The 70,753-nt window shown below is 51.5% G+C and overlaps 1 protein-coding gene across 1 annotated transcript; it reads left to right on the forward strand.

Annotated features, from left to right (window-relative positions):
* The first annotated feature begins 30,824 nt into the window (after window positions 1–30,824).
* Spry4 (sprouty RTK signaling antagonist 4) lies at window positions 30,825–41,672 on the forward strand. The gene is made up of 3 exons (XM_048331504.1): window positions 30,825–30,971; window positions 31,007–31,068; window positions 40,586–41,672. The coding sequence occupies exon 3, from the start codon at window positions 40,633–40,635 to the stop codon at window positions 41,536–41,538; it is 906 nt and encodes a 301-aa protein (XP_048187461.1). The 5' UTR covers window positions 30,825–30,971; window positions 31,007–31,068; window positions 40,586–40,632; the 3' UTR covers window positions 41,539–41,672.
* Window positions 41,673–70,753: the final 29,081 nt, after the last annotated feature.

The raw sequence follows: 70,753 nt of genomic DNA on the forward strand, positions 1-70,753 counted from the left end.
AGCAAAAAGAAGCCAGGGACAGTGCTCAGGCTCTGAGTTTAAGGCCCAGGACTGGCCAAAAAAAAAAAAAAAGAAAGAAAGAAAAAAGAGCCCCCTCTCCAGCCACAGACACCCCATCTTTCTCATTTTATCCTTTGTGAGAAGTCAGGCTCCTAGAGCCAGGAGTTATCAGAGCCAGATTCAAGGTCAGATGTTTGTCTTCGCCGAACAACACGGTCTTCACTTAATTCTGGAAATTACCGGGCCCAACACCACTTTTTTTCTGCTTTTTTGGTAGTACTGGGGTTTGAACTTGGGGCCTTTTCCTTCCTTGACCCTCTACCACTTGATCCATGCTTCCATCCCTGCTTTGTGCTGCCTGTTTTGGAGATGGAGTCTTACGAACTTTTCTGCCTGGGCTGGCCGTGAACCTCCATGTCTATAAGCATGAGCCACAGGCACCCAGCGTACACCGTAACACTGGTGACATTTTATTCACCTCCGTCCTCCTACTCCTCAATGGAAAGGATACTTCGAATGCAGTATAAAACCAACAGCCCTTGTCTCTAGGAAAGGTGCTAGGGATAGTCTGCTGTGAGGGGAATCTGCTCTCCTCTCCCTTGCCCAGTGCAAACAGGCACTTGGAAAAGTGCCTTAGGAAGGCTGCAGGTTTGGCAGGTGCCTCTCAAGCTCCCGAGTTCAGCTTGCGGTCCAGGCTCTGGGTGTGCAAAGGCCCTGCTGGACAGGCTGCTAACCGCCCAAGGCAAAGGCAACTATCTCCCCCTGTGCTCTTGTTCACGTGGTGTTTCTGACTCACATGTCCCCCGGCTGTGGGGTAGTGTTGAGTAAGTAGCAGGCTGGCGGGGCACTTGCTAGTGATGGGGGCTGGGCGGTGGACCTAATTAAACAGAGTAGGTGACACTGTCAGAAGGGAAACACAAGCAAGTAGCTACTTGGCTACCTGCCTGAAAATGAAGAGATGGCTGTTTTCTCCTCTGGCTCTGGTTTGCCCTGTAAATCTCAGCTCACTAATCCAAGTGTTTTAATTATTGCTGATAATACAGTAGCACTGTGTTGGGCCTATGGTGGGGGAATTAAAAGGGAAGGGGGTGGAGGGATCCAAGCTTCCCCTTGTCTCCTATCTTTACACTAACTGGTGTTCCCCACACACACACTTCTGCTATAAGTGCAATCTGAGCTTCCCTGGCATCAAACATGTAACCTCTCCCACTCACCCAAAGGAACTCTGAGCCCTGAGTTCATCAACCAGGCTACTCTAGAACCGGGAGTTCCACTGACGCTGTGGCCACTTAATCCTAAAGAAATCAAAGGAACCAGGCCATGAATTAAACACTAGCTCTAGCTCTGAAAGGAGAGAACCCAGTGGGAAATAGCTTGATGATTAGGACTGGCATGAGAATTTCATCTCCCTCAGTCTTCTAGCTCCGTGGCTTTGGGCAGGTCACTTAGGCTCTCTGAGCCTATTAACTTTGCCATCCATCCCAATTCCTTTGGTAAGTTTTCCAAAAGCTGTGTGCCTAGAGCCTTCCATTCTACCTGCTCAACGACCCTTCCTGATTGAAACATCCTAAGTGAAACAGCGCCCCTCAAACACACACCGCATCTGCCCTGATGCTCACCCAAGCACAATCTGACATTTTATATGTATGTACACAGACAGTAAATACTCAGTTGAGCTGGAGGATTGTGTACAGTCACATATCAGGAGACCAGCGTGGGTCTGGAAGTCGATACCTAGTGTCTGATGGATGTTTAGTAAATGTTTACTGAAGCTCTCTGTCCTGTATGTGTGAGAAGTTTATCAGAGACCCCGTGTGCATCTTCACAGGCCAGGAAGTTGAGACCCAGAGACATCGCATGAGCTTTCCTCGGGTCCCTGAAGCAGGAGTAAAGGATGGAGACCCGACTTCTGCTGGCTTGTATCCGGCCGGCCAGTTATTCAATGCTCCCCAGAGCAGAGAAGGAGCAGGCTGTTCCAGCTGAGGAACAGACCCAGCAGACAGCTCTTCCTTCCAAGGACTCAGGGACACCCCCCCACACACACACACAAGGCACTGGCCTTCTATAAAAGCAAGAAGCGCAGGAGGAGATGCTAAAATGGCTCTCGAAACCCAGTGACAAATGTGCTCCAAGCCAAGGCACTGCAGACAGCTGCAGCAGGAAGGGCCAGAGCCACGCCTTTGTCTCTGCACATCACCGGCACCCGCCTCCACCGTGGCCAGGGCCCTGATGGAAAGCAAGCAACTGCAGCTTCATCTCAGTGGTGCCTGGGTGACCTTCTCTTCTACACCCAGATCACGCAGGTGTGAACCCAGTGCAGCTCCATTTCCAGACACACAACCTCCCTAGGTTTCAACTTCACATCTCTTAAGATTAAAAGACCAAACAAGCCAAACAACAACAAAAAGAAAACTATAGGAAGCTGGCCCCAGGTGGCTCACGCCTGTTATCTTAGCTACTTGGGAGGCTGAGATCCGATAATCACAGCTCCAAGCCAGCCGGGTTGTTTTAAACTCTTATCTCCAATTTATCACCCAAAAGCCAGAAGTAAGCTGTGGCTCAAGGGGCAGAGTCCTAGCCTTGAGGGGGCGGGGGGGGGGGGCGGGGGGTGGAGGTCAGGGACAGACCTGAGTTCAAGTACCAGCACTGGCAAAAAGAAACTGTAAGAATGGCATTTGACATTGACTGTTACAATCAGTATCTACATAATAGTCACACACATACACCATCCACCTCACCAGTTCTTACCACCGGCTCCTAGATAGAGCACAGAATTTGAAGAGGTCTTGAGGCGCTGGCCTAGAGCTCCAGTACCAAGGAAGGCTTTTGCTTATCTCTCCCCTTCCTTACTTCTTTTCTTTCTGGTGGTCTCGGTACTGAGTTTGAATTTAGGAACTCTTTATGCGTGCTAGACAGGCGGTCTACCAATGAAGCCACACCTCGTAGTCTCATTTGGAAGAGTCTTACACTCAGGAGCAGGCCAGCCAGTCTAGACAGGTGGGCGCCACCTCCACCAGCCCCAGGAAAAGTAACATGAGGGAACCCATTTTGCTATTCAAGTAGACTGGCGGGACACTTGCATCGGGTACATGAGGCCCTGGGTTCAATTCCTGGCAGCACCATAGTTGAAAACAACAACAACAAACAGCCAAGTGGAAGAACCTCAGGTTGCACACACCAGGTCCTAGGCCGCTCAACACCTCCTAGTACCTGGGCCAGGGTGCCTCCACGGCCCAAGTTTCTATTCCCAGAGCATGGGGCCTGGCCCAGAGGTCCCCCGAGTGTGAGAAGACGGAAAACCCAACAGAAATACCTTCTGCTCCCATCACCGCCCGTTCCCTAAGCCCCACAAACGAACTCTAAAGTAATAAGGCAGAATACCACCGGCAGTCAAATGCGGGGACTAACTAAATGCGGCCCGTGTTCCAGCGTGTGCCGGATGGATGGCCTGGTCCCCGCTTCCTCAGACCCCCTGCGCCTTCATCGCCGGCTCTCGGGGCCAATGCAGGAGTTGAACCCACGACTGTGCACGCACGGTGCACGGAGGCGCAGACCTGGGGGCATTAACCTCTGTGTATGTGTGGGGAGCGCAGAGGAGGCCATGCCGGTGGACACTGCTGGAGGGGGCGGGGTGCGCTCTGGGCACACTGTCAAGGGCCACGCGCCCCAGGCCCACCCCATCCCGGGGCCCCAGCTTGGAGAGTGGGCATAGACACCTCCAGGCTCCCAGAAAGGGAGGGGGAGGGGAGGGGATAACTTGGACTTTAGCTCGGGAACTTTGGACGCCAGGCGGAAGCGGCCCCCTCGGGTGTCCAGGTGTCCGCCGGTTAGGGCTCGCCGAGGAGGCGCACGGGGGTCCAGGGCGATCTGACCTCCGAGGGGGGGAGGGAGGGGGGAGGGAGGGGGGAGTATTCCAAGAGACACCCTCCCCCCCCCCGTGGAATTGCCTCCGCCTGCTTCTGTGATCCCCCCCTCCCCCGGGCCTCCGTGTCCCCCAATCCCCGGCTGTGAAGCGGAGGGGTCGCGGTGCCCCGGGCCCCAGCGAGCGCGGGCCTGGGAGTGGGGGGGGATGGAGGCCGTGAGGATCCCCGAACGCGCGCGGGCCGGGGAGGGCCCGGGGGGGGGGGTTGGGGGGCCGTGGGGAGGCCCGGGGGGGGCGTGGGAGGCCGTGGGGAGGGCCCGGGGGCTGGGGGCCGTGGGGAGGCGGGGGGGCGTGGGGAGGCGGGGGGGGGGGCCGTGGGGAGGGCCTGGGGTTGGAGGTCCGGGGCGGCCGTGGGGAGGGCCCGGGGGCCGTGGGGAGGCGGGGGGCCGTGGGGAGGCCCGGGGGAGCCGTGGGGAGGCCGGGGGAGGGGCCGTGGGGAGGCCGGGGGAGGGGCCGTGGGGAGGCGGGGGGGCGTGGGGAGGGCCCGGGGACCGCGGGGAGGCGTGGGGGGCGGCCGCGGGGAGGCGGGGGGCGGCCGCGGGGAGGCGGGGGGCGGCGTGGGGAGGGCCCGACGGCCGCAGGGAGGCGGGGGGGGGCGTGGGGAGGGCCCGGGGGCGGCGGGGGGGCGTGGGGAGGGCCCGGGGGCCGTGGGGGGGCGTGGGGGGCGGCCGCGGGGAGGCCGGGGGGGGGGGGCGTGGGGAGGGCCCGGAGGCCGTGGGGTGGGGCCGTGGGGAGGGCCCGGGGGCCGTGGAGAGGCGGGGGGGGGGGGCGGCCGCGGGGAGGCGTGGGGGGGGCGTGGGGAGGGCCCGGCGGCCGCGGGGAGGCGTGGGGGGGGGGCCGTGGGTTGGGCCCGGCGGCCGCGGGGAGGCGTGGGGGGGGGCCGTGGGTTGGGCCCGGCGGCCGCGGAGAGGCGGGGGGTGGGGGGGCGTGGGGAGGGCCCGGCGGCGGCGGGGGGGGGGGGCGTGGGGAGGGCCCGGGGCCCGTGGGTTGGGCCCGGCGGCCGCGGGGAGGCCGGGGGGGGGGGCGTGGGGAGGGCCCGGGGGCGGCGGTGGGGGGCCCGTGGGTTGGGCCCGGCGGCCGCGGGCCGCGCCGGAGCCCCGCTGCGCCGGGCCGGGCGGGGGGCGGCGGAGGCGGAAGCGGGGGCGGCGGGAGCGCGGTGGGGATGTTTAAAGGAAATTTACAATCATTTCCTCTCTGTGGTTTGGTGACAAATCAACAACATCCTGTTCTTTTGTGAGGCTCCGGGCGCCTGCGAGGCGGGGGCCGCGCCGGGCTCTTAAAGAGACACGCACGCGCCCCGCCCCCGGGCTCCGGGCCGGGGCCCCGCCGCGCCCCGCGCACACGCGCGCCCCCGGGGGCCGGGCGGGCCGCCCCCTCCCTCCCTCCCTCCCTCCCGCGGAAGTCGCCGCCCGAGGCCGGGGCCCGGGGCCGCGCCGCCCGGCCCTGGACCTCCGGGTAGTTTGCATCCCCCCCCCCCCCCCCCCGCTCCCGGCCTCCGGGCCTCGAATTTTCCAGCCCCCCCCGCCCCCCCGAACTCGGTGGATTTATGGTTAAAATGTCGACGTGCGCACGGTCGAGGCGTCCCCACCGCCCGGGCGGAGCGCGCGCGCGCGAGCGGCCCGGGTAATGGGAATCAGATGGGGGGCACCCGCCGGGCGAGCCCGCGCCGGGATCCCCCCGGGGCGGCCGGTGACCGGGTCGTCACCTGCGCCTCGGGGAGCGGAGGCGCCGCGCCGCGCCCCGGCCATCGCCCTGGAGAGCCCGGCCGCCCGCGGGGGACGGAGGAGGAACCCCACGGAAGGCCCGGCCCGGAGGGAGGGCCGCTCAGTCCCCGGGACCCCCGGGGGGGGGGGCTGGACAAGCCTGGGAGGCAGGGTCCTCCCCAGGACGCATTTGGGGAGGTGCAGATCGGCGTGCACATAAATGGCAGGTCCCCAGGAGCCGTCGGGGAAACGCTCAGAGGCCGCCGGTCCAACCTGGGCTTCATCACGGGCCCATTGACGGGTGGGTCGGGCTCCAGGCCTAAGTCTGGTGTGGAGCCCGGATTCAGAGCCCCAACCTGCCCTTCACAGATACCGCAGGCATGAAGAGGCCGTCCCTCCGCCATTCCACACTCCATAAGCGGGGTTAATTTACACAGGACACGTTCACCGCGTAAGATAGGTTATTCTGGCTCCCCCCCCCCCCCATTCTGCAGAGGAGTTCCACACAGTGCAGGAAGCGGAACCCTGGGGATCCGAGTTCAAAACCAGCCCAGGAAGACAAAAACCCAAGACTCTGAGGGGTGGCGTGCGTGGCTCCAGGGGCAGACCACTGGCCTGGAGCGGAAATGCGACTAAGCAAGAGTGACAGGCGCTGGGGCGTTGGAGCCCTGGTCCTGCCGTGTGCCAGTGCACTCGCCCCCGGACGCGTCCTGAGGGTGGTAAGCTGGGGTGGCCTCGCGGTGACAAGGAGCAAAATTCCGGTCTCAGGGTCGTTAAACACACAAACTACCATAGGAAAAGCGTGGTACGCCCTGAGCCCAGGCAGCTGGGAGGCCGAACCCTGGCCTGGGTGCCTAAGGTAGGGGGGGGCCTGATGCGGGAGGGTAACCCTAAGAAAACAACCTTTCATGTTTCTCCCTGCTCATCCCCTTGGTTACTTCAGAGATGAGTCCCATAATTCCTGAGGTTTAGCCTAAGCCAAACAGAGGAACCATTTGGCAGCCAAGGAGGACAAGAATTTCCTGTGTACCCCAGGACTGGCCGGGATTGGACACACTCCCCCCCCACCCCACCCCCAGTCTTCCACACTCTCCCATATGGGACCTACCCCAGCTCTTTTCACCTTTTGACCCCACCTATCCATTTGGGCACTTCCTGAGGCAGGACTCGGAGAAGGCAAGGTTTTAGCGTGGGAACCCAGGGGTGAAGCAGAGATCAGAAGAAAAGGAAGACGGTCTGCCTGCCAGGGGAGTACTGTGCTGCTGTTAAAAAGGGAAAGAACGTTTGTATGGACCAGAAGGATGCTCACGAAGACTGTGGCCGGAGGATGAAGAGTTTCAGGCTATGGTGGACTACGTAGTGAGAGCTTATTTAAGAGGGAGGGAGATGGAGAGGGACACACCCCTAATTATAGAAGTAATTGGCTTACTGAGCAGGCTTCTGTGCCTTTGCTCCAGTGAGCGTGACACACAATCATCCAATCCAAACGGAAAGATAGGCCTCAAACTGTTCAGATGAGTGCGGCCTCTCCAGGGGCTCATGATTGTCATCCTAGCTACACAGGCTGAGATTTGAGGATCTAAGTTCAAAGCCAGCCCAGGGAGGAAAGTACATGAGACTCTTATCTGGAATGAACCACCCAAAAGCCAGAAGGGACACTGTGGCTCAGGTGCTAGAGCACTAGCCTGGAGCAAAAAGCTCAGGGACACCGCCTAGGCTCTGAGTTCAAGCACCAGGACCAGCACCAAAATTAAAAAAAAGCAAGATGCCTGGTCTGTTAGATCAGAGGTCTAGTGTACTTTGGAGTGTACTTTCATATCCGCTGTGGATCTTCACATGACTGGACAACATTTGTCAATAATCGTACCCCAGTCATGTAAAGCAACGACTTGTATGTACAAATGATGGAGTAAATAGAGAACTGAAAGCCAGGAAACGCAGCCTGATGGGAATTCTACGCCCTGGACGGCAACCCCTGCTGACATCCCCAGTCCCGCCCTCTCCCGCCTTGCTTCTCTAGCCTGCCACACCTGCCTTCTTACTGGGTTAGTGGACTCTTCCAGCCTCCGAAGGTCTCAAGAGATGTCTGGGTGACGGGAGGCAAATCTGAGAGCAGCTGGCTCCGAAGACACAGGCGGTGACGTAGGTGTTGAGAGAGGGCTCTGTATCAGATGCTATTTGGTAGAAGAGGTGGATAGTGGAAGTGGCATTGCCGGTCCTAGGGTCTGACTTCTCTCTGTGTCTTCCATGCCGTTCTGGAAGCTGGAAAATGGAGTGTGACCATCCAAACCAGCTCTGAAGAGACACGACAGGACTCTGTGGTCCGAACGGAAGTCCAGAAACCCGAAGGCTAGGACAGGGGTCTGCTTCTGACATCACGCGTGGTACCCTCCAGTAAAGAGCCAGTAACTCAGCAAATACACACTTGAGTCGCCCGCAAAAGGAGAAACGCTATGCTCTAGAGAGGATGGCTTGGCCGTTCTATGCTTCTTCTTGTGTATGTTTTCTTAGCTCTCTGTTGTTGAGGAACAGCAATGCCACGGTTCCGAGCCTGAGCTAAGAAGACAGAAAGCAGGTAGGACTCCATCTCCACTGCTTTCTCTAACAGGAGAAGAGCAATAATGAGGATTAAATGAGCTAATACAGCATGTCTTCAGCCCTGTACTTGGCATACATCATAAGTAGTAATTGCTAGTTTTATAGCTACAAGACTTAAGGCAGTTATTAATCATACTTAACAAATGAGAATGAAAAAGGAAATAACTGAGCTAAGTGGCCAGACTCCATTTCCAGCAGGCAGAGAGGCTGGTGGCACGCACCTGCCACCTGGAGAGCCAGAGGACTGAGGTTCAAAGCCAGCACGGGCAAAATCTACAAGGCTTTATTCTCCAATTAACTAGCAAAAAGCCAGGCGGGGGGTATGGCTCAAGTAGTCAAGTACCAGCTGTGACCAGCTCACAGCCTTTCAAAATAAATCACCTTCATCTAAGTATAGTTATCCGCATACAAGTCCTAACTTATATAAAGGACTCTGTATAAGCAGATATAGGTGAAATCCCTTCCTTCCTTCCTTCCTTCCTCCCTCCCTCCCTCCCTCCCTTCCTTCTTTCCAGGGGGCACTGAATCTTCCCCAAAACATTTTCCTTTAAAAAAGAAAAACTTTTAAACTACTCCCTTCTTCTTGTTAGGAAAAAGAAAGTTTCTGAGGATGAGAGGTTTAACCCGATGGGCTATTAACAGCTAACAAAGCAAAAGGAATTTTCCAGGTCACCAGCCAACAACGTTTAGAACAGTACTATTTAAAACTTGCTGCTTCCAGGGGCAGGAGGCCGGTGGGGAAGGGAGGCGGGAAGGACTCCTTGCTGATGGGGAACTGGAGAACGCCCTTTTTTATTGCCAGCAAAACCAGTAAACATCACAAGGAGCAGCTCGGTTCCTGTGTGAATATTTTCTCATTCTGCTGAACTGTAGATGTGGGAGAGAAAATGTCTGTCTGCCAAAACCATAAAGAAAAGGTCCCGTTTGGAACCGTGTAGGAAAACCACCTGGATTCCTACTCTGGCTACAGCCATGATCCACTAAAATATAACAAGCTTATAAATTTTTCTCAGCCTGCACACACACACGCACACGCACGCACACTTCCATATTCCAGCAGTGGCAATGTCTGACCAGACCCAGTGGCCACGCCAGGTGAACACCCTCCCCTGATCACATTTGAAAATCTGACTTGCTAGCGGCCCCTGGCAAAGAGGCTTACGCCCTTGATGGTAAGCAAAGCTGTTCTGGTAAAATTGATGCTCCAAAGGTCACCTTTGCTACTGAAAAGCAAATGACCCACCAGGCAGAGCACGGCTGAAATTCTGTAGCAGGGCACAATGCCTTTCCACTCGACTTCCTAGAGTATTGGCCTTAGCCAGCCCAGGGCCACCTGCTTTAAAATTCCTATTACAACCTTGGGTCCCCAGGGCCTTGTCAGAATGCCTCAGGCTGCTAAAGTACTGCAGGTGGCCTGGGGTAGGATGGGGGACTTACTGTTTCCCAAGGATACGAAGGTACATTAATAATACGCAATACTAGCAGAAATCATAGACCTGACCCTCTAGAGGCCCAGACCAGCTCAGGCGCCATTACACCATGCCATGTGTCTGTCCGTGTTCTTGTCCTGGCTCCTGGCGCGTCTCCAGTCACTGTGGCGTTCCACTTCAGCTCGCCATTGGAGAGGTGGATTGGTTTGTTGGTATGGTTTTTGTTCTTTCTTTCCTCTCTGGCCTGTTTCCTAGCTATGTTAAGTGTATTTGCAGGTTGCAGGCCTTTGTAACAATTGGCTGCCTACAGACCGCTAGCACTCTAATAAAGACTCCAAGACTCAACCTCTCACAAGAGGAGGGGGAGGGGGAGAAGGAGGAGAAAGAAATAGAAATCATCGCTTGAATTTTGTCTTTGCTTTGACTAGGAATATATGCAGTAAGATCCTCTCCCTTGATGCTGGAAACCAGACTTGCAGCCAGGGAATCCATCCCAGACGGTAAGTGGGATTGCCAAACTATGGTGTTTGGTAAGGAGGTATATGTGTGTGTATGTATGTATTTAGTGACAGTACTGGGGTCTGAATTTAGGGTCTTGCTCTCTTTCTTGTTTTCCCCCCCACTGTACGCTGGCACTCTGCCACTTGAGCCTTAGCTCCACTTCTGACTTATTGGAGGTTAAGAGTGTCATGCACTTTCTGTCCTGGATGGCTTCAAATGGACATCCTCAGATCTCAACCTCCTGAGGAGCTGGGATTACAGACATAAGCCCCTGGCCTCCAAGCTGGCCAGGTATATGAAATGCATCTCTGCTTGTAGTGGGTTTTTCGGAATATAACCACGTCGTGAATCAAGAACCATCTGCAGTTTTATGTTATTCAGGGCTTTTTTTTTTTTTTAGTACAGTACAGTGACCTTCAATGTTTTCTTTTTGTTTTAGAGTATCATTGTATTAGCACGTTAAGTAATTTTGACATTGTAGCTGGGCTATCACTCTGTGGTAGAACACTTGCCCTTGAATATACAAGGCCATGAACTGCTCCAAACAGAGTAAGTTCTATGCCTCGTTCTACCCAACACAGTAAAAACAAAAATCAGACATTATAGTGAAGCCCAAACTCCTCACCGTGCCAATGCAGCCCGTTTTGATCTAGCCCTTGCCTACCTGAGCTAGTATAATTTTGATTGGTTCTTTGCTTTCTTGACATCGTCTTCTACTCAGTTCCTAGAAAGAAATATGGAGGAAGTGAAATTTTCTGACTGTTCATGCCTAAAACAGTCTTCACTTGTATTCCCTAATCACTCTCATTTTCCTGCAAAGGGACCTCACGATGTCCTCCGGGGTAGGGTCACTCTCCCAAGTATGTCGGACTACAGGTGTGCACTGCCACACCTGGAATTCTTCACATTCTTCTTTGACCGATGAGTTTGCTAGGTATAAATTCTAGATTGTAAGTTAAGTTCCTGACGCCTCTTCCTTCTGCTCTCCAACAAGCTCGGCTCTCCAGCATCCAAGTTCCTTCCGCATGCAACATGAAACATACATTCCCACCCTATTCTACTTCCGTGTGGCTGACACTTGTACAAATAATCAGGTCATTAGTACATCGGGGACCCAGCAGCTAGACTCAGCCAGCTGCCTCTCCAGGGCTAGGGATAGGTGTGCTTCCTCCGTACTCTCTCACCACTAAGTACTTACCTCCTCCCAATACACTAGCTACATCATAGGATCATCGAAGGACTTGGACTTGCCTTCCCCCCTCTTGGCCTGGATCCTTTTCCATATCTAAAGATGGAATACGCAGAATGGATTCCTGCCTGATTCCCAAGATCAAGCAAGACAACAGGTGCACGTGAACAGGCTCGACCACCTGCCTGTCCACAGGCATGTGATTCCACCCTGGCCCTGGCCAAGGACATCACCCTTAGTCCCCAGGGGACAATAGCCCCTCCCCCCAGGCGGAGCATTCCACGGTGGAGCTGGCCAAGGGTATCACCTTGGGACCCCAAGAAACCGTCACCCATTTTCCGTTTTCTGTTTCCTTGACTCAATAAATACTTGTAGGGGAAAATAAAGAAGGAAGGAATGAGGGGCAGAGAGGTTGTTCTTCTTTTAATTACGAGATAGGATCTAACACAAAGGTGCAGTGCCTAGAAGCCTCTAGCCATCTGAGATAATACTTATCAAAATGATTCCAGGAAATGGAAATGAAGCTTTTTCTTTGTTGTTGTTGTTGTTTCTTTTTGTCTTGTTGTTCATTTATCTGTCTTTGGTAGAGTAAGGGAGGCATGGAAATGGAAGGGCAAAGAGTGAGCAAATGCAGCAGTGGTCCTCACTGGACACTATGTTGAAAACGAACTGTACAACTTGTGGGTGGAGACAGGAGGGAAAAACTGGAAGAGAGCAAGGAAAGGGGTGACATTGTCCAAAAAGGAATGTATTCTTTGACTCACGCAACTGTAACCTCTCTGTAATCACCTTTATAACAATTTTTTTTTAATTACAAAGGCACCAGTAGCTGACAACTGTAATCCTAGCTAGTCAGAAAGCTGAGACCTGGAAGCCATTCAAGGCAGAAAAGTCTGTCTCGCCTCAAATTAGCCAACCAAAAGCTGGACTGGTGGCATGGCTCGAGTGGTAGAATGCCATCTGTGAGTAAGAAAGTGGAACCCCCTGGAGGCCTGGAGTTCAAGTCTTGGAACTGGAAATGAATGAATGAATGAATTTAAAACGTGTGAGGTAGGATGGTACACCTCCGTGATATTAGCATGCAGAAGCGTAGGCTGGAAATGTCAGAGCTTGAAGATTACATAGTGATATTCTTTCTCAAAAAAAATAAATAAATAAAAGATGCAATCCATGATGAAGTATTATTTGACAAATGCTCTTACCAGTTGGTGCATGCACCCTCCAGGTCTGGGGAGAAAGGGAGAGAAAGGCCACCTTGCCATAAGGAGCCCAAAAAGAACGCGGGTCATTCCTCGTTTGGTGTCTGTCTTCTCTGAGCACAGAGAGCAGCTCTGCTCTGCTCGTGCTGGGTTCCAACCACGAAGGCAGCACAGCGCTGCGACGTTTGCTTGGCATGCACACAAGGCCCTTTGAGCCACAGCACCACCAAACAGAAAGGTTGTTACACTGCTCCAAACAAAGCAAGTCCAGAAGAGGTCCCCACACTGTCCTTACGGGAAGAAGACAGGTTTAGGATAAAAATCCCAAATTCATCGTCATTTCTAGCTGCCAACCAGAACTTTCTCCCAATCCCCTATCCCAGAAGTGGACATTCTCCTTGAGACACACAGACTTGTTTCCTTGGTGGTTAGTGTCTTCCTTCCTTCCTTTCATCCTCCCTTCCTCCCTCCCGCTGCCCACCTTCCTTTTCTCTTTCTTGATAGGTGGACTTGAAGCCCTGGATTTACTGAATCCTGACCCCTGACCCTGATGTACCAATGACCTGGGGCGTCTTTATTACATTGGTCACATGGGCCCTCCTTTTGCATTTCTCTTGCTGCTCTCCCTTTGAGACCTCGGTCACCCCGTACCATGCTCCCTCCCTCCTCCCTCCCTCCTCCCTCCCTCCAAGTCAGCTAGACCTTGTTGTCAGACTCATCTGTTTGAAGCACCACTTTCATATCTTTAATGCACAGGGTAAAACACTGTCTGAGGAATTGTCTTTCTCGTGAAATTAAATCCTCTCCAGTGCTCACACTCTAGAATGACTCTGTGGTGTGTAAGGGATGGTTGGGAGCGCGCAGGTGTGTGCACACTAGTACCGGGACTTGAACTCAGGGCCACACTCTCTCACTTGGCTTTTTCGCTCAAGACCAGTGCTCTACCACTGGAGGCCCAACTCCACTGAGGGTTTTGTGGTAGTTAAGTGGAGATAAGGGTCTCTCCACTTTGTCTGCCTAGGCTGCCTTGGAACCTCTATCTTCGGATCTCAGCTTCCTGAGTAGCTAGAATTACAAGCAATGAGCCACGGGCATCTGGCTCAGAATGCCTCCTAGTGTTGTCTTTTTCCCTTGTGTATACAGTGGCTCACTCCCCATCAGTATCTCAAAAAGAGCACAGCAGATTTCATGGATTCCTTGTGCACCTTCTTTTCTAGAACCTTCTCTTCACATCTCTCTTAATCCAGGTTCGTCCTTCCAGGCCTGCTTTCAATTTTTCCTCCTCAAAGTGACTTTCTTTTAAAAAGACTTCGATAGTCGAGTGGTGGTTCACACCTGTAATCCCTGCCCTCGGGAATTTGAAACAGGAAGGCTGCCAATTCCAGGCCCAACTGGACGACTTAAGATCTTGTCTCAAAAAAAAAGAACAACAAAAACCAAAAAAGCAGAAGCAGAGTTTACTAACCTTCATTTGGGGTTAAAGGCCTGGCTCGGTTGGTAGAGTACCAGCCAGTGAGATTAAGCACCGGGTACCATGTTGAGTACCAATCTCAGTCGTACAGAAAACGCTACTTTCACTGATAACAGCCTTGCCAACTGTCCCCGACGTTGAAATGCAAACAGTCCTCAGCATCTCCACAGTACGGGTAAACCGTGGTGGGTGTGCTCTCTAAGACACTACCCAGGCTAGGTAGGTTAATGTGTCCCCCACCCCACCCCCAAGCCCTCACCCCAAAGGTAAGGAGCCTCGAGACAGGAGTGTTCAGTAATGAGAGCGGCCTTCAGAGGCAGACAGATCTGGGTTAAACCCGGGTCCTGCTAGTTATTGACGGTGTCCATGTGGGTGAGTGGCTTACGGCCTCGGAGCCTCGGTGTTCCCATCTGTCAACTGGGGTGTTTGGGGAGGATGTATATCATGTCACCCTGGGCAAGGAGCTCTGCCAGGATGGATGGACAGGTAAGGGGTTACTAGCTGGTAGCTGTTGCTAGAACAGACACTCCAAGCCCTGTTCTAGGAGTTGAACTTTGGCCTTGGCTTTGGTTTTACTCCTGTCACTGAGTCAGCCTGGCAAATACTGAGTTCCTGCCCCTGCGTCCACTCTGGGCTGGTCGAAGCGTCCTCGGCAAGCGGTGCTCCCCTAGACAAGGCCCCCATCTCACGTCGCACCTGGTGACTCCGCCTGCCCGCCGTACTGCTGGCTACCACGTGGAGTGGTTGGGGTGCTTTGCCTTGCCAACCTACTTATTTCGTTTAGGTGGCTATCACGTGGGCCAGGCCCCTTTCCCTTGGTGCTTTACTTAGGTTTTAGATTAGGCCTGCATTTTTGCCCCAAGACAACTTCAGACCATGGTCCTTCTGTGTGGGCCTCCGTGTGTCCCTGGAGTCACGGACGCGTCCACCAGGCCTGCCTTATTTTCTGGGGCTGACACGGAGCTGCAATCCTTCAGATCTATACCTCCAGGATATCTGGGATTTCAGATGTGAGTCTCCATGCCTGGATGGGTAAACCTTCTTCAGCATTTTCTTTGGCCCACTTTATCATTACCATAAAGGCAACCATGCTCATTTTTTAAAATCAAGTATAGAAGAACATAAAACACAGTGAAAGTTTTACTCCCCACCCAAACCTCCATTCCTCTGGAAGTAACCAGTTAAGAGTTTTTGGAAAGTTGGGTGCTGATAGCTCACACCTGTAATCCTAGCTACTCAGGAGGCTGGGATCTGAGGATCGCAGTTCAAAGCCAGAGGCGCAGGACAGTCCGTGACACTCTTACCTCAAAAATAGGCAAAAAGCCAGAAGTAGAACTGTGGCTAAAGTCTTATGGTGCTAGCCTTGAGGACAAAAGGCATTGGAACAGTGCTCAGTCCCTGAGTTCAAGCCTCAAGACCAACACACACACACACACACACACACACACACACACACACACACACACACACACATACTCCCTGTTCTGCCCTGATTCAGTCACTCAACAATCTGTTATGAAGGCCTTCCTGGGTCCTCTCCTAATAGATCTGCCACACACTACTTAACAGTAGCGTTTATTTTCTTTCCAGAGCTCACCCATCCTTTACTGCCAGGCATTTCGATGACTACTACTAGAACATTGTAACGGCCCTCCCTGGCCTGTTCAAGTCGTCAAGGCGTAGGCTAGTTGGGGCAGTGCTTCCAATGAGCATCTCCTCCCTGGGTCTCCACCTGAACCGCATTCAGTCCCTGGACAGCTCACCTACCCCTGTCCTCAAAACAGAAGGAAGGGGTCCCTGGGCTGCGTCCTCATGAACCCACCCAACAGCAGCTCACAGCAGGCCTTCCTTTTGCTAGAACCATCGGGGAAATCCTGGGCACTGGGGGATAGGACTGTGGCCCGCCGCTGTGTTCTCAGGTATTCCCAAGGAAGGCCATGAAGGAAGGAAGTGTATCTTTGGTTCCCGGGACAGTCCCAGCTGCTTTCAGTGAGGCTGAGCGGGCTCTGAACGGGACCAGAGGGACGGTCACAGGGCCAAGCTTCAGGTGGCGACTGCGAGGAGAGAAACACAGGCTCTTGTCCCCAGCCAAGCGGCTCTATTGTCCCAGTCCACATCCGTCTTCTACACCACCACGTTCTTCCTCAGGCCAAGGACAGGATGGGCTGCAGGAACTGGGACTGCTCAGCCTGAGGCCCCCGTGACCCCACCCCAGGAACTGCACCCTAGAGAAGCCTCAGGAAGAGCAAGAAGAAGGTGGCCACCCACCCTAGCCGCACAAGAGGCCCACCAACCGTGGCTGTCCTGCACGGCCCTTGCGAGCAGGGACAGAAGCAGACGACACTGCTGGCGCAATTACTGGGTACTTGCTGATGCGTTCTTCTGCGCTAGCAGCCCATTCAGCTCAGGCAGCCGTTCATTTATTGGTTTACTTATTTTTGGTGGTACTGAGGATTGAACTTAAGGCCTAGAACTTGCTAATGCACCATAGCTGGGAACCATGATTCCCAACCCTTTTGTTTTTTGTTTTGTTTTGTTTTTAAATTGGGTCTTAAGCATTTGCTGAGCTGGCCTCAGAAGTTGATCCTCCTATTTCTGCCTCCTGAGTAGCTGAGATTAAAAGTGTGTGCCACCACACACCTGGCTTGTATTTATTTTCCTTATTCGTTTTTAGTCCTGGGGTTAAACCCAGGGCCTCATGCAGGTCAAGTACGTCCTTTCTCAATGAGCTACCATTCACAAGTGTGTGTGTGTTAGTCTTGGGGCTTGAACTCAGGGCCTGTACACTATCCCTGAGCTTTTGTGCTCCAGGCTAGCACTCAACCACTTGAGCCACAGCTCTGCCTGTAGCTTTTTCATGGTTAATTGGAGGTAAGGGTCTCATGGAATAGAGGAACAAAGTGAACAAATACATCAGTGGTACTCACTGGACACTATGTGGAAAATGAACTACAGAACTTGTGAGTTGGGATGAGAGGGAAAAACGAGGAGAAAAATGGAGGAACACCACTGTCGAAAAAGAAATGTTCTCATTACCTGACTTAATGTAACTATAACTGCTCTATATATCACCTTTATAGTATCAGTAAAATAACAACAACAGTAATAATAATAATGAAAGAGTCGTAGGAACTTTCCTGCCTAGGCTGGCTTTGAACCAGGATTCTAGATCTCAGCCTCACGAGTAGCTAGGTTACCAGTGCCCAGGCAGAAATTTGTTGGTTTTGTTGTTGTTGTTTTGTTTTTAGTAAGTGAATAAGTAAATATCCTCATTTTTCCCCCCTGGGAAACAGGAAAATTATAAAACAACACCCCATAGCTTCTCCAACCTCACTATCATCTCATTCTCTTCCCTTTGGTTTTTCAGTGCTGAAACCCAGGGCCCTAACACATACGAGGCCAGAGCTCTACCCCTCAGCCACATCCCCAGCTCTTCCTGCTCTCCTCTTCATGGCTGTGGCATCGAAGTGGCAAGATGGTGTGGGTTGGTTTTCACTTTGTTCTGTGGGTCTTTTTGAGATGAGTTATCACAGTATTGCCCAGACTGGCATCAAGCAATCTTCCTGCCTCAGCCTCCTGAGTAGTGAAGAATACTGGCTCTTGATTTTATTCTCAAGTTAGTTCTTTCTTCCTTGAATTTCTTTCTTTTTCCTTCCTTCCTTCTTTCTTTCCTTCCTTCCTTCTTTCTTTCCTTCCTTCCTTCTTGCCTTTCTCGTTTCCTTTCTTCTGTTCTTTCAGAATATCTAGCTCTCTAGCTCAAGCTGGCCTAGAATTCTCAATATTCCTTCCTCAGACAGCCAGGACCACAGCTATCACTCACCTGCTGCCATCTTTCTTCTGCTTGCTCTCTCCTCCCTCATAGACAATCCGGGAGCTTTCGCGTGTCTGTTGGCCTATGTTTGACTTGGGTCCTTTCCTTCTACCTCCTGCAGATTAAATGTCAGTACATTGCTGTGCTGGTCGGAATGGAACGTCCAGGCCTCACGGTGGTGATTTCTGTCACAGAAGTGACTATGGTACCTTTCACTTGGATCCACTTCCCGCCATCACCCTGTGACCAGGTTTTCTGACAATAATTGATGATTGCAATGGTACCTACATCAATAATTAAATGTGGGACAGGGCATAGTGGCGTCCACCTGTAATCCCAGAACTCAGAAAGCTGAAGCAGGAGGACCTTGAATCTGACGCCAGCCTGGATTACATAACAAAATCATCTCTCACAAATACAGTGAATAAGAGGACAATGGGGAAAATGAATCAAGCCTTTCAGTATTAGAGATAAATAGCATGAAATATATAGTTGGGGTGAGGAGTATCCGTGTGTCCAACAATCCTTTTGCGTCAGCGATGTAGCCTCCTCCACAGTTTCATGTTATGGCTGCTCCAACAGAGTGTACACAGGGAAACTAGAATACTTTTAGAATACTGAACTCTGTACATCCTGAGCATTGAAGTTTCTTCTCAGTTGTGGTCTCCTGGGAACCACACAGTCCCAGATGCCAGGATCTGTGACATCCTCTCTGTGAGAGGGAATGAGAAATAAAGCCATGCACAAGAAAGGGTCCAAGGAAAGGAAGGATGCCAAAGGAAACTCATTCCTCTAGCTTTGATACTGGCTGAGGACAGCAAAAGCTTCCCTGAAAATTCCAACCTATAAACCAGCCTTTCCATGAGTTTGTAGTCTCATTAATAATATCTGTGTCTTATGTAGTTTGAAAAAAAATTAAATTCTTGTTATGGAGCCCAGGCTGGCCTTGAACTCAAGATCTTCCAGTCTTGGCCTCCTGAGTGAAAATTTGAGATTTGTTAAAAGGTGGTATGTTTTGATTGGCAGTTGGGCAGTGTTGTAGGAAATATAAGTCAAACATTCAGCATATTCAAGAGAAAGAGAATGAAATTAGATCTAATTTTTGATGAGTAGTATAATATGTGTACCACCATACCCAGTCAGAAGTAGGAATAAACCTTAAGAACTGAATAAAAGCAAATGTAAATCTTTTTGGAAACATTGTAATTACCATGCTTCAAGGAATCCCCACAGAGTTTTATGAAACTTGAACCTAAATTAAAATTCACAAAACACAAAGCAAGGAGCCAGTATGAGAACCAGCTGGAACAGCAGATAGATCATTAGGTCCACAAAAATGTATCGTATAGAAATGATCAGGTACAACATGTATTTTATATGGTTAAAGAAATAAATAGGGGCTGGGGATATAGCCTAGTGGCAAGAGTGCCTGCCTCGGATACACGAGGCCCTAGGTTCGATTCCCCAGCACCACATATGCAGAAAACGGCCAGAAGCGGCGCTGTGGCTCAAGTGGCAGAGTGCTAGCCTTAAGCGGGAAGAAGCCAGGGACAGTGCTCAGGCCCTGAGTCCAAGGCCCAGGACTGGCCAAAAAAAAAAAAAAAAAAAAAAGAAATAAATAGAAGGCTTAAATATATGAGTGAGGAGAGAAAGATTATAAAAAACAAGCTCATCTAGAAAAAATAAAGTTAATAACTAGGATATGTTAAATAGTTGATTAAACACTGTTAAAGGCAGACTTCATTAAGTAGAAGATAGATCTGTAGAGATTTACAATATTATCTAGCTAGACAAGAGATTTTTGTTTTGTTTAATAAAAATTTAGAATAGCATGTATGCTGGGCACCGGTAGCTCCTGCCTGTAATCCTAGCTACTCAGTAGACTGAGATCTGAGGATTGTGGTTCAAAGCCAGCCTGGGCAGGAAAATCTGTAAGACTCTTTTTTTGCCACTAAGCCCTCCGCCCCCCCCAAAAAAAAGACAAAAGTAGAGCTGTGGCTCAAGTGGCAGAATGCTAGCCTTGAGCAAAAGAAGCTCAGGGACAGTGCCCAGGGCGCGTGCACACACACACACACACACACACACACACACACACACACACACTGAATGTGATCATAAACTAAATTGTACTTAATAAGAGAAAATAAAGGAAAGATGTGGTATTTGTAGACAATTAACAGAGAGACTCCAGCAAGGTGAACGAAGCATAACATTTAGACATTAGTTATAAACAATATGTAAGGTCCATGTTTCATTTGGACAACTCAAGAAAAATCTTGGAGAAAGTGGGAAGAGTGGCCGAGTGAAATTGAGTGGGATACATTGTACGAAAACGTAACCGTGAGCCCCCTCCCCCTTATAACTAATGTAAGCTCATTTTAAAAACAAGCATCTCCATAAATCCTGTACTCTCCGTCTCGCTAAATTCACACTAGTGCTGGTTCAACCAACAGTTTGCTAAATTGTCCTAAGACATCAAACTCTAGGTGGTGTGTCCTGAGCCCCAACACTGGCACTATTTTGTTTTGTTCCTTTCCCTTTGGTGCTGGTGGTAGGGCTTAAACTGGAGGCTTTGGCCTAGTGCAGCCTTTCCGCTCAGGACTGGCATTCTAGCTCGTGTGCCACACATCCAGCCCGGCTTTGTTGCTGGTTCCTTTGGAGATAGAGTCTCGTGGATTTTACCGTCCAGAACCAACAACACTCCAGACTTTAGCCTCCTGAGTAATTACGATTACAGACCTGCGGCATGGATGCCTGGCTAATGTTTTGTTTCTTGATGTTTCTTCTTCGTCTTCTTTTTTTCCTTTCTTTTCCTTTTGGCAGTACTGAGGTTTGATCTCATTGAGCTTGCTAGAAAGGCTTCTACCCCTTGAGTCACTTCTCAGGCCTTGATCTGTTTCTTCATGCTAGTGACACAGCTCTGCTTGCGGTGTAAAAATGCAGTATATGGGCACTTATCTGAATGTACTTCAGGTGAATTACATGAAATTGGCATTTGTGTGCGTGAATAATGGTTGAATATTTGAAAATTCATGTGCTTCAACTTGCATGTGACACTTCATTGACAATTAAAGAAAAAAAAAAAAAAAAAAACAAATCCTACCTAGTTGCACTGCTTGGTAGGAAGTTCTGTAAACAACAGTTTGAGAAAACTGTCCCAAAGTTCCCTCGCCACATGATAAACAAGCTTGAGGATGGCTGTAAAGTCCTCTCAGAAGCCAGGTGCCAGTGCCTCATACCTGTAATCCAGCCCTTATTTCCAAATGACCATCAGAAAGCAGGGAGTGGAGGTGTGGACCAAGTGGCAGAGCACCAGTCTTGAGCAAAAAAGCTAAGCAAGAGCTTGAGTCCCTGAGTTCAAGCCCCAGAATCACACACACAAAAAAATCTTCTCTGGGGACTGACACTAGTGAGTTGGGCTGCCTACTCCATGAAGCTCCAACAAAAAGACCAGGTCTACTGAAGGAAGCGAAAGTTGCCCGAAACACAAAGGTTTAGCTGGTCTTTGGCCACAGCAGAGTGCCTGTCCTGGGGTCTCTCGACCTGTGTGTTCACTCCTCTGCCTCCAGACTGTGCTCAGAGAAGTTTCCCCTAGCCTACAGGAGAGCCTCATCTCCTTCTCCCAGCTACATTACATCCTTAGGGACTGGGTGATTATCTGAGGTAATGGCCTAAAGTTACTAGGCTGTTCACATATTTACAACGCACTCTGCTCCTGAGACTACCCTATGTAGGAGACCAGGGGTCCTCTGACTGAGGCACTGGAGTTCCCTTAGAATCAGGCATAGCATCTGGTACCTGGGTGCTTCAAGCTAACTTGGATGGACGAATAAATGGATGGAATTCAGGCAGGCAAGGTAGACCAACACACACTGTCAGTCAGTAGAGCCAGCCTTTGCCCTTCCCTGGAGAGTGAGAGTCCAGTGTGCATCTCCTGAGGGTGGTAGCCAGGCTCCTCCAGAGGGCCCGGTGCTGTCACGTGAAGAGACCGTTAGGTGTGGACTGTATCCCCCTAGGGAGCTGGGCTCATCGTGCCCAGTACACAGGGCACTCGGGTGATCAGCAACTCACCCAAGACCTCTCAGCGCTAAGGCGGTGGTACCCTGGGCAAAGTTAGTCTATGGAGGTTTCAGAGCCCCCATCAGTCGCTGCAGGACTTGGTGTTGACGGTTACTAAGAAGTTTCTGTGATTTCCAAGCAAGGACAAAATGGGATTTATACCAACATTTTGCTATTGTTGCTTTTAAATTCTCTTCTTTTTCTCCCTCTCCTCCAGTGCTGTTATTCTATTTTTCTATTGTGCTGTGCTATCCGATGCTTTCGGATCAGGGCCTTGTTTATATCACCCAACTTAGCCTTAAATTTGTGGTCCTCCTGATTGAGCCTCCTAAGGGGCTGGGATTGCAGGTATTTGACATCACATCCAACTTCAGTCAGGTCTAGCCTTCCATGTGAAACAGTGTGCTTGCATTTTAACTAATGCAAATTTGAACTATGCCACAAGAATATATTCATAAAAATCCCGATTCTAGTATCAATAGAATGTAAATCTTATAGAATCTAACACAGTGTAAATCTTACTACATTCACATCTACAAGAAAATCATTCTTGACTCAGTGAGGTCTTCAAGAATGCTTCTGCCAGGCACTGGTGGCATACACCTGCAATCCTAGCTACTTAGGAGGCTGAAACCTGAGTATTATGGTTCAAAGCCAGCCCTAGCAGGAAAGTCCATGAGACTCTTATCTCCAGTCAGCTACCAGAAAACCAGAAGTGGAGCTGTGGCTCAAAGTGGTAGACCACTAGCATTGAGCAGAAAAGCTCAGGGGCAGCGCCCAGGCCCTACAGACAAAAGAAAAAGAAAAAAAATAAGAAGAATGCTTCTTTTAAAACTAGATATGGTAGTTCATACCTGTAATCCTAAGGCAAGATCGAGGGCAGCCTGGGCAATCTAGAGACCCTGTCTCAAGAAAAGAAAGAAAGGAAATGAATAGAATAGAATAGAAAAGGAAAGAGGCTAGTGCTGTTAGCTCAGGCCTGTAATCCTAGCTACTTACAGTGATGGAATCTGAGTATCACAGTATGGAGCCCATGGGGGATAAAAAGCATGTGAAACTCTTCTCCCCAATCAACCACCAAAAAGCTAGAAGTGGCGCAGTGGCCCAAGTAGTAGAGTGCTAGCCTTGAGCAAAAAAGCTAAGGGACAGTCCCCAGACCCTGAGTTCAAGCTCCAGTACTGGCATTAAAGGGGGAAAAAAAAAGCTCCTTTCACATAATGTTCTACTTTTCTGTTCAGAAGAGCAAAAATGAGTTTTTTTAGAAGGGCCTAGAACAAAAAAACCGGTAACCTGTCCTGCCATAACCAAGTTAAAACTCTTTACCTTTCTTTTTCACTATAACACATAACAGAGGACCAGCGGAATGGGCGTGCAGCTGGCTCTGAGCTTTACTTAAAAATCATCATGCCACTTGGTGCTCAAAACCACGCTGAGCCAAGGCTGCAACATCTTCCTGTCCCCTTCTTAGAGTGGAAGCTTGAGAGTAAGAAGCAGGCTGGGCTGGGAATACATAGCACAGCGGTAAAGCGGTAAATCTACTTGTGCCAAGCAGGTGTAAGCCCTGAGTTCACTCCCTCTAGCACTGAGGAAAAAGAAAAGGAAAGAATTAAGTGGAGTCGCTCCATCTACTAGCACATACAAGATACAAACCCATCTGTCATACAGCATTGTTCTCCGAAGTACTCAGCATTATATCACAGGTGGTGGTTGTTATTATTTTGTTTTGCCAGTCCTGGGCCTTGAACTCAGGGCCTGGGCACGGTCCCTGAGCTTCTTTTGCTCAAGGCTAGCACTCTACCACTTGAGCCACAGCGCCACTTCTGGCTTTTTCTGTCTATGTGGTACTGAGGAATCGAACCCAGGGCTTCTTGCATGCTAGGCAAGCACTCTCCCATTAAGCCACATTCCCTGCCCTGATCAGTTTTTGGTTTGTTTTTGTTTTTGAGACAAGGTCTCTCTATGCTACCCTAAGCTTTCCTTAAACTCCCACCTCCCCATGTAGTCTACACTGGCTTAATTCTCAGTCCTCCTGCTTTAGCATTCTGAGTGCTGGGATTACAAGCATGTACCGCCATGCTTAGCCCTCATCACAGTAGCTTCTACCACCAAAACACTTTGAAGCATCTATTTTAGTCATGTCGAAGTCAGCCCTTTGGTTAACTATGTAAAATCCCCGGCCATACAACTGAAAATCAACTTTATTCTTCTCGGTCGTGGGGCTTGATCTCTGGGTGCTGTCCCTGAGCTCTTCAAGGCTAGTGTTCTACCACTTGAGCCACAGTGCCACTTCTGGTTTTCTGGTGATGAATTGGAGAGCTGGCCTTGAACCTCGATCCTCAGATCTCAGCCTCCTGAATGGCTAGGATTACAGGCACGAGCCACCAATGCCCAGCTTTGAAAATCAACTTTTGCCCTGCCAAAATTGTTCTTACTAAAGTAGCAATGAGAATCACAGTGTTGTTTTTTTTTTTATGTATTTAGTAATAAGGAAAACCTACTTTGATTTTTTTTTGTTTTTTTAAGAATACAATGCTTGGATAGAATCCAGGTCCTCTTGGCAACTTAGACAGATGCTCTAATCCTGAGCTATCCCCTGCCTACCTGTTATGCTTTTCCCCTTTCAATTTAATTTTTATTATAATCATTAAGCCATATGAATTGAGCAAATTAATGCAATTCACTATGATATTTCCCAAATACATACATCTCACGTTCATCATGTGTATCTATCTACCCTTCCTTTTTTTTTTTTGTCGGTTGTAGGGCTTGAACTCCGGGTGCTGTCTCTGAGCTTTTCTAATCAAGGCTAGTGCTCTACCACTTTAAGACATAGCTCTGAGCTAGGAATGTGGCTTAGCGGTAGAGTGCTTGCCTAGCCTGCAAGAAGCCCTGGGTTCGATTCCTCAGTACCACATAGACAGAAAAAGCCAGAAGTGGCGCTGTGGCTCAAGTGGTAGAGTGCTAGCCTTGAGCAAAAGAAGCTCAGGGACAGTGCTCAGGCCTTGAGCTCAAACCCCAGAACTGAGTAGCTAGGTTTACAGATATGAGCCATCAGCGCCTGGATTACCCTTCTATTCTTGAGCTCTTTCTTTTCTCTTCTCCATGGCACCCTTCTAAGTCCTGAAAAGCCCCCTCTTGATTTCTACCCTCACCCCCACAGTACTGGAGATTGGAATCAGGGCCTCGTACTTGCTACTATGTTGGAATTTCAGATAGGGTCTTCTGCTAACTTTGCCCAAGCTGACCTCAGACTGTGATCCTCCTACCCTGTGATCCTCCTCCCTGGCTTAGATCTTACTTCATCTTCTCAGTTTTTAACACATCCAGGTAAAGGCACTCCTCTTCAAATTCAAATTGATTACTTGTATCAACTACGCAGATATGCCCATGCCTAGTAATTTGGGAGGCTGAACTCAGGGTCAGGGCCTTGAGATTCCATGTCAACAGGAAGAAGCCAAGGGTCTATCATCTCCGTTATGACAAGAAGAATGAAGTGCACAGACCAGAGCCTAGGCACGTGCAAAAAGTGAGACCCCATTTTAAAACATATCTATTTATCTATGTATCTGTATCTTCAGTGAAAAATATGACTGGAGGCATGGCTCAGTGTAGAATCCTGTCTAGCAAGAGCAAGGCCTCCACACAGGAAGGAAGGCAGGCAGGCAGGAAGGAAGGCAGGAAGGCAGGCAGGCAGGCAGGCAGGCAGGAAGGAAGGAAGGAAGGAAGGAAGGAAGGAAGGAAGGAAGGAAGGAAGGAAGGAAGGAAGGAAGGAAGGCAGGAAGGCAGGAAGGCAGGAATTTAACCCAAGCAATCTGTAATCAGTGTCTCTAGCCCCCAGAGCTGAAGGAACTGAGCCCCAAAGCTTCAGGAGGACTCGAGCTCTCCTCAGGGCTTCTTCCCGCTGGAGTCCAGCTTGGCAGGCCAGCTCTGCAACTCTAAGCCCCTCATCTGAACTCCAGACATGGTGTGCAGCGCTGACATTAACTATAATTAAATCATTCTTCAATTTTTCACTTAACATCCGCCCCCCCCCCCCTTTCCCCGGCCCTGTCCTTTTTTTGTGTGTGCCAGTATCAGGGCTTGAAATGAGGGCCTCAAGTGGGTTTCGCTTTCTTGCTCATGGCAGGAACACGACCACCTCATCCACATCTCCAGCCTGGCTTTTTGCTGGCAGATTGGGGACAGGGACTCCCAGACTTTTCTGCCTGGGTTGGCACTGAACTTCAGTCCTCTCGATGTCAGTTTCCTGAATAGCTAGGGTTATAGGCGTGAACCCCCAGTGCTTAGCTGTACCCCTTCTTAACTAGAAACAGCAGTTCCACCATTTCTGTATAGGGGAGGCAGGTCAGTCATCTGTTTGGCTGGGAGGGCTTTGCTTCACTTTTCATTTCAGTTTAACACAGAAATAAATGAGGGTGCAGGTGGATATTGGGGAGAGGTGTACCCACCCTTGTTCCCACTCTGAGGTTACTACTGCTGAATGTCTCCCTCACAGCCTTACATCAACTATCTCTCTTATCATTGTTCCTTCAGCACCTGGCACTGAACCCGACTCACAGGATAGGCAGAGTCATTTCTGGGGGCACAATTAATACATAAAGAAAATGGAGCCTTTGACTTTTCTTTTTTTTTTCAGTACTGGGGGGTCAAACACAGGGCCTAGCTCATGCTGGGCAAGAGCTTTCCTAATGAACTACACCCAGGTCCCCAGGACCTGTCATATTACGGTCATATTTCAGGGGCTAAGGGTGCAGCTTGGTGGTAGAGCTCTTGCCTACCATCCACGAAGCTGTGCATTCGGCCCTCAACATTGTAAATGTTTTTATTGTTTTTTATTTTATTGTTGGTTGTGGAGCTTAAATTTAGGGCCCGGGCACTGTCCCTGAGCTCTTTTGCTCAAGGCTAGCACTCTACCACTTTGAGCTACAGCTCCACTTGCGGTTTGTGAATGGTTAATTGGAGATAAGAGTCTTTCCTGCCGGGGGCTGGCTTTCAACCATGATCCTCAGGTCTTAACCTCCTGAATAGCTAGGATTACAAGAGTTTGTTTAAAGCAGGCAACATGACTAATATCTCTTTCTTGTCACCGCACCCAGGAGGCATGGATGCAAGAGGACTGATAACTGAAGGCTACTGTAGGCAACGTAGTGAGTTCCAGGTCAGCCAGGATAGGCAGTAAAACCTGGAAATAAAATAATAAATAAAAGAGGCAAGGTGTATTGGCATATTCCTGTAATCCCAGCCAGAAAAACAAAAACCAAATAAGAAAAACAAAACAGAAAAGCAGCACTACCTATGGAACCATGTGCACAAAGGGTTGGTACATAGTAAGCACTCTATAAATGTGCCGTCAAATTGGAATTCTTGCCCCTCCCCATTCCCACTAACTCCAAGCCCAGAACGGATCCTGCTGTCTTCCTAGGGCCACCCTCTAAGGGGTGACATCTGTATGGGGATTAGGGTGAACCGGCTGTCATCAGTATAGGTGGGAAAGCAAGGTTGTTAGGGTCAATGTTACACTTAGGGAGGTTAGCCAGTTGCTTTGGAATTAACACCCAGATGAAGTGGAAAAAACCAAAAGATCCCCCCAAAGCAGCACAGCCTATTGCTCCAGCTGCCTAACTCATAGCAGTGACAGACAGTGCTGGGTTCCACTGGCTAGGAGCAAATGTTTTCCATCACCCCTATCCTTTCATTCTGTGTCCCCTCTCTCCAAAAACACTAGCCCTAGGGCTGCTAGAGAGGTTTAAAGCGGGGTGTCCCTTTCTGCTTAAAACCCTTTAGAGGATACCTAAGCTCCTCCCCGCCCCTTTATTCATCTGACTGTGGATTCTGAGACCTCTGCACAATCCACCCATCCCCGCCTCCCCATACTAGGCTTTTCACCATGTAAGGCTGGACTTCCACTCCAGCCCTGCTTCTTGAGTGCGCTTGTTTATATGTCTGTGTGTGTCTGTGTCTGTGTTTGTGTGTGTGCCTAAACTAGAGGCTGAGCTTTTGCTTTGACTTTTTTGCTCAAGGCTGGAGTTCTGTTGTGGCTCTAGGTGACTTTCCTGCCCCAATTGGCTTCAAATTGTGATCCTCAGCTCTCAAGTCTCCTGAGTAGCTAGGATGATAGGTATGACCCAGCAGTGCCCAGAGTTGAGCTGTCTCTAATCTTCTTTCAAGTTCGTGTCTCAAGTCACAAGCACAAATTCCTATGAGATGCTCCTAAAGCCCAAATCAAAATCCTTCTCCACTTACTGGCCTGATCCCCATCCACTCTTGCGCAGCCTGGTTACTTTTTATCTCTAGTACCTTATCCTGGCTCAAACAGCACAATCTGTTGCCTAACAAAATCGCTTCACAAAGCCATGGAGGGACATTTGTTCCTCAACCCCAGGCCCCAATCCAAGCAGGCCCCAGCACAAGACAGATATGTGTTTCATCACTGCTTGTGGCTAACAACTGTAATCCTAGCAATTCAGGAGGGCTGAGATCAAAGCCAGCCCCAATTCTTATCTTCAATTAACCACCAAAAATGCTGGAAGTAGAGCTGCAGTTCAAGTGGTAGAGCACTAGCCTTGAGCAGGAAAAAAAAAGATCCTTATCAGTCCCTTGACTGAGTCCAAGCCTCAGCAAGCAGGAACACACACCACACACACACACACTAATGAGTAAGTGAATTTCTCCTAATTACTGCTCCAAACCAGTGTATCACTTAGGTTCCAAGGAGGACAAGAAAATGTCCTGACACACAGATTACACCAGGAGCTCCTCCTCACCATAGACAGAAGTTTCCTCATCTCCTCTTTCTGGTAATTAGAAAAGGTTCCAAAGTGGATCCTTGTGGGCTATCTCTTGGCTAATTCATAATAAAGGAAACAGAACAACACCCTCCCACCAATCCTCCACATTTAAAAAGGGGTTTATGTCTTCTCATTATGGTAACTGAGCAAGGACCACCGGTAAGCATCAGGTGCAAAAACTGCCATTGTTTAAACTGCTTCAATGACAGGCAAGCCATGGGCTTTCACATCTGTCGCTGGGATGGATTTGGAATGAACTAGAGAGAACTGGGTTGCAGGAGACCTAGAAAATCAGCATTCCATTCACCGGATTCAGGCCTTGGCCTTGATGTCTGTGCCTGACAAATGGCGTCAGCACCCTTACACAAAAGTCCTGAACCATTCTAAACCTCCCCAGCCTTTGCACCCCCACTCCCCCACCACCACCAAAAAAAAAAGTTGTTGTTCTTGGCTTTAGAGCGAAATCTCAGCCAGAGGGGAAGGCTGGGGTGCCCCGTTTTCCTGAGTCTGCTGAGAATCCCAGGCAGAGGCGAGCCCCAAGGGTGAGAAGGTAGCCGAAGCTAGGACACGGTGACCTTGGTTTCCGCGCAGGGTGGCCCGTGTCTCTCTCTCTCTCAGCCCCGGGCCAACCCTTCGCCAGGACGGGGAGAGCCTTTCATTGGCTCCTCAGACCACAGCTAAGCCCGGTGCAACCGTGGCGTAGTCATAAAAACAACCCCCAGCCTCACCACCTTCCCGGGAAGCCCCAAACCGGGGGATGGAGACTCCGGCCCGGCTCTTATCCCCCCCCCCCCGCCCCCCATCAAAGCCACCCTCCGCCCCAGGAGGCCGGGCGGCCGGTGGCGGCTCCGTTCCTGGGCGGAGCCGCGCCCGCTGCGAGGGCTCCCAGCCTTCCCCGGAGCCCAGGCCTCATGGCGGGGGCTTTTCCTCTCGCCAGCTCGGGCTCGCTCCCTGCCCCCCTTCCCCCTACCCCTCCCCCCCCCCCCCCCCCGCTCCACCCCGATGAACGCGGAGAGAGGCTCCTGGGCCATTTCCATTTCCTCTACGTAGGGCTCGAGAGCCCGGGGATTGAATCCCGCGGCCACCCGGGCCGGCCAGCCGGCAGCATCCTCGGCGCGCCCGGCTCCACCCACCCACCTGGCCCCTTTCCCCCCCCACCCCCCGCCCCCGCGGCCCAGGCGGCCCCCGTCGGGGAGGGAGGAGGGAGGGGAATCGCTGACAGTAGCCGCCAAGGGCGGAGAGCCCGCGAGGGGGCCGGGGTGGTGGCTCAGGCCGGCGTCCCCGGGACGGCTGGAGGGAGGGGGGGGGGCTCGGGAGGGAGGGGAGGGCGCCCCGTCTGGGCGGGCAGGCGCCCCGGGGCGCAGGGGCCGCGGCTGCGGGGCGCGCGGGGCCGGCGGGGCGCCCGGAGGTACGGGGTCAAGCCCTCCTCCGGCTCCTGGAGGACAGAACCGCCCCGGGGGAGGGGGGGGAGTGGAGGGCGGGATGGGAGGGGGGGTGCGGGAGCCGGAAGAGGCCTCAGCTTGTATCTGTCCACACCCAAGAAGTGGGGGGAGGGGAAGTGGGAGGGGAGGGGAGGGGTGGTCCTCACTCCCCCCCGACCCCCCCCCCCACTTGGAGGATACGATGTCTTCTGCGAGGTCCCAACCCCCACGACGTCCCGGGGCGCCCCGGATCGAGAAGATCCCCAGTGGGGTTCGTCCCCATCCCCGTCCCCCCCTCCCCACTCGGCCCCGGATCAGGAGCCCCCCCACCCCCCCCCAGCGACCCTGACGGTTCCCGCCTCGGCCCGCAGGGGCGTGAAGGTGGCCTTTACCTCCTCCGGCGGGCCGGGAGGGGGTGCAGCCCGCGCAGCTGAGCCAGCTGCCGTAGTCGCCGCCGCCCTCCATTCATTAAAAAGAAAAAAGCACACACACACCAAAAAAAAAAAAAAACAACCCAACAACAGCCTCCACCCCTCTTTGTAAAAGAACGACGGCCCCGGGAGGAGCGAGACCCAGCCCCAGCAATCACGGGTTAAGTTCTTTTCCGGCCCCCCATTCATAAAAAAAAAAAAAAAGCTCCGCGCATGCGCGCACGGGGTCTCTTGTGCCCACCCATTCATAGAATCGCGGACGGCGCGCAGGCGCACTGACGCCCTCTTCCCTCCCATTCATAAAAAAGCCATTTTCCCAGGCAGCGGTTGCAACACCGCCGCGGAGGCTGTGCGCGGAGCTGACAGCGCGGAGCCGGCGCTGCGGAACCCGGGGAACCTCGCCGCTGCCTCCGGCTGGCGTCGGCGAGTACGGCGGCGGCCGGACCCACCTCCCCCCCCCCCCGCCCGCCCCCCGCCTCCGGGCTCGGGTTGGAGGGCTCGCCCGGACGTGTGGAGCGATGCTGGTGATCCTGCAGCTCCGCAAAGTAAGTCCCCGGCCGGTTTGGGGATCCGGAGCCGCCCCGCGCGCGGGCTGGGGCCGCGGTGCGCGGTGTCCGGCCGCGCCTCGGGGCTCCTTCCCCCGGGGCCCGAGCCTCCCCGCCGCGCCTCGCGGGTTCACTCGGGGTGGCACCCCCTCCCCCCCGTCCCGGACCCTCGGGCCGGGCTCTCCCCGCCCCGTGCGCCCCGGGAAGCCCCGTGCGTGCCCGGGGAGGGAGTTTGCCTCCGGCCTGGCCTCTTCTCCTCCGGCCACCGCTCGCCTCGGGCGCTGGAGCTGCCGGCTCCGCAGCCACCGCGGGGCTCGGCGAGGGGGGCGCCCTTGCCTTAGGCAACTCGCCCACCCTCTCCACCCCCCCCCCAGACTCCAGTGCCCACCGTGCCAGCTTGGCCCTGGGTCCCCCCCCTCGACCCGCCGCAGCGGCCTAGGCTCGACGGAGACTTCCCTCTCCCCTCCCAGCCTGGACGGGCTGGGGTTTCTGCTTCCCCTCCGAGGGTCAGCGCGCGGCCGGCCCCGGGGCCGGGCATGTCTGCTGCCCCTTCCCCTTGGCGAGGCGGCTCCTGGCAGTCTGACCTTTGCTCGGCCGCCGCATTTCTAAGCTGTGCAGCTACCTTGCAGTTCCCTTTCCCGGCCTCGGCGGGGTCCGAGGCTTCTGGGCTCCCTCGTCCCTCGCCATCCTTGGGGCATCGAACGGTGTCAGGCGCCGGGGCCCCCGGGCCTGGCCGGGGCTCTGGTGGGGGCTGAAGGTGCGTTTACATAACGCCGGGCGTGCGGGAGCTGGAGGAAGAGGTTGCCTGCGTAGGAGAGATAAGGCTCCACTTCCCCTCCTTCCTCCTCGGTGGTACCAGGCTTGGCAACGCGGAGGGGCGAGGGTAGAGAAGGTAGGCACGTTTTTGACTCTTCAAGGCCACGGGGGGCACTGGGGTTGGGTGAGCGAGGATTCGGCCAGCCAGGGCCGCCGGGAGTTTGGCTCCATCACTGAGGCCAGGGCTGTGTCCAGTTTCTCCTCCACGCAGACGATCAGAAAGCCTTTAGACAGTAGCTGCTCTTGTGCAAGAAGACGGTTTCTCAATTCTTTTGATTGGGGGCTGGGGGTTGTGTGGATAGGGGAGGCAAAAGAGGTGGGGAATGGTGGCGTGGCTTGAAGCGCCGGAAGGATGGAGCTCTCCGTGGGCTGCAGAGTCGGCATGGAGAGCAAAGGGGAGAGCTGCTGACTGCCTTTCGCAGCTGTTGACTGGGTGTCCATGTTGCCAGGCTTGGGTGAAGGCAGGAGGCCTCCTTATGGCGCAGAGAGGCTCCCTGGGAACCCCCACCAGGGCGAGCTTCAAGGAAAGGGAAGATTCAGTGGGGTCCCCAGATCCAGTGGCAGCGCCCCCTTTTCTGCCTCCAAATTAGTGGCGTGATTCTCTCCCTTTGGGGGAAGAGGCCAGGGAGCCTGGGAGGGGTGGAGGGGTGGGAAGCAAGCGTCCTGATGAGCCGATTCAAGGCTCTAAGCCTTCGTGACCAGCCTGCTCTCGGGGATACAAAGATGGAAGGTAAGAGACCCGAGAGCTGTCGGGATGCAGCGGTTTATCAATCTCTTCATAAGCTCCCTCTGGCCTGAGGCCCTGCTCAATATCGCCCTGGCAGATTTCACAATTCTAATCTTCACACAAATGGAGCATGAACATCTAAAATTTTCAGCTCCCTCCATTATGGTGGGGCCATCGCCGTCTAAGAAAAGGAAGAGCAGTAGCCTTCTCTCTCTCTCTCTCTCTCTCTCTCTCTCTCTCTCTCTCCTTTCTCTGAAGGGTGAGAAAGACGCAGACAGCCAACCACTGAGAAATACATTTCCTCTGCCTCCCGTTCTTAGGGAGCATTTTCACATGCTGGCTAGAGCCGGGAGAGTCCTAACCCAATGCACACACGGCTGAGCCCCCAGGGTGGGCACCTGGAGGGAGCATTTTGATAGCACATTTCTGAAACCTGGAGGCACACATACTGGCTAGCTAAGGTGAGGGAAACTTGAATGACACTAGTGACCTGCCATGGTGTATGGTGAACTTGGGAGTCCACTCCCTTTCTTGTGATGGCCCTGCCCTTGCCCTTTCTGCCCTTGCCCTTTCTGCTCTTGTTCACTACCTTTCCCAGATTTCCTCTCACGGGAGCTTTGGGATTTGGTTGGGGCTAAGGGAGGAGACAACACATAAACGTCGATCCGTTCCAGACTAAAGCCCGTCAGCCTGGGCAAAGGTAGGCATTTTTTTTGGCCACTATCCGTCCGGAACGGGTTTCTTGAAATCAACCCTCCACCCAATTCCACCCTTGCCCACAGTTTCATGAACTTGATATACTTGGATATTCTATGGTTAACTGTTTTGAATAACAAATAATAAATGAAGGTAAAAAGTGAGAGTGATTCATAAAAAAACAAGGGGATTAAAAACTTATTGGCACTTTCTAAAGTGGTTCTTGAAATATCTGGGATTAAATACTTCTGGGTCACACACATCAGTCGGTTATGCTGAATATCCCTTAGTGTTAGCGGGGTGTCTCTCAGCCCCAGGTTTTGGACGCCTCATCAGCATCTGTGTGTATTGTGTGTGTGCTCAGATGCACACATGTGTGCATGATGCCCCCCAGTCCTAAGGGTTGCACCTGGCGTGGCCACTGTCCCCTTTTTCACTCCCAAGACAGGTGCTGTCTCACTTGAGCTATACGTCCACGTCTGGCTTTTTGCTGTTAATGGAATATAAGAGTCTCACAGACTTTTCCTGCCCATCAGCGCAGCAGTGCTTTCTAACCATGATCCGCAGATCTCAGCCTCCTGGCTAGGATTAATCTTGAGACACCAGTGTCTGGCAGCACTTTTCTTAAATTGGACCAGAGGAGGCCTGGATGTCAGTATGCAGGCCTTGTGAGACTCCTTTTTTCAGGGAAGCTCAGAATTACAAGCCACCGCATTTGGTTGGTTCTGAATCTAGCATCTTTGACCCTACAGAAGTAAATGTTATCATCTTGTGGCCTGAGGGAGAATTCTTGTCCTGGCTTCTGGGTGTGCTTGAAAGATTCAGGCCCAGGATGTGGCATGCTTGCTTGCTATTTTTGCCAGTATGGGAACTTGAACTCAAGACTAGATGCTGTCCCTGAGCTTTATTATTATTATTATTATTGGCTCAAGTCTAGTGCCCTACTACTTGAGTAGTATAGCTCCATTTCTGGCTTTTTGGTAATTATTTTGGAGATGAGAGTCTCACAGACTTTCCTGCCTGGGCTGGCCTTGAACCACTATCCTCAGGTCTCAGCCTCCTGAGTAGCTAGAATTACAGGCGGGAGCCACTGGCATCTGGCACAACAGGGTTTTTAAAGGAGAATGGCTAGAGTGGAGACAACCTGGATTTTCCAAATAGAAGGAAAGCAGATACTCATTGGTGTAGCTTTTTACTCCTTCAAAATATATTGAAGATGAACATACATACAGCTTCAGACCAAGCTAAGGCCTGTGCAGAGCCAATGAGTAGCCACACACACCTAATCAGAACAAACTAACCAGTATGGAGGTGAGCTAGGAGGAGGGCTGAGCTTGAAGGGCGATTTAATGAACAGTGCAGGGGTTGTGGGGTGCTGTTAATGGAAAAGACTCGGGGTGTTCTTGGCTCTTAGGGGTCTGGGGCCACCCTGCAGATCCGGACAGCTGACAAGGCTGGAGAATGTATCCGGGACATGTGGCTGGGATTGAGAGGCTCCACGGTTCAGCTGTGATCACGATTGTTCTTTCCAAGGACAGGCCCTCGTCAGTGGAGGAAGCTGGGAGCCGGGGAGGGAGCACAGATGTGCCGGCTGCTCTGGAGGAGGAGGGAAGGGGCCCTGGAGGGCAGGTGGCCACTTGCAGATGAGTGGATTCCCTTGTTGGGTTGCCTGTCTGTTTCAGACTGGGGGGAAGGGGAAGTCATTTCCTGCCTCTGTCCCAAGAGTAAGCTAAAATCTATTATTGTCAGTTCCTATCTTGGATTTCTTGGTGGAGAACAGGGAGACCAGATCTTGATGTCCATCCGTGGGAAGAATCCTTTCCATCCAGGTCTTGAGGTGCCTGGTTCGCTGTACACTTTTAGGCTAGTGGTTCCTCAGTGGTTACCTCTCTTAGCTTCTGACCCCTCTTTCTATGCTTCTTGCAGACAGCGAAGGGGGGAGGGGAAGCATACAATGATGTAGAAATTTGAAGCTGGTTAAAATATTAGCCCAAAGCCAAAGTACCTGAGGATTTCCACCTGTGGTGTGGTATGTTGAGGCTTTGGGATTTTAGCTAATGGGTTGGAAACAGAAGAGAGAGGGGCTGGTGAGGGCACAGGTGAGAAAAGCCACTGTTTTCTTTGGTGATCTTTAACAGATTATGGCCAGAGGTGATCTTAAGTGTTAGGAGCTGGAAGATACCCAAGCGGAGGGAGAATTTCCAGACAAATCCAGCTGCTCCAGCTTGCTATATCCACTGGGGCCATTCCCAGTTGATTGTCTTCTGGTTTGGGGAGGGTGGGTCCCTGGCTTCTCCTTGCCCCCTTTTAATAGTCTTTTTAAGGCAATAAGTCATCATTTGGGTTGTAGCTTAATTAACTAAACCAGGATATTGTCACAAAGGACCAAGCAGGGTGGCGTAGAGAGGGTGGGCGGGCTCTCCGGCTACGCAGAGACCTCTATTCTGAGTTGTGAAAGGGTCAAACAATGCTTGCCTGAAAGAACCCCGCTGAGACTGAATGGGCAGCGCAGAAAATGCCCATTCAGTCAGAGCCTCTCACCAGTATGTCATTAGCTGACCTGTAGTTTTCAAAGTACAATAGCCAGGTTTTCCCAGTATTTCCTGGCTGCCCTTTTCCAGGGTGAATCAAGCAGAGAGGTTCAGGTGGGTAGGAATCATTTATCCCAGTTTGTGGTGGATATTTACCTTGGCTCTTGATTTCTTTTCAGCCCCTTGTATAGGTACAAGTGGTGCTGGGGGGCGGGGGGCGGTCAGACAAGCAGCCAATACAAAGTTGCCTGCTCTAGGCTTTTTGGAATCCTGCTGATGTCAGTATTGTGGGATTCCTTTCTTGTACCTGACACCTCCCCCCCAGATCTGTCCTAGAAGCCCCATCCATAAAGGTGGCCCAAGGCCATGGAGGCTCAACTTGATAGGGGGGAGGGGCGGGGAGGGGATTCCCTTCTACTCAAAAGTTTCCCTTTAAAGACTGCTTCATCGAGAAATTCTACAAGTGAGAGACCAGTCTGACTTTTAAGGACAAAGTGACAGAAGGGGTGGCAAATTAGAAGTGAGCATGAAGGTAACTTGGGCCCTGAACCTTTCTCAAGTGACAGAAGTTATCAACTCAGCCTTCATTTCCCTGGTGGCTGAGTGGCTCTGTCCCAAGGGGATGGTGAGGCTGTTTTGGGGCTGGGAGCGCATGGGCGGGGGGGGGGGGGGGTCCTTGGCTCTGCAAACCATCATGCTTGTGTCTCTTCCCAGGAGTACCCAAGGCTAATGCCAGCATTCCCAGCCTCTGCTGTCTGGGATTCAACCCTGCTCCGGCCATGGCTTGCTATCACCCTCCCATCTCTTGTGCTTTTCTTTTCTAACTCTGCGGATTGAGTGCTACTCTCCTCCAGGACGTTGGGAGGATTAATTCATTGTTGGCTGAGCAGAGTCTGGCACAGAGAAATGTTTCCTAAATATTATTCTTCATTATCGCAAGGTTGGGGGGGGGGTGGTGAACGTTCTCACCTAAAACGTGGCCGAGGTGCTTCCCTCGCTAAGTGCGCTGCTGGCTGCGTTTCTGTCCCGAGCCTTCCAAGTTGGCCATCAGGCCCTTCCACACAGCCGCTCCTGTTGCTATTAGGAATATCTTCCTCCCTGGGGGAGGGCGGGGGGGGGGGAAGCAGAGGTTGTATTAAACTGCACTTAGGACCCAGAGGGTGGGCAGGTCTCAGTGAGCGGAGGTTGATCTTTTCACCCAACCGACTGACACTTGGGTTTATCCAACAGGCGGCAGCAGAAGTTGCTTTCTCTCTTCCACACGGTTTCTTAGAGGGCTCTCCTGTGGGGAGGGTCTGTCTAGATGAGGCCACTGGCCTCCTAGGCCCTGGGCCAGCCACTGGGTTTTGCTGAGCTGCTGGTAGCCAGAAGCAGCACTGTACCGTTTGCCTCCCGCAGCTGCCAGTCCCAGGGGAGCTGAGTCATGGCAGGCCAAGCTCCCACCCCCAACTACAGGGCTGGCCTCCCTTGTGCAGGTCCAGATGTTGACAGCTGCCGGCGGAGGGAGGGAGGGAGGGTGGTGGGAACCTGCTAATACCAGCATCCTTCGGTACCTGCAGTGACTGTTCCTAACCTGTTTCCTGGCAAGACTTTTCCAGGGTTTGGGGAATCTGCCCACGGATTCCAGGGCCCGCTAACAATCCCTGCGAGTTTGCCCCTACCTTCTGCTTCCTTGGCAGGAAACGTGGCTGGTTAAAGAGCCGCAGGTATTGAATTACCAAAGCAGAGTGAATGGGCTGCTTAGGTGATGGACAATACTTCTGCTTTTTCTATAGTATAACCCATCAGAGCCCTCGTCCTGAGGGGGGGGAAAAAAAACCCTAGCTACTTGGGTAGCCTCTAGCCCCTTGGAACTGACATTTTGTTGGCAGGACCCAGGGTTCCTAACTTGAGCTTCTGCAATAAAAGACTTACATTGTCTCCGTGCAAGGATGAGTGTTCTGGCCGAGAAGCAGCTTCTGACCCTTGTCAGAGTCTCATCTGTGGCATTCTTCACTCTCATTCTGAGGGGAAGGAGGAGGGGGTTGCTGGGACTTGAGCCAGAGCCTGGCCTTTGCTAGGCAGACCCCCTACCACATGAGCCAGGCCTCTAGCCTCAATTTTCTCTTCTTGTACCATATCCCAGATTTGTCTGGAACTTGGGACTCCTAACCCTGGTGTGTTGAGTCCGAACTCATTTTTTTTCTAAAAGTCTATGCCTTGGAACCCCCAGAGGATATGGGACAGGATGAGGTAGCATTCCCTGGAACCTCCCCTCCCCCTGCACTTACTACACTCCCCTGTTGAGCTCCGACCACATGCTCCTCACTGGAGACCACCTTGGCAAATGACTACTTACTGGTGGCAGACCTGCCAGATACTTAGGGTAAACTCTGGCATGACAGGCTCCCAAATCACAGATGAGGATGCTCTGGTTTCATCTGTAAGGAACTTTAGGGCAGGAGCCGCCCACTAGGTAACAGATGCGAAGGAAGACACTGTCAAGAACTCAGCACCTTGTAAGTAGGCAGAGCTTTGGGAGCAGAGCCAGCGGTGGTGCTCTGTGTGAATCGGAAACACCAACTGGCTGAGCATTAAGTCTTGTAAAAAAGACTTACTTTATTCTTTGCACTTAGCAATGCAGGTAATACACCCATAAGAGCCCTGTGGATAAACTTCCCTTACTCTTTTTCCTCTTCTTCTTCTCATTCAGAGCTGACTATCTCAGGAAAGTTTTCCCCAACACTTGGAACTATTTTTGATTCAACTATCATCTCCTAGCAGAGGACGTGCAATACTGAGTCCTAGGGGCTAGTGGTTGGAATGTTGACATGGAGCACTGGTGCCCAGAAGGAGGTAGGAGGTAAACTAAAGGTGGGAACCTTAGCCGCATGCCCGGCAGGGGCAGCTCTTCTAATTATAGCGTCATTAGCATCTTGAAAAGGCACTTAAGGCATGGCCACCCAAACCATATGATCCAGTGGTTTTGAGACGCCCTCCCCCCCCAAAAAAAGACTATATCATCTTCCCTTTCTCCATCCTCCCTTCCCCAACCCCCCCGGAGATATTTAGGTTTCAGGGTAGAATCTTCCCAGAGTCTAATCTTTTCCCTGGATTCCAAATTGAGTCCCCCTTGGGCAGAGGTCTTGGCCTTCTTCTGCTATTTCTTTAAATTGATCTCCATCCGAATTCCAAATGTAAAGGTCAGCAGGCAAGGAAATGGCACTTCTAATAGAAAACAATGTGCACTTTCTAAATTTGAACCAAGTCGTTTCCGCTCTTTGATTGAAGTGACTTCCTGGGGTTCGTGTCAGGAGCTGCAGTTGAATCTCTGGCCGGACGCCAGCTTCAAATTGCACTCTCTCAGTGAAATTAGAAACTGATCCAGGGTTGGCTTCGCTATTCTAGTAAATAGCATTTAGGCTGAATGTTCAGCTCAGCACTTGGAAATGGGTGATGTGAGCGCCCCTTGAGAGGATTTCCCATCCAAGTCGTCAGAAGCTCACCTACCCAGGGGTTATTAGCTGCGAAAGAGGTTGCTGCTCTTGGAAGTGGGAGTGATAAGTTAATATCCTGGGTGCGCACGCCTCTCCCTGCAGCCCTTGCTCCTCTTCTGAATGTCTGAAATCAAAGCTTTTGTTTAGTTTATCCAACTGATAAGCTCCGCCGAGCACCTGGGGCAATCTGTGTTCACCAACCCGGTGCAGTGCTTGGCACCGGCGCTCGGGAGTGTTCCGGGATATCTAAACTGCTGCGTGCTGAGGTCAGGATAAATTGTGGGCGCACTTGCTATGTGCCAGGAAATGTGCTGGGCACCAGATCCGCATGTTCTCAAATCCTTACAAAAACCCCCTTACAGATGGAAAGAAATAAGGCCTCCAGAAGACTCCTTCACGCTGGTTGCTGGTGGTTCACACTTACTATAATCCTAGCTACTCAGGAGCCTGAAATTCGAGGATCCTTCCAGCCCAGCAGGAAAGTCTAGGAAACTTTTCTTTCTGACTAGCAAAAAAAAAATTAAACAAAACTGTCAGTGGCTCAAGTGGTAGAGCATAGCCTTGGGCAAAAAGTTAAGGGAAAGCTGGGTGCTGAGATCTGAGGATTGCAGTTCAAAGCCAGCCAGCACAGGAAGGTCCGTACCGTCTGTAAACTTAACCGAAAATGCCGAAGTGGTTCTGTGGCTTAAGTAGTAGAGTGCTAGCCTTGAGCAGAAGAAGCTCAGGGAGAGCACCCGGGCCCAGAGTTGAACCTCTACAACTGGCAAAATCTAGCAGCAGTGGACCTTCTGTTCCTTTTTTAAAAAAATTTTTGTAGTATTGGGAAATCAAACCTAGGACCTTGCTTATGCTAGGAAAACTTAAGCAACATCCCTGGCCCAAGTATTATTATTTGTGTGTGTGTGTGTGTGTGTGTGGTCAGTTGTGGATCTTGAACTCTGGGCCTGGGCACTGTCTCTGAGCTCTTCAACTCAAGGCTAGAGCACTCGACCACTTCCTGTTTTCTGGGCTGGCTTTTGAACCTTGATCCTCAGATCTCAGTCTCCTGAGTAGCTAGGATTACAGGTGTGAGCCACCAGTGCCCAGCTCCAAAATGTTACTCGTAGCACTGGTATTGTTGCTGTTATCAGGCTGATCATCGCCTCCCCCCTACCCCCCCCCCGCAGGTGGGATGGGTGTGTAGAGCCCTATGAAGGCTGTATTAATATTAACATACTGCACACTGATGCCCGGAATCCCTTCTTTCTTCTTTTTCCCCTCCCCTCCCCCAGGATCCCTAGGAGCCTGTTTCTCCAAGCAGCCCAGAACCTCCCGCCCCATGGAGCCCCCGATCCCACCGAGCGTCCCCCTGACTCCCAGCTCGGTCATGGTGCAGCCCCTCCTCGAGGGCCGCGTGCCCCACGGCCGTCTGCAGCACCCGCTCACCATCCTGCCCATCGACCAGATGAAGACCAGCCACGTGGAGAACGACTACATCGACAACCCGGGCCTGGCTCCCCCGACGGGCCCCAAGCGGACCAGGGTGGGGGGGGCCTTGGAGCCGGCCCCGCCCCCGGCTCGCTGCGACCAGGACGTCACCCACCACTGGATCTCCTTCAGCGGGCGCCCCAGCTCGGTGAGCAGCAGCAGCAGCACCTCGTCCGACCAGCGCCTCCTCGATCACATGGCTCCGCCGCCCGTGGCCGAGCAGGCCTCGCCCAGGGCCGTGAGGCTGCAGCCCAAGGCCGTGCACTGCAAGCCCCTGGACCTCAAGGGTCCGCCGGCCCTCCCTCCGGAGCTGGACAAGCACTTCCTGCTGTGCGAGGCCTGTGGGAAGTGCAAGTGCAAGGAGTGTGCGTCCCCCCGGACGTTGCCCTCCTGCTGGGTGTGCAACCAGGAGTGCCTGTGTTCTGCCCAGACCTTGGTCAACTACGGCTCGTGCATGTGCGTGGTGCAGGGCATCTTCTACCACTGCACCAACGAGGACGATGAGGGCTCTTGCGCCGACCACCCGTGCTCCTGCTCCCGCTCCAACTGCTGCGCCCGCTGGTCCTTCATGGGCGCCCTCTCCGTGGTGCTGCCCTGCCTGCTCTGCTATCTCCCGGCCACGGGCTGCGTGAAGCTGGCCCAGCGCGGCTACGACCGCCTGCGCCGCCCCGGCTGCCGCTGCAAGCACACCAACAGCGTCATCTGCAAGACGGCCAGCGGGGAGGCCGTGGCCGGCAGGCCCGACAAGCCTTTCTGACACCGCGGCTCGACGCCCCAGCGCTGCCCCTGGAAATGGGGGGGGGGGGTCCCTCTTGCCGGCCTCCCGAGGCTGACCCTGCTCGCCTGGTCCTCCTCCCTCGGCTGGGAAGACGCGGGCAGAGACCACATCACCCTCCCTCTCTGTCTCCCTCCCCTCCCCTGCTCCCAAAGGATGAAGAAACACGTGGGGGAAGGGGTTCAGGGTCCTGGAACTTGCTGTCGAGTAGACAGCCAGGGTGTGGTGGTTGGGGTGGGGTGGGGGGGCTTGTTTCTATTTTAGAAGAGGGAAACACAGACGGGGGGACCTAATCCGGAAGCCGCAGCTGCTCGATGGCCTCCCCGGCCCCTCCTCCCGTCCTCCCTCCCCCCCCCCCCCCACTCTGCGATTGTCTTGGGCTCTCCTGGAAGTTGGACGCCTGGGAGGAGTTGTGGCTCACCGAATGCCGGGGCCCTTTGAAGATGACCCTGGGAGCCTGGACTTCTGCCTTTTCCTTCTCCACCCACGCCTGTTGGCCGCCACATCCCCGGGGAAGGTGTTGAGCACCCTAGGGGTCCCCACTGTAAATACTCGGGTGTTGCTGAGAACAGAGGATGGCTGTTGAGTCGAAGCCTCGTCTCCCGGAGCCAGCCACGTGATGGGTTTGGGAGCCCCCGCGGGGCGATTCCTCCCTCTCGGCCTGCTCGTGAGCTCGGGGGTGTTCTGCTCACCATCTCACCGTCCTCTGGTTCTTACCACCAAGTCACAGACTCGCCTGCCGGCTGTGTGTCCTGAGTTCTCTCTCCTCAAAACAGTCTTTGCAGAAAACTTGATGGGTGTGGAGAAGGCCAGGGTGGCCCCTGCGAGACCAAATATCATTTTGCCAATGAGTCCGCGGCTGTGGTCTCTGGATCCAGTCACGATGTTTTTATAGAATAATTAAACCAGATGTTAAGCGGTGTTTTTCAACGTCAACAATGATAATAACAACCTGCTTCCTTTTGGGCCACCCCCAGGAAGGGCTGATTTCAAAATCTGGGGGCAAATAACCTCAAGGAGCACAATTTCCCTGCCCACCAAGAAGAGTTGACCGGCGAAGAACAGGCCGCGCCTCCCGTCGGCAGAAGGACAGCGGAGCCACGCCGGGCTGGGTTTCCTTCTCTGATTCTGCTGCTTGCTGTCGTAGCCTTTTGTGTATCTGTATCTTTATGTAAATAGAGATGGTGAACAGAGTCTATTTTAGTGTTAGGGAGCCCTGGCGGCAGGGGGAGTCAGAAAACCTAAGCGAGGGTGGGGAAATGATTCTCCAGGGGCCACTGAGATTGAGCCCTGCTTCTGTGCACAGCACAAACCCCCTCCCAACAGCCCCCAAAGACGTAGCAACTCTTTCTCTCAAGGTGCTAAAGGACTCAGAAAGTGCAGCACGTCCAGTGGGTAGGTACTTGTTGCATGCAAAAGCTGTAATGTGTCCGGTCCTTTCCCCTAGCCTTTACGTGGGGTTTTTGCTTGGTGTGGTAGAGTCCCTCTCCTCTGAGGAGGAGATGGCCTGGGTCAGGAGACTTGGCTCAGGTGTAATGGGGAGCAGTTAAGCAGAGTGTAGCATTTTTGATTGGAGCTGGTTCTGTAGGAACAGCTGTCTCCAGGAAGGAGGCCAGGCCAGGAGGCAGGTAGCTGAAAGTGGCATGTACCTAACGCTTCTCAAGCACCCCCCCCCCCACTTTCTTGGAAACTAAAGTAACATCTTATGATTTAGAATAAGTTAATTGTAACCATAGGTATTTATTGATTGGAGGAAGGGAGGGTCTTATTATTTTTGGCTTTATTTATGTAACATTTGCTGGCTTATAAAAGGCAAGTATAAAATAATGTATCTTCAGTCTCTGAAGCTAATTCATATAGCTACCCTGGCCACAGATGGTGATGGATGTATAGGTGATTCTCGCACAAATAGGAGGCAGTGGTAGAAAAACACATTTCAGCCAACCACTTACACTCATTGAATGTATTGGAAATGTACTGAAGGGGACTGGAGATGCTTTCCTCAGATGAGGTGTGCAAGGTGTACCCCCCTCCCTCCCCCAAATGATAGCACGCCTGTGCACTCTTTCCCCAAAAGCCTTGGAATATTGCCCAGGGCCCGCCCTCAAATCATCTCCAGGAAATTTGATCCAGTGGCAAGTTACACTTTGGTGATCTTGGTCTACATACCTATTCTATGGAGAATTGATTTATATAAGCTGTGTTGCACACATTGCACATGTTACACACACACACACACACACAGACCCTCTTTCCTAATAGAGGCCTCCTGAACCCTGACTTTTTGTGTACATAGTTGTAAACACGGATTTTTGTGGGTTTTGGTTTGCTTTTTTATTTTCCTCTCCCACTTATTTGGCTTGCATTTAACCTGCCAGATGTCTGCAGAACTTTCCCCAAGAATCACCTTAGTACCCACTTGCTTAGAGGTAAGAGGAGTGAAGGAAGCATCCTTGCTTCTCCAGCCCTTGTGTTTTGGTTGTTTTTTTTTTTTTTTTTGGCTTCTCGACAAAAGAGGAAGAGACCCTATGGGCCCTCTGTTCCTTCCGTGAGTTGCTGAGGGAACAAGTATTCAGAAACATTTCTGTAGCCACTTCTGGCTGGCTGGCTATTTTCCTGTCACCTGCAGCTGCTTGCTTGGCTTGCTTACGCCTTGTCTTGGAAAGTCAGCTGGTTCCTGCTTCTCCGCAGACCTGGGGTTGGTAGTAGTTGTGCCTGGGACTGAAAATCGTTTTGGTTCTCACTTACCCCGTGGTGACTTTGTGAAGGCCCATGATGGTTCAATGGCACCCACCCCCTTCGGGGAGGGGGGGGGGAACACTGAGTCCTGGCTAACAAAGCCTCCCTAGGTAAGTGACAGGGCATGCAACCTAGGTTCCTCAGAGAAGCCAGGCCCTGCTATCGGCATTGGCCCTGTGGACTGTTAGTCTGGGCCTGAACCCAGGGAGTGTCTGGTGTTGGGCAGGTGGCATAGCTTAGCACTGTTGGTCTCTAGGGCATTCCATCTATAAGCTTCACCAGCCTTCGGTAAGCATTTCCCCATCCTCTGCTTACTGTGATAGTGGAAGTCAAACCTTGCATTGCCTTTTTTCCTTATTGTTTTTTCTTTTGCTGTGGGTAACTGTGTGCGATGTCTTCTATTGCATTCCTTCTCCTTGTCCCACAGTTTGGCTTCGTGTTACAAAAGGTATAGTTGTTTCCGGCTCCCTTCCCCCGCCCCCCACCACCACCACATTGCTATTTTATTTTCACTTTTCACTATAGTTCCCATGTTACCCCACCACAAAAGTTACCACAGAAGGTTTCCTTTGTATAGAATATTTATTTTGAAGCTCTATTTTAATAGTATTTATTTTAGAAAGTCTACTATTGTAAGAGTTCTTCTGTTTGTGAAGAAAAAAAACAAGTTAAAACTGAATGTACTGATCTAGAAAATATCTATAAATATCTATATTGTTAAATATATATAGGTCTGCTGTTTTCTCGTGTGTTGGTGTGTTTACTCTGCTGATATCCCCCCTCATGCTCCCAGGAGTGTGAAAACAACCACAAAAATGAACTAGGCCACTTGGGCTAACTGCAAATGTATACAGAAGAGGCCTTTGGGGCTCAAGCAGACCCTGCTCCCCCTCTAGGATAACCTAGGACTATTGGAGGGAAGCTGTACTTTATTGGGAAGCTGAACAACCACTTCCCAGCGATAGATAGATGCTCTTCTGGGTCAGCTACCCCCTCTGTTGAATCCAACAGATGAGAAAGCTTGAGACCTAGAGAAGCGCTAGAGGAGGGAAACAGTAATCTGATCTGTTCATCTTCCAAAAATCCTGTGACTCTTCCTTTTGGGTCTTGCTTGTACCCCCAAATCTACAGCCTTTGGCGATTTTCCTTATTTTTCCTGGATTGATAGGTATTGGCCCCAAAAGGTTCATTTGACTTCTGTAAGGTGTTCTGTCCATGGACTGTCCTCACAAACCTCCCATTGAAGACCCTGTTCTTAGAGGTCTTTCCGTTTGATTCCTGTCCCCCTCCCCCCTCAAATTTAGTTAAACATAGCCACTTTTGGGGGGGGTGGGGGGCAGTTCTGGTGCTTTGTGCTCAGGCTAGCACTCACCACCTGAGCCACAGCTCTACTTCTAGTGTTTGGTAGTTAGTTGGAAATGAGTCTTAGAGACATTCCTGCCCAGGGTGGCTTTGAACTATAAATCCTCACATCTCAGCTTCTGGATTAGCTAGTATTACAGGTAGAAGCCACTGGCATCCAGCCCAGCCACTTGATTGACACACTCGTGTGAGTACATTTTCATTTCCCCTTGAGAGAAGTTCATAGTTTACTAGCAATTATGGAAGGATTCGAAGGCAGAGATCAGAAACGGTAGATTCTGTCATCTTGTGGTCATCAATTAGGATATTTAAAGATCCTTATGAAATCCAAGCCTTGGCAACAATCGAAGAATGCCAAGTATCCCCTGGCCACTTCCAAAGAGACACAAAGGATATTCTTCAGAAACTTCTAGAATAAAGACTGGCTTAGGCTGACCTCTTTTATACCTGGCCATCCTCCAGGGATGGACAAAGGTTAATTAGTGTGATTTGTCTTTCTTCACTAACAAGGCAACACATTTTTTTTATCAACTTAGCCCTATTGTCTATAGTATGTCAATAATACTTTGATTCACAAGTGACAAGTCACCCTACTTCTAAAGAAAAAGTAGGACGAGTGTCTTGTGTCTTCATCTGTCTGGCCTTGTTCCTCCTGACTCCCAATGGTGAAATGGCTTGGTGGTGACCGTAATGGCCGCTCTACTGAGTCTCTGTGGCACATGCCATAGTTCTTCCCCTCTTAGAGCAGGGAAGGGTGGGGTCAGAGATGTCTAATGCGCACACACACAATGTGAGGGAGAAGATAAAAACATAAGCTTGAAGCAATTAGCAACTATGGCAGGCTGCAGTAGATAAAAGGCTTTCCACTGATCATATGCAAAAAAAAGAAGGAAGTGACAATTCAACCTCTGTCCCCAACCACACATCTTTCCATGAAGAGGGAATGGGCTTGCAGGGTCAGAAGGCCCGAGTACACTGTAAAACTGCCTCCCACACTGCACAATCTAACACTTGTCATGAGCATGGTTTTCCAAAGAGCTAAGATGAACCCAGGCAGCCAGCTTCGTGCTGGAGGTGTTGCCAGATGGGAGCTGGGAGGACATTTTTAAGAGACCTGAAGTTTATTCATCAGAACTTTAATAAAACAATATGTCCATGGCCTGGGGCAGGTATAATTTTCATAATTTATGGGTCTCTGAGACAGGAAGAGGGCTCCGGTTTTATTGTGTTGTGCACGATAAATGGCATTCCAGTTGTCTGCATGGTGTCCTTTAAGGACTCTTGTCTGGCGGCAGTACAGGCCTTCTGGAGCCCACCTGGGCCCGAAGGCCTGAGGCAAGGGGTAATTATGAATACATCTGTATGTGTTAAGCAGGAGATGACTGAAAAACTCCCTGGGCTCCACCTCCTTTGTTCACATATTTATTAACATTAGGTAATTTTGGAAGGTTTGGAATTCTCCCTCTTGTTTTCCCACCCTCTCCCTCAGACTTGGCCCCTCTGTACCTGGAGAGCCACAGGTAAATTTTTCCTGGCTGGCTTCCCTACATTCCCAACGGGGCATAGTGGACACGGTGGCTAAATGAAAACTACCATACACAGAGCAAGGAGCTCTACGTGAGTTTCTGATTGGAATCACTAGTTGGACACAAGCCAAGTTTCCTTAGGAAATAATAACTACTAAGGGCATCGCTTGTGAGCATAGATGTAGTATTATTGTTTGCAAGCTTGAAAACAGTCAAAATAAGCCTCATTTTACAGATGAGAAAAATCAAGTCCAGTGAAGTTAAGTTACTCCCTAAAGGACACAGTGCTGATTCATGGTAGACATGAGGTTTTAACCCAGAGTATTTACCCCCAGAGCTAGTATAGTGGACACTAAGCCCCTTTTGTAGTTTTAGACCCAGTTGAATTATCTCCTAAGGGATGCCTTTGTTGCCCCCAGAAAGAGGCTTCCTCCCCATTTGTGTGTCTGTTGAAGCTGGTACATAGTTTGCTTTAACCAACATTACTTGGAGATGAGAATTGAATGCAGGCCTCGCCCATGAACCACAACACCCTTTACAAGATATTAAGCTTCCTTCATTAAATCCTTTCTGAGCACACATTGCCGCCTACCCTTCCTGAATTCCTAAGGCCCTCCATCCCCATTTCCTCTGCAATGGGAAGAGGAATTATTTGGTCTGTGATGGTCAGGGGCAGTGTTTGGGGGCCGGGATCTGAATCTTAAAGAGAAGAGAATGAGCTGCAGGTTGTTTTAGATAATTCTGAAATCAGGGCCTGGGGCTTCATGTGTGGTCAAGGAGGGATACGTGCTGAAGCTAAAGGGCATAGACTGCGCCTCTGCATCTCCAGGGCAAAGCTGTGTTCTCCTCTCCAGACTTGGAGCAGGGGGTGGGGCAAGGACCATAACTGCAAAGCAGTTGGGGTGGGAGTAGAAGGCAGCAGGGTCAGGGTTAGAGACCTCCCCCCACCCCACCATGTTAAAAATAGTGCCCGTCTAAACCTGGTCATTTCCCAGGCACTGTTCCAGCCAGTCCAGGTCACTGAAGCATTCTGCTGACATGTAATTGAGTTAGAGAACTAGTGTCTAGCCAAGCAGTTTGCAACCCTGGAGCTCTTGAGAAATGACTGCCACTTCCACAGGCCACTGCGTAGGTTCCATGTTGCATTTGTTGGATGTGTCTGTGTTGCTAGTCCCCTGCCCGTGGCTGAGTGGAACCCATGGCCTCAGGCGTGCTAGGCCAGCACTGTACCACTAAGCTGCATTCCCAGCCCCTGATACAATTAGAACACTAGACAGGACTACACACAGCACACTGCCCAGCACTGACGCCCAAGGCACACACATCTTAGACAGGAGAGCAGAGAACAGAAGACCTCATCTTGCTTCTTAGTCTGTTTCTCCAGCTTCAAGCCTGGCAGTCTGAACCATGTAGACACCAAGACAAAGCTGTCAACCCCACCCTAATTTCCAAAACTGCTGGGTTATCACCATTTAAAAACGAAGGCTTCCAGGCCCAGATCTAGAACTGCTCGTGAGAAATGAAGGGCTGGCTTCTTCTGGCCCTTTAGTCCCATGACAATGATTGGCCGGGGCTGAGAGTTTCAGTGCCGACACCTTCCTCATCCTCTCTCCTTCCCTATCCGTGCCCCCTGGACCGAAAGCCTCATGCCGCCCATCGCTGCGAGTACCAGGTATATCCACGTGCTGAGCCTGCTTCTCTGTCATCTGCCTGGTTCTCTCCTCTTGCTGCGGGCTGTTGTCGCGTCTGATTGGCCACCTTGGGCAGTTGAAACCAACAAGTCATAATAACCCGTTTACTATGCGGAAGCTTCCTAAAGACGCCATCCCTGACGGTGGCACTCGGCTGCAGACTTTGGAGTCGTGGAGCGCAGAAATGATTTGAGAATTTGTGGGGCAGCTCAGGGAGGGAGCCAGGAACCCATCTGACACTGCAGATGAAGTTCTCTGTGTGTTTTTCCTTTCCTTTGAGAAACACACTTTTCTGAACTCTCAGAAGGTTGGTGACCTTGCCAACAGGTTGAAACTTACTGGTCCAGCTCAGTGGTTCCCGGGCCTGAATAGAACTGGAAGAGCCCGTGGGGGCAGACTTGCCCAGCATCACACAGAGCTTCCGTGGCAAAGCCAAGGACAGGAACAACTGTGGCTTTCAAGCGTTATGGACCCATGTATAGCGTTTCCTCAACTCTGACAAATGCGATGGTTTAGATCTGGCTTATTCCACACAGTTCTGGAAGGTGAAGCCTTCAGGAGGGAGTTGGCTTGTGAGGACTCTGCCCTCATGAATGGATTAATCCACCCACGAATTAAGAGATGGATGGGTTCGTGGGATGTTGAGGGGTGGCTTTGTTATAAATGTGAGCTTCCTCCATGTTTGCACGCCCTGCCTAGTTATATGATGAATCCCATAATAGAACACACCAGGAAGTCCTGGCCCAATACCAGTACCATGTGCTTGGACTTTCCAGCCTCCAGAACTGTGAGCTGAATAAAACCTTTCTTTAGCCATTATCAAGTGTTTAGTTACAGCAGCAGAAAATAGCCTAAGACAATGATGTGCCATTAAGTGTTGTTCCTGGTCTCACACTTCCTCTCTGTTCTTTCAACATTCCATGACTTCATGTTTTGCTCACACTCTAGTCCTCCCTTCAGGCTAAGTTCTGAGACCAGGAAATCTTACTAACTTCCTTCTTTCCTTCCTTCTTCCTTGCTTGCTTGCTTCTTTCCTCCCCCCTCCCCCTCGCCCTCCCCCTTTTCCTTCCTTTAATTTTTCTTTCTTTTGTCAAGATCTTGCTATATATTCCAGGCCTGCCAAAATCTTGAGATCCTTCTGCCCTCTGCCTTGTCTTCCTGGGTGAGAGGAGGGAGTCCAGGTGAGCAACACCATGCCCAGTGCCATTTGGTTTCTTTTGTTCCTGACTTCAGGATTCCCTGACCATCTTATAACATGGTTTTGGAATTGTACACTGGGGTAACCACCTCAGGTGTCCTGGGGCTCTGTCTTCCACAGGCCATCCCCACTGCTCTAAGAAGCTAAAGGATCAACTTTTCAGTCGCCCTCGCTCACATCTGTTGGCAAGCTTTCAGAGTAGTATGGAGTATAGGAGTGGCAAGAAATAAGTATTTGTTAAATGTATGAATTCAGAATGTATTGAGAGCCGGGCACTGGTGGCTCACGCTTGTAATCATAACTACTCAGGAAGCTGCGATCGGAGGATGGAGGTTTGAAGCCAGCCCAGGCAGGAAAGTCTGAGAGCTTCTTTTCTTCAATGAAGCACTAGAGAACTAGAAATGGAACCATGGCTCAAAGTGGCAGAGTGCCAGCCTTGAGCAAGAGAGCTCAAAGACAACATCTAGGCCCTGAGTTCAAGCCCCACAACTGAGAAAAAAAAAAAAAGACAAAAAAAGAATATATTGACAAGAGACTCAAGGGTCAGACAAGTAGCTTTTAGATTTTATTTCTGTCCTGAAACTAGCTAAGCTTTCTACCACATCATCATAATGATACGAACGTCAGTAACTGCTACTACCTTGTGTTGTGTTAGATTCCGCGCTGTGACAAACACCTGACAGAAACAGCTGAAGGGAGGAAGGATTCATTTTGGCTCACAGTTGCAGTTGTTTCTGTTCCTCATGATGGGAAAGGTGGGACAGAGAAGAGCAGCTCACCTAATGCTGGCCAGGAAAGGAGGAAGGAGGGAGGGAGGGAGGGATAGAATAATCATGTGCTAACGGGCTTTCTTCTTTCCCCTTTAATTCTATCTGGATCCTGAGCCTAGTGAACCCCACATTCAAGGTAGGCCTCCTCTTAAAACATCTTTTTTTTTTTTTTTTTTTTTTGCTAGTCTTGGCGCTTGAACTCAGGGCCTGAGCACTGTCCCTGGCTTCTTTTTGCTCAAGGCTAGCACTCTGCCACTTGAGCCACAGTGCCACTTCTGGCTTTTTCTGTGTAGGTGGTACAGAGGAATCGAACCCAGGGCTTCATGCATGGTAGGCAAGCACTCTACCGCTAAGCCACATTCCCAGGGCTTCATGCATGCTAGGCAAGCACTCTACCGCTAAGCCACATTCCCAGCCCTCTGAAAACCTCTTCACTGGCACACCCCGAAGATCTGTTTTACTCAACTCCCAGGCACATCTCGATCCAATCAAGCTGACAATCAAGATTAACCATCACAAGTGTTTGCCACGCACCACAATACTAGGCACAATGCGAATGATTTGCTTTTTAGAGAGACAATGGAGATTGAGTTCAAGGCTCTTATGCATGCTGAGCACACACTCTTACCACTGAGCTACACATTTAACAACCCCCCCCAGATAAATTTCTCTTTCTTTTAAAAAAAATTGTTTTCTTGAATTCTCAGACTAAATCAGTATTTTATTACTCAGACTTTAAAGTTGAAAAACAGCCCTAGACCCAGATTTTTGTTCATTTGGTTTGGGTTTGGTTCTTATGAATGAAGTAATCTCCCACTGATGGATATTTTGTATTGCCTCCAAATTTTTGTGCAGCTTTGTATAATAGTCCACAGAATGCACAGAATTTGGTCCTTAGCCCGCCCTTTGGTAGAGGTTATTTCCAGCCTTGGGCAGATACAGAGGAGCAGGTCTTAGGCTTCTCAAGTGCATCCTATTGCCTTATTTAACAACCCTCTTGGGCTGTGGTAAAATGGCCTAGTGGTAAAATGCTCGCCTCGAATACATGAAGCCCTGGGTTCGATTCCTCAGCACCACATACATAGATAAAAGCCGGAAGTGGTGCTGTGGCTCAAGTGGCAGAGTGCTAGCCTTGAGCAAAAAGAAGCCAGGGACAGTGCTTAGGCCCTGAGTTCAAGCCCCAGGACTGGCAACAAAAACAAAACAAATAAACAACCCTCTCCTTCCTCAAAGATGGGTGGGAGGGGCGAAAGCTACCACTCCCAAATATTCTCCAAAGCACATCACACAGAACATTGCTTCCAAACTCAAAATCATGTTTTCTTTGTGATTCCAGGAAGGGGGGTGGGGGGGGGTGGGCCTCAGATCTTAAATAGATCCTGAATTAGAAACAGCCCCCCCCCCCCCAAAGCGACACAGCCCAACACGTCTGTCTCTTGCGGACTTTCAGACTGGAGCCCTGCCAAAAATGTAAGCAAGAATTCGGCCCATTGTTACTTTAAATATCCTGTGTCGCAGGCCATCTAGGAATGTCTAAGTATGGGAATTTTCCTTCGGAGGTCTGGGCTGTCGATATAAATAACTCGTTTGTTAGATTCTGACTCTATCCTGCCTCTCTGCGCTTCCGTGACCATGAAGAAGCCAGCCTGGCCCATCGCAGTCCCCCGCCACCCAGCGGCGACACCCGTGTGGGGAGCAGGCTCTTGGTCTTGCTCACCATCCCTTCATGCCGGGCCAGCTGGGGTGCGTCTCCCTCCTCCCCAGGGGGCCCCAAACTTCTCTGGTGAGGACAGTTAGGTAGCACGCGCTGATCCTTTCACTGGGCGACTTGTCACCTGCACCCTCTCTGACTGCCCAGGTTGGTCTCCGCCATCTTCTCCCTCATCCTTCATGGTACCCAGAAGCCAGTCAGACAGGAGCACCCGAGAGGCTGGGGATTTCTGTGAGGATCGTGGATGAACACGGAGCTGGGCTTGGGTTCAGGTGTCAGCTAGGCTACACACGGTGCGAACACGCCGTGGAGACGATCTGACCACTGCGGCCTGGGCGGCTACTACCAGAGGTCAGCAAGAGTCTCTGAACACAGCCTCGACTCCGCTCATCCCTCAGGAAGGGAAGAGACAGAGAACGGGGAGAGGAAGAGAAGCGGGTGGCTATTGAGAAGCAGGGCAGATGGGAACAGAACCTCAGAAGATGCCGAGGGACGGAGGTGGGGGGGGGGGCGACGGCACAGATGGAGGGAGACAGGGAGGAAGGGGGTGGGGGATGGGGGATGGGGGAAGCCCCGGGTGGGGGGGACGACAGTGGGGAGGACGCGGCTGCCATGCCAGGCAGGGGGTTGCTAAGAAGTTCCACCCGGGTCTTGTTCTGGAGCTGGGCTCCATGCTCACCCCCCGCGCCTGGGCAAGAGCAGGGACGGTGCCCAGGCCTTGAGTTTAGGCCCCAGGATGTGCGGAGACATAAAAAACAACAAAAACCTATCTGAGACGAAGGGGAAGGCGAGACTAAACCATTTCTCAGAACCAAAGAGCAGGAAGGGGCTTCCGGGGGCCACTGGGTGGAGCCCAGACAAACGGCTCCAAATGACACCACCTCTGCTCCTCCAAGTCGGCCTTACACAGCTGGGCGCCAGGCCCTCTTCCCCCTCCTTCCCTAGAGCCAGGACTCGAACCTAAATACACAGAAATAACGAAGTGGGGGGGGGGGGACGGGAGGAAGGGGAGAGTCAAGGAGAAAGAGCTCTAGCCCAGATGCCCCCTCTTGACCCAGGGACTACACCTGGAGCTGGAATGGCCATCTTCACGTTAACGCTGCCAAAAATGAAGTTTAAGATTTAAAAACAGCAAGGAAAAACCCAGTTTCTTTCTGTAACCCAGGGCCAGGGTGGGTGGTGAAAAGGACTTGGCTAAAAAGCACCTTCCCGCCATTGTGGCTACAGACGCCGTCAGTTCCTAGAAAGGATGGGGGATCGGGCAGAAGATACAGGCCTGCGATGCAAGCCTCACGCGAGCGAGGGGACTCGAGAACTTGCGGCCCCAGTGGGCTGACTCTGTGTGAGGAGGCAGAGGTTCACCCATTCATCAACACAGGGCCTCAATGGTTTTTGGCAGTACCAAGAGGGGTGGTGTGTGTTTGAACTTGCGGCCTGGGTGCTGTCCTTAGTTTTTCTGCTCAAGGCTAGCACTCTATCACTTCACCCAGAAGCTCTACTTCTGGCTGGTGGGTGGCGAATTGGAGATAAAAAGTCTCAGGAACTTTCCTGCCCGACTGGCTATGAGTTGCGGATCCTCAGCTCTCAGCCTCCTGGGTAGCTAGGATTACAGGCATGAGCTGAAGTGCCAGACACGTGAACCCCATTTTAGAATTAAACCCTGAGCCAATCAGATTTGTACCTGTGTCCTAATCTTGCTTGCACACCTGATTGTTGTAACCTTGTTCTTTGCCTTTATAAGCCCTGTGTAATCACAGCTCGGGCTTCCTCCTAACCTCCGCTGTGTCGGTGGGTAGGACGAGGCCCGAGTTGCAGCTCGCTTAAATAAAGCCTTGCCTTGCTTTTGCATTTCGGAAATGTCTGAGTCTCGGTGGTCTTTTTGGTGGTGGTCTTGCAACTTGGCATAACAGAGCCACCAGCTCCCGGCTCGTACCCAGGTTTGAACTCAGGCTCTAGTCCTTGCCAGGCAGGCCAGTGAATCACCACCTGTGCCACTCTCGGTACTTTTGGCTTTTGGTATTTTTTGAATAGGGTCTCGAATTTATGCCCTGTGCCTGGACTCCCGTTTATGCTTCCTGTGTTTACATGGGGTACTACCATGTCTAGCATGGGGCTGTCAATTTTTCTGCCAAGGCTAGCCTTGAACTGTGACTTCTTGATCTTCTGTTCCTAAGCAGCTAGGATTATAAGCCTAAACCTATCTATGTATCTATCTATCTATTTGTTTTATTTTATTTGTCTAGTGAGTACCACAGCTGTATTTGTTCATCCTTTGTCCCACCTCCTTGGCTGCCTTTATATGCTTCGTTTGTCTCTCCCATCCTGCTTTCCTACCGCTTTCTATCGCTAGAGATTTAATTTACTCTGTAGCTCAAGTGTATTCTTGGCATCTCTCTTTATCTCCCACTCATGTGTAATCTAACAGCAAAGTCATACTGAAAAATTAAAGGTGTACGTTCCAAGACATCCCGCATCCGATCTAATCTTACCACTCCCACCCACACAGACCTGAATCCAATCAGTTCCCACCTCCCTCCCCCCCAGCTAGTTACCATCCCTCCTCTCTCCTCCGCTTTATTCCCAAACAATAGCCTCTAACACCCCTACAGACAAGGCACAGACTGGCTACCCACGGTGTGGTCGGAGGCCACCCCGGTGCACTTCAGTCTCCGCAAGTGAAGAAAGGACAAAGTACTAGGAAGTTCCTCCTGGGACAGTGTGAAGATGACATGAGATGAGGCAAGTCCCAGCGTGCTGTCACCTCCTAGGAGACTGGTGCCCCTGGAAGGCAAGAACCACGCCTCACCCAGCAGGACAGGAAGTCCTTCTCCTGATCACTTGTTCCTCCCTCTGCCTCCCCCCCCACCCCCCATCCTTCTCTTTTCCATTAAAATACTAAAGTCCTTGCTAAAACCCACGACCTAAAGTCCTCCTTGTGGCTTCCAGTGATCTGTCCCTGACGGTACGTCTCCGGCCTCCCTTTCCTCTTTACTCCCTTCCTTCCTACCACGGTGTCTTCAACTTCCTTCCCTCACACCAAGCATCTGTCCCATCACCTTTGTATCTGCTGGAGGCGGGACTCCATGGCTTCTTCTCTCGCACCATTTGGGACGTGGTCACCTCTTCAAACCGACCTTACCTGACCTTTCGTGCCACCAACATCTTCAACCTTTCCAACCCCCTTAACGTAGTCAATAGGTCATCTTTATCTGCTCTTGGATTGCATAGACATTTGGGGCGGGGGTGGAATGACACTAGGGCTTGAACTCAAGGTCCTCTGGCAGGTGCTTTACTACTTGAGCCACACCCCCAGCCTGACGTTTCTTTTATTTTGTTTTCTTATTTATTATCTGGTTTCCCCCCCCCCCCCCTCAAAGATGGAAGCTTTGTTTTAATTTTTGTACTAGGGCTTGAATTTAGGGCCCGAACATTGTCCCTTGACTTCTGTCACTCAAGGCTGAAACTCTACCACTTGAGCCACAGCTCCACTTCTGGTGGTTAACGGGGGCTAAGAATGTCCTGAACTTTCCTGCGGGGGCTGGCGTCCAATAGCGATCCTCAGGTCTCAGCCTCCTGAGTAGCTAGGATGAAGGCGTGAGCCACCAGCGCCTGGTGAGGGAAGGGATAGGTTGTCTTGCCCATCACCCCATTCCCAGTGGCCACCGCAGCTGTTCATTGCGCGTGCATCGGCTCAGTCACAATCATTATCGTACTCAACGTGCCTCTCATCTTAGGGAAGAGCTGTGCGCTGTGCTGTTCTCAGATGGTTCAGCTCCTCATTCCTTGGCCTTCAGGTCAACCATGTTGCCTCTCCTGCCCCGGGGCCGCTCAGGTACCCCCCAAGTACCTAGTCTAGGCTACCAGACTTCTCATCCCACTTCCAATATCGGGGTGCTCTTGGGAGGGGGTGTCACTTCTTCACTCTTCCTTCTTTCAGTCTCTGCCTATAAACACAGCAACCCTGCCCCGTCCTCAGATTACACATGGTTTTAACCAAGCATGCTCAAATAAATGATAAATATCTAAATAAATAACACACACAAAAAAAAATTAAATTCAGTTCAGCGGAAGCTCTCGGTCAGTCCATTACCTTAATTGTTAGTTGTGTTTAAATCACATGGGATCTGTTTTCTAGCCCTTAATTTTGTGAAAAGATCCTCCTCTTCAAAAGGAAATGGTGCCAAAAAGCAAAGTACCAGTGGACGTGCCTAACTGAATGATACAGTGAAAATCTGAGGTTGGTTGAAAGGTAGCCTATCTCTAGTGGAAGTGCAGCGAAATTAGGAGAAAAGGGGATTCAAGCATCTGCGGTACGATGCTGAACTCTACAGTCTGCGTATGTACAGTTTTTCCTCCGTCTCCTTGGATCCACAGACCCCCAACGCCAAGGACTTAGTCTCCCTGCCTCCTGATACCATCGCGCAAACAAAAGGAAAAGCATTTTTACTGTTAGCAATGCCTTTGAAGAGTAGCTGGCCTTCGGGAAGTCCTCATAGGAGGGTTTGTCTGTCATGTTGTAATCGCTTGTTCACTGGCCCATCTCTCTTGCCACAGACTGAATGCTTGTATTCCCTCCAAAATTCCTGTCGAAACTTAATCCTCAAGGCAATCCTACGGGAGGGAGGTAGGGCCTCTCGGTGGGCCTGGGAAATGGGATTAAGACCTTAATAAAAAGAAGCTGAAGACCAGGTAGCCCTGCCCCCGAAACACACACACAATCCACTTTACCTAGCTTTGTCTCTTGTGGCCCTTCCACTAACATGACGTCACAGGTATCGCCCACAGAGGACTGAACGTGCAAAGCCCCATCCTGAAAGCCCAGACACCGCGCATCATTTGGCTTTCTTCTGCTGGAGCCCGCCAGTCAGGCCTCCAGACCAGCTTGCTGGTTATTTGGGAGACGGAGTCTCCAGAAGTTCTCCCCCCTCTACCCCCCCCTCCCAGCCCCCCCCCCCCACCAGCTAGTCAGCCTTCTGAGTAGCTAGTATCACCAGGGCCAGTTCTGCAGTGTTGTTCTGTCTTACATGCTAAACACTTGAAGTGGATTTACTCAGTCACGCCTCATGACAAACCCACAGGGTGCTATTATTTTTTGCCATTTCACAGATGAAGAAACTGAGGCTCTCAAAGTTTAAGCGGATGGCCACAGGAAGAGTAACCTGTAAAGCGGCGCCTAAATGACATGGAAGGAAGAAAGGGCTGCAACAAATCAACTTGACCTTACTATTGGCTTAGCTAACCCGGGGCTCAAGGGGTTGAGTGTACACTCCTGTGTAAAAGGGCAGGAGAGAGCTAATAAACTTGCAAATCTCCCACCAATTCCTCACCTCCCTCTTGCTTCAGTCTAAATAATACAATGGCAGCTAATTGTTTCCTGCTGCCCTGATGCTATCTCTTTGGCAATCAGGCACCCAGCATGGGGGTGGGGTGGGGGGGGAGGGAGCAGATCTCATTTTCCTCTGGAGAATTGTCATTGTTCACGTCTAGGTGAGGTGGGGGGGGGGGCGGTGACAAGAGCCCGGTGGGTTTCCCGAGTCTCCACTTCTGTCTCTCCCAAGTTCCTGCAGAGGAATGTCCATAGCAAAGCCACCTAATGAAGAAATCATCAAAACCCCCCCCTCCCCCCCCCCCAGCAGGGCCTAGACTGCTGCCCGGAGGGAGGGAGAGGGAAAGAGGGAGGAAGAGGCAGAGGGAGGAAAGGGGAGAGAGGAAAGGAGGGAGGAAGGGAGGGGGAGAGGGAGAGACAGAGAGAGAGAGGAAGACAGAGGGAGAGAGAGCATTTCATCTGTGAACCCCACGGGGGGGGGGGGGGAGTTTCCACTTGCCCCGAGTCTCAACCCCCTTCGGGGACTGTGGGAAACTCAAGGCTGACTGCTGCGAGCACCTACTACACAGAGCCGTCTGGGCTCGTCCAGGGCTGCAAACAAACCCAGAGTCACTCGGGCCTTTCCAACGTGGTCCAGCGGGAAGCTCGAGAGGGGGACGGGAGAGCCCCATCACCTGCCGAGGCAGGAAGTGCGGGGCCTGCCCCAGGCCGGGCCCTTGGCCTTTCGTCCTCGCTTCAGCTTCCACCTCTGTGATTCTCACTTGCTGCCCAGAGGTTGCGGCCTCCACACGGGCACCCTCGTCCTGGCTCCCAGGAGAGAAAGTGGGGCGCGCTGCTCCAGGAAGGCATCCTCTTCTCTGATGCGAAGCTGCTCCTGGGCCGTCATTACCCAGCAGGCATAGTTCTGATTTCCCAGTGGATTATAATTACACGGAGGAAGTGATTACTCTCAAAGGCCTTGGGGTTCATCGTTTAGGTTCACAGCAGCTTTAGTTTCACAGACACCGAGTATGCGCTCAAGGTTCCCCTCCCAAGTGTACCCACGAAACGTTTCCTAAACCCTGATGATGTGTTGGGCCTAGGCGCTGAGATGAACCGGAGCCCGGGAAGACAGGAAAGGCCGACGGCAGGGACAGTGTTGGTCACACCGGCCACCCCCTGGGTGATGGTGGGTCTCCCGCAGGCCCTTTAATGTAGAAATTATTGTTTGCTAAGCATACTTTATTGGGACAGAAAAAGAAAAGACAAGAAGCCACCGTGCTCCAGGAGATGAGGCCCGTCCTGGGATGACACGGGAGGAGTTAGCGGATGATGGAGTCACAGGGATTCCGACTCACATCCTAGGGTCCTGGGCAAAAGAAGATGGCTAGGCAGAGGCTGACAGCCCTTCTCCAGATCCCAGCGGTCCTCCCTCCCGCACACCTCTCCTCCTGTATGCCCGAGCCGGAGGCCTGACGGCAGCGTCCCCCAGAGAGCAGATCCAACCATGCCAAAGGCTCTCCGCCCCTCGCTGTGCCTGGCTCCAGGCTGCGTTCAGATGGGGATCAGGATCTCCGGCTGGGCCCAGCCTGAGCCCGGCTGTGGGCGTGGTGTCCTCATCTATCACCAGGATGTCATAAGGCCACCGGCACTGGGCTCAGGAGGCGCTAAATTACAGGTCACAAGGGATACACCTATGCTCTAAAAATGAAAGGTGCTTTTCTACGCCCGGAGAAACTTGACTTTTCTGCTTCCTTCTGTCGCTCCGCCTCTGGGACTCCAGCAGGACGGCCACAGTGTCTTGCTAGAAAAAGGCGCTGGAAGGTCAAAAGGGCCAGTCATGGCCAAGGGGTGGGGGTGGGGGGGCGGGTTGTGAAGCCTTCCCTACTGCCCTCCAGCCTCTTTCTGAGCCTGGGGAGGCCACAGCTGTGGCCACACCATTTCACAATGTCTCCTTCCCTTCCCAAGGAAAACCCGGTTTTGGGATTAGGCAGGCAGGAGGTCATAAAATGCAAAAAGGAAGCAGGAGCATCCCACAATTGTAGGAACCCAGCCTCTAGGGGAAGTAACCTGTCTGTAGGTCTGTCTGCCTTCAGGGAAATGGGCCATAAATCCCTGCCTTAAGGGCTGGTGAAAGGATGCAAGCTATTTATGAAAAGCCCTGGGCTTTTGAACTCTTTAAAGAGGCAATAGCCTTCGCTTGGGTAATTGGGGCTGGCTAGGAGGCACTCAAATGTTTCCGCAAACAAAGCCTCCGGTCCACCCAGCTGGGGAGAGCGAGACTCAGAGCGGGCCTGGCCGGTGGGTGACAGTCCTGTTGCTTGTCCCCTGCACACACGTGGCTTAACTCTAGCATGAAGAGATGGGGGAGATGCAGACGCTGTAGTCCCCCGTGGAGGTGTGGATAATGCCTTTTGCATCTGCATACTCTGTCCTGGTCCCTTTCCCGATGTCTTCTCATCCTCCCTCATCGTGGGTCACGTGCCTCAGGTTTGCTTACTGAGTCTCGGTGCTGAGAATGGGAGATACGGCTTCACACAGGCTACCCATGCACTGGCCCTCTGAACTGCGCCTCTAGGCTCCCGTTTGTTTAGTGCATGTGTGTGTGTGTTTGTGTGTGCACGCCTGTGAGCATATGTGTGCAGGAGCTTAAACACAGGGCCTCAAGCTCTCACTTAGCTTCTTCTTGCTCAAGACTAGCACACTACCACTTGAGCCATATCTCTACTTCAGTCCTCCTCCCCTCCCCTTTTTTTTTCCAGTCTTGGGCTTGAACTCGGGGCCTGGGTGCTGTTCCTGAACGTCTTTTTGCTCAAGGCTAGCACTCTACCACTTGAGCCACAGCGCCACTTCCAGCCTTTTCTGTGTATGTGGTACTGAGGAATCGAACCCAGGGCTTCATGCATCCTGGGCAAGACTCTACACAAAGCCACATTCCCGGTGTCTTCTTTTTCTTTACTGGCTAATTGGAAATAGGAGCCCCTTGGATTTGTCTGCCTCCGTAGGCTTTGAAGTGGGATCTCAGCCCTCAGCCTCCTGAGTAGCTAGCTCCGTTTTCCTGTCTTCAAGGAGCTGTCAACCATCTGAGACCCGGGCTTCCTGGCCCCCCCGTGCTCCCCGCCTCCCCTCCTCAGCTTTCAGCTACGGTGCCTAGCTTGGCGTATGGGTGCTATTCTCCATTGCATGATGAAGAAAGGAACACAAGGCCAACAAAGGAGGGTCCTCGGAAGCCAGCAGAGGAGCTGGGGAGACTGAATGTGAGCAGCTTCCGGGAAGGTAGCTTTGGGGCTTTGCCTGGAGCCAGGAGTCAGGGGCCTCGAACCCAGGCAGTAAGACAGCAGCCTAGGTCTCAGAGGCCATGACACATAAGGTTTGGCCAAGAGCACAGGTGAGGAGAAACTAGCAAGCCTGTGGCCAGGTTAGGCAAGGTCTGGAAGTCTTTGTTGGAAAAACTGCCTTTCACCGGCAGTTTCAGTGGGGGGAGGAGGAGGAAGGAAAGAGTGGTAAGAAGGGTGGGGTGGCACTCTAGAGCAGTAAAACTATTCCGTCTAAGACCATAAGGGTGTATATAATTCGTCAAGCATCATAAAATACACAGTACAAGCTGTAGACTCTAGTTACTAATAATGATCAATATTGACTCGTCAATTGTAACATAAACCACAGTAACACAAAAATAAAGTGAGACAGGAAATGCTGGAGAGAGGTATGAGGGATTCTGACTTGCCACTCATCTTTTTGGGAACCTAAACTGCTCTTAAAAAATAAGAAGAAAAGCTCGACAACTTCTGATCCCTGGCTCAAAGATGTCATCCTAGCTACTCAGGAGGCTGAGACCTGAGAATCACAATTCAAAGCCACCCCAGGCAGGGAAGTCTGTGAGACTTTTATCTCCAATAAACCATCAAAAAGAAGCTGTGGCTCAAGTGGTAGGGCACTAGCCTTGAGAAGAAAAAAAAATTCAGAGACAGTGCCTAGGCCCCGAGTTCAAGCCCCAGGGCCAGCATTAACAAAACCAAACAACCCCTACAGATCCAACAGCCAGATATTGATGGAACAAACTGGGATTGAGCACAGGCAGCAGCATAATGTGCAGGCAGAGAAAAGACATAGTGACATAGAACAAAGGGCAAGTAAAAGGAAGCACTAATCAGAGAGAACTACGTTCTCCCAAGGATGTAATTATGCATGCGTTCCGTGAGTAGCCTGACCATCTCGGGAGAGATAACAGGAGGAAATGGGACTTTGCTGCCTCTGGGGACTGACTTTACTCCACCCTTGGCTGGATTTGTTGGGGTTTTCTTGGTACCTTGTGTAAATCATAGCTACCCAACAGATCCTTAGCCAGCGCCAGTCACACGTTGGATACTTTATACTTCTGTCTTGCGGTCTGTTCAGTCTTTGCTTCTGTTTCCACTCCTTACCCCCCATTTGACCACACGTCAGCGCTGCACAGAACTTTGAACATTCCCTGTAGCTGGGACGCGTTTAGCTGCTTGCTTGTTCCAACCAGTTGAGTTAATAGAAGTAGCTAGCACGGGTGCCAGTGCTGATGTCCTCACAGCAAGCCTCTGAGGCCAGCACATTTTTGCAGGTGGGGAAACTGAGGCTAGAGACATTCAGTGACTTGGTCAGAGTGACAGAGCTACAATGTGGAGCCTGGGTTCTATCCCCAGGACCCTAGCGAGAAAAGTGGTAAATTCCCTTCCTGCCCGGCTCCCGGTCAGGTGTCTAACAAGGCCCTGCGGTTACAGAACCCAGTGGCTTCGCAGTCTCACCGGTGACATCCTGGGACTTCAGACTCAAGATCCTCCATCCTCTTCGCCTCCGGAGTTCTGGGATTACGGGCATGTGCCACATCGAAGGACACATCTTTTTATTTTTTGCCAGTCCTCGGGATTGAACTCAAGGCCTGGGCCTTGTCCCTGAGCTTCCATTTGAGCCACAGCGCCACTTCTGGCCTTTTCTGTTTATATGGCACCAAGGACTCGAACACAGGGCTTCATGCACGCTAGGCAAGCAGTCCACCATTCAGCCACATTCCCAGCCCCCAAGACACACGGTTTTCATTTCTTTTTTGAACAATGTCACCACTTCCCACACTCTCTCCCAGTTTTCCCCTCCCGTCCCTATCCACAAGCTGCAGCGTTCGTTTTTAACAAGGACACACATTTAAAGGGATGGCTTGATCTCCACCCATGGTCCTTTATGACAGTTGTTTGGTCTAAACACCAGCAAAGCTATGCCCCGTAGGGAGGTGGCGCAGAAACCAATGGTTGGGGTGCCGGAGGGAAGAAATCGAGGCATATGAATGGAGCTCTCTGAGCCTGTGAAGTCACCCAAAGCTCTGCCTCGCCCGCAAACACAGGCCTTGGGCCCCCAGACTCTAAGAGGAACTCTGGCCGAAGTGTGCTAAGTACACGCATTGCCTTGTGCAATCCTCGTATCTCTCTCAGGGCCAGGACTAGGCAGGTGAAGGACAGGAGTTTATCTTATCTAAAGACAGGACCCGTGTCACTGTATTTTCCTTTTGCCTCGGGCTCCGATATAACGTGGTGCAACTTTTCTCTCACGTCTTCTTATTTTGTTCATCAGGAAGTCTTACATTAACGTCGACTTTGTAAATACATTGTATTTAAGTATGATTAACTTGATGACTGAGGTTGTTTCTTTTTTTTTAAAGGAGGGCCCTGCTTCCATTTTGTATTCATAACGCGCGTCTTCCTCACTACCTGTAGTCCCAGCCCAGCATTCTATCCACAGAATGAGTGAGAGCTGGAACAGAATGTGAACCCAGGAGGTCCAGCGCTCACTGCCTTCAATTTTGTGCACATCACAGATTAATGGCTTGCGGTCAGGGTGTGTTTATCTTGGCTCTGGTTCTCTTACCCTTCATCCTGCAGGTCTTGGGCATCAGACCACTCTGTTTGCTCTTTTGGGTCCCCCACCCCACCCCCCAATCCTATCTTTCCTTCCAAACCATCCTCCACCCAACAGCCTTCCTGGAATTCTTCCTGGCGTTGATTCTCCCAGGCCGGATGTGGTTTCTCGTGCTCTGTGAGTGGACTCTCCCTGCACGTACTCTGCCTCTCTGGCTCTGGGTCATTTCTGGACTTGTCTTCCTTGCCTTCTCAGCTTGCTAATGGCAGCTCCCCCTGAGGCCAGAGGGCAGGAGGGAGGTAGTTCCATCCTCATGGACAATGTCTTTCTTTCTAGCCTAGTGTTCTCTTTGTAGTAAACCAGTTGAATCATTTTAAAAAAAAATTGAGCTGGGCACTGGTAGCTCATGCCTGTAATCCTAGCTACTCAGGAGGCTGAGATCTGAGGATCGTGGTTCAAAGCCAGCCCAGGCAGGAAAGTCTGTGAGACTCTTATGTCCAATTAACCACAAAATAAGGCTGGAAGTGGCATTGTGGCTCAAGTGGTAGAGCACTAGCTCTGAGTACAAAAGCTCAGGGACAGCACTCAGGCCCAGAGTTCAAGCCCCAGGACCAGAAGAAAAAAAAAATTGGTTAGTGAGAGGTGTGTTCAAATCCTGCCACTTAGTAGCTACACAGTGCTGTGCAAATTACCCAACCTATTTCTTCAGTTGCGATGTGGAGGTGATACTGGAGACCCTAATATAAGCTTCTAGTATATTGGACTCACCAAACATGTAATTACTAGGTAATCAATAAAGACAGCAGTTGCTGTGAGGAAATTGGGCGTGCAGGCCATGTATACCATGGGTTAGGGAGGCAGCGAGCAGAGTGGATTAGTCAGTGGCCACAGTGCCACGTGTGGCCAGAAGGACAGAGAGCACGGGAAGGATATGAGGCGTGCTGTGACAGGAAGTGAGCAGAAACATAGAAGAGGGGGTGTGTGTGTGTGTGTGTGTGTGTGTGTGTGTGTGTGTACTGTGTGGTGGGGTGATCGGGGCCCCTGGTGACACCATTTCTGCTTTATGGAAACCGTGGCTTGGCCATCTTGCCCTGACCAAAGGAGGCGGAACCTGAAAGGCCAGCGCGTGCTCGGAAGGGAAGGGAAGCCGGGACTGGATAGATACCCAACCCCAGAGACAACGGCCTCTCCCGGCGCTGGGGGGGGGCGGGGGGGGTCAAAGCAGCTTCCTGTCCCTTCCCGCAAAATGGCTGGTGGGAATGCCTGGCGGTGAGTCTCGTCTTTGAGTCCTGAGGTGCTAGTTTCTTCACAGGGATGGGGAGGGGCCTGGGGCACCCCCCCCCAGGAAGGACATTTGGTCCAGGGGCTGGAAGGAAGGCCCACTAGAGGACCATAAAGGGGTTCAGCCTCCTGACCCAGGGGCCTCTGGTGCTGTCATGACAGAAAGGCCAGCAGCAAGCTAAGCGAAAGGGTTGATGCTCCATTTTCTTCCTGTGGCTCTGGGATCTCACCTTTACCTCCCTGAGCCTCCAGCTCCTTCCTCCCAGACAGGGCCTTATCTCCGGAATAGGATGGACTACAGAGAACCCCGCAAATAAAAGGAGCCGGCTCCGGGGGCAACGGGGTGGTGACTTGAGGAGCCAAAAGGCCACTTCCATTTGGTGCCTGCCCTTCCCACCCTGAAAGACCACCTGGGTTCCAGCCCCGCGAGGTGTCAGGGTGTCATTCTCACCTAGCGGCGTCTTAAGCAAGCTTTAATGTTAGGGGAGGAGCCTCTTGGAGGGTGGGCTGGAAGGCCGAGGCCTGAGGAGAACGGAGGCCAGCCCTGGCCACCCTGGGAGGGCGGGGAGAGAGGGGAGAGGTCTTGGGCTGAAGCTGAGCCGGCGTCACAGACTCCCTATCCTGTCCTGACTTCAGGACAGCTGGGATAGGGCGCTTCCGCAGGCTCCGGGTTCGAGGCTGACCCAGCCTCTGCACTCCTGGTGAAGCATTTCCCTCTCTTCCTTAAAAAAAAATATATTATTGATGTACTTATTATCTTTAAGTAGTTGTACCAAGGAGTCGCCATTTAACAAAGCCGTTAATGAATACAGTACATCTCGCTCAGTGTCACCCCGTCAACGTTCTCACCCATCCCTCCCTGACCCGCCTCTTCCCTCGCCCCCTCTCCAGACTTCTGGGGGCAATGAAAGCAAAATGGACCGCGGAGGGTCTCTCCTCAGCCCCGCGGGGCCTGAGAATGGATTCCAAGGGCGTTGGAATCCAAGGGGGCAACACCCAGCCAGGTCGTGAGAAGGAAAGGTCTTCACGCCTATCAGAATAGCCTGGCGCCAAGGGCCTCAGGCGGGTTGTCCTGCAGAACCAACCCCAACTAGAGGGCTCAAGGGAACAGCCAGGAGGCAGGCCAGGCTGGGCGGACACGCAGGGGTCGGCGCTGCCATCAGTCACACAGCAGGTGGCCGCCCCGAGCCTGGGGGGTGCTGGGTGCCTCCCGGCCCCCAGAGACCTGCTGACCCTGGACCCCCAGAGACCTGCTGACCCTGGACGGGTGGCTTCATCACTCTGGGCCTATGTTTCCTTAGACACCCTCCACTGACAAATGAGGTGATAATGGCAGCGACTCTGTAAGATTTCTAAGAAACCCAAATACCCACCTGGGAAGCCCAGTGGCCCGCCCGCTTGGTCTCTCTCCTGGAAAATCTCCCCCCTCAGCAAGTTTTGTTTGTTTGTTCCAGACTGGGTATTGGACTCGGTATCCAATGTTTCCACTCACTGGCTGGTGCTCGACCACCTGAGCCGCACCTCCAACTCCAACTTCAGCAATTTTTGCCTTGACCCCTCCTACATCACCCAAGCCAGGCCCCTGTCCCAGGCCCCTGCCACGCACCACAGGCTGCTCTGCCCATCACTGGGTGTTGGGTCCTGTGGGTTTGGTTTTGTGACAGTACTGAAGCTGGAAGGCAGGGCCTCGGGCTCTTCACTTTCTCCTCTCGAGGCTAGCTCTCTATCTCCTGAGCCACACCTCCACGTTCATCCTTTCGCCGGTTAACTGAAGATGGTCTGATTAAGTCTGATCAGCCAGGCTGGGAACCCCGATCTTCACATCTCAGCCTCCTTCACTCCCCCCCCCCAGAAGCTCTTATCTTACTCACTGTGGAGCCTCCGCACAAGGGCTCCATCAATCGTGGCTGAAATGGAAAAAGAAATAAAGACAAAATGGGAGCTGCGGGTAAGGTGCTCAACAAACACCATTCATTAGCAGTACCGGCCACGTGGGCTGCTGGTTGGAGTGGCTGATTCAAGACCCTTGCCGGGGGTGGGGGGGGAAGCAAAGAAAACAGTCACTCCCTACCATCTACGAAAAGACCACCCAGGAAGACCAGACTGCCACCAACAGGGAAGGTGAGGGACAGCTCTGGAAGTATTGGTGGGTATAATGGTGGCAGTCAGAAGGAAAGGAGCTCATGAGCACGCAGAGAAAAGTATGACAGAAACGAACAGAAGCTGGACACCCTTGGCTCACGCCTGTGATCCTAGCTACTTGGGATGCTGAGATCTGAGGATCATGGTTCAAAACCAGCCTAGGCAGGAAAGTCAATGAGATTCCAGTTAACTCCCAGAAAAAACTGCTAGGGCTCAAAGTGGTAGAGCACTAGCCTTGAGCAACAAAGCTCAGAGACAGTGCCCGGGCTCTGAATTCAAGCCCCACAACCACCACCACCAACAAAATAACCCCCAAACAGAAAACAAAAAAACAGAAGCAGAGCTGAAGGGAAATGGCACAGCAGTAGCCGAGGAGAGGAGGGAAGATTCTAAATGGGAGGAAAGCCCTCCTGTACTGTGGACCATTCAGCATTTATACTCAACCACCACTGCCATCATCGTGCAAACAACATTCATTGCAGCATTTATACATTTATATAGAGCTACTTGATAGACCACTTTTTTTGGTGCCAATTCTGGAGCTACCAGATGGTGCCATCCACCAACATGCAGCAGATGGTAGCGATGGCAGAGCCAACTGCAGAGAGCAGTTAGGAGACCCTGGAAGGGAAGGCAGCATCAGGAGACCCCAGGAGAGAGGGTGTGTTCCAGGACAGGGCCAATCAGAAAGAAGGATGGACAGTGGCTCTGCAGACATGCGCTAGGTTCAGGTAAAGGGAGGCCTGTGGATTTCTGTGGATTACAATGATACTCACAATGAGGGATTCTCTGGGTTGAATTTATTTGACAGAAACTGTTTAGCAAACACACCAAAAAAAAAAATTAGGGTGGGCGTTGGTGCTTCATGTCAGTAATCCTAGCTACGTAGGCGGCTGAGATCTAAGGTTTGTAGTTTGAAGCCAGCCTGGGCAAGAAAGTCTGTGAGACTCATATCTCCGATAAACTACTTAAAAGAAAAATCTGGAAGTAAAGTTATGGCTCAAGTGCTTGAGCCAAAGCAGCTCAGGGACAGTACTCAGGCTCTGAGTTCAAGTCCAAGGATCAGCACAAAAAGAAGGAAAAAGAATAGAATAGGTATTACGTACCTGCAGAGAAAATGAAAATTGTACCAGGAAAAAAAAATGTATAGAATACCATTTGGCTCCCTTGTGAATATCATTTCATGGTCAAAATAATATAAATATGATATATTAAACTAGTATGTATTAGCTATAACTCCTACTGGGAGCCAGGAAGGGGGCAGGGAGTCCCCACTGTGTATGAATAGAAATGCCAAAGGAGCTAGCCCCAGGTCCCAGCCTAGACTTCTAAGAAAGCTATTTTTTTTTAAGAATTATTCTTGTGAAAGTATGAAGTATAGCTTTGTGGTAGAGAGCAGCAGGGCATGTACAAAGCCCTGGGCTCAATCCCTAGCACCTAAAAAGCATTCTCTAGTTTTAAAAATACATATCATTTTCATAATGATATCCATGGTTATGTTCCATAGAGGAAAGCCATCAGATAATGCTTAAAACTTGAAAGATCAAGAAGCAGCAACCCAATCATGTTATTTACATGTACAGAGGTGCTTACCCAAAGAAAGAACTAACGGACTTCAAAGTGGTTGCTTCTGGGGCGGAGAAAACTGGGGTTGGTAAAGAGTAGGACGGGACCTGTTATTTAAAAATAAGTTTCACAGAAGTATTCGGCTCTAAATTATGTGCAGTTGATACTTTGATTTCAATAAGATGGAAGCATAAGATACAGCTACCACCTCTTCAAGAAAGAGAAGGCAAAAGGAGGGCCAAAAGGAAGGAGAAAAGTGAAAGAAGTTTTAAAGCGCGTTCATGAATGAGCCATGCCAACTGGTTCACGCCCTACGCCTCGCTACTCATGAGGCTGAGATCCAGAGGCTCACAGTTGGAAGCCAGTCCAGGCAGAGAAGCCTGAGAGAGTTTCTCTCTCACCAGCCAACAAAAAGTCAGACTGGAAGCGCAGCTGAAGTGGCAGAGAACCAGCTGAGTAAGCAAGCTGGACGAATTCAAGGCCCTGAGTTCAAACCTCAGTAACAAGCCCCCCCCCCAACCCCCGCCGCCAAGTAAAAACAAAAGGAAAGCCAGCCACGCAATGTTTGCTGATGGGGAAACATTCAGCAGGTGTATCATTGGGTGATTCCAGGGTTGTGAGAGCGCCGCCCAGTGTGTTTCCATCAGCTAGGAGACATCGTCTGTCCCACGCCCAGACTATGTGCTGTAGCTTATTCTCCCTACCTGAACCTGTACACCATGTCACAGCACGGACTTCCATAGGCAAAAGCACGTAACTAAATGCATCCACACAGAGAAAAGGCTCAGTGAAAATACTAGGCAGTAGGAATTCTTCAGCTCATACCACAAGCTTCCCTTCTCTATATGATTCATCCCTGAGCCAGCTGTCATTTTGTGGCACATTATTGTAGTTGACGGGCCTGGCCCAGCTGTTCACACAGCTGGTAATTGACGCCAGGGGTCTGTGCTCAGGTTCATCTCAATCAAAACCACCTGGTATCCTCCGGAAACCACACTGACACCCGGTATGCTCCCGAGATCACACTGTGAGCCGGTATCCTTCTGAAATCACACTGAGACCCGGTATCCCGAAACCACACTGTGTCCCGGTATCCTCCTAAAACCACACTGTGTGGGACCCCTGACAAGGTCTTCCTGTGCGTCTGTACTAGACCTAAATGTCTTCCAGGACACCATGTCCTAGGCAAGGGGAGGAACCCACCAGTGGTCTGGTCACCAGATACACTCAGCCAAGCATAGGATGTCATCTGAAGCCAGCCTTCTCCGGAGCTGGGATGGGCAGCTTTGTGTGGATGAGTGTTTGGAGCACAAACAGACATGGCCACACTACACCTAGCACAACCATGTTCATTGAGGCATTGTTACCATAGCCAAGATACGGAACCAGCCAACTTGCCACTCGGTGGATGAATGAATCAAGGAAACGTGGTATGTGTACGCAGTGGAATTCTATGCTTCCATCAGAAAGAATGTAACTGTACCATTCATAAGGAAACAGGAAGCCTTGAGGAAAAAAATTATACCAAGCAAAGTAAGACAGACTCAGAGAAACAGGTTGCATGGTTTCCCTCATTTGTGGTAACTAGAGAGTGCTAGAAATCTACAGGTAAACACACTGGGTGGTCAAAGAAAGAGAACACTGGGACATGACCAATTATACAGGTCTCTGAGCGCCACACAGAGTGAGACCAAAGCAGGACCCTCTCAGGAGAGGAGCACCAAGGCACAAGGCCCGTGTGCTTCTGATCACATAAAAGAATAGTTATCAAAATGAACGCCAGGAAATGGAAACAAGAGGTTTGTTTTGCCTTTTCCTTTTGTCTTGTTTGTTCATTTATCTGTCTTTGGGAGGGTAAGGGGGGGCCCCGGGCACAGAAATGGCCGGACAAATGGTGCAGAAGCTTAGCAGTGGTACTCGCTAGCCACTGTTGAACATGAACTATATATAGACCCTGTGAGTGAGGACGAAAGGGAAAAACCGGAGAACGCCAGAGAAGGGATGACATTGCTCAAAAAGAAATGTC

The sequence above is a fragment of the Perognathus longimembris genome, chromosome 22, assembly GCF_023159225.1.
Source record: "Perognathus longimembris pacificus isolate PPM17 chromosome 22, ASM2315922v1, whole genome shotgun sequence".
Lineage (NCBI taxonomy): Eukaryota > Metazoa > Chordata > Mammalia > Rodentia > Heteromyidae > Perognathus > Perognathus longimembris.

Bases quoted from the DNA above. Each gene is read 5' to 3' on its own strand.
- Spry4 (XM_048331504.1), top strand. From the start codon at position 40,633: ATGGAGCCCCCGATCCCACCGAGCGTCCCCCTGACTCCCAGCTCGGTC.